At 58.4% G+C, this 67617-nt stretch overlaps 3 protein-coding genes across 4 annotated transcripts; 2 read left to right on the forward strand and 1 right to left on the reverse strand.

Annotated features, from left to right (window-relative positions):
• Nucleotides 1–6017: 6017 nt before the first annotated feature.
• On the reverse strand, nt 6018–39320 carry DEAF1 (DEAF1 transcription factor). The gene is made up of 13 exons (XM_031942532.1): nt 38631–39320; nt 37354–37451; nt 34595–34724; nt 33762–33908; nt 31497–31636; nt 30000–30065; nt 29248–29374; nt 28851–28979; nt 25703–25831; nt 23515–23762; nt 13225–13287; nt 8379–8468; nt 6018–6701 (listed from the first exon to the last, which is right to left on the reverse strand). Exons 1-13 carry the CDS (start codon nt 38905–38907, stop codon nt 6597–6599), a joined length of 1749 nt encoding a protein of 582 aa, XP_031798392.1. The 5' UTR covers nt 38908–39320; the 3' UTR covers nt 6018–6596.
• A 72-nt stretch (nt 39321–39392) lies between these two features.
• On the forward strand, nt 39393–46128 carry TMEM80 (transmembrane protein 80). Of its 2 annotated transcripts, XM_031942583.1 has the most exons (6): nt 39749–39788; nt 40801–40977; nt 43072–43088; nt 43834–43927; nt 44512–44604; nt 45343–46128. In XM_031942583.1, the coding sequence occupies exons 4-6, from the start codon at nt 43855–43857 to the stop codon at nt 45546–45548; spliced, it is 372 nt and encodes a 123-aa protein (XP_031798443.1). In that variant the 5' UTR covers nt 39749–39788; nt 40801–40977; nt 43072–43088; nt 43834–43854; the 3' UTR covers nt 45549–46128. The 2 variants fall into 2 exon arrangements, with proteins under 2 accessions (XP_031798444.1, XP_031798443.1); XM_031942584.1 differs by lacking the exon at nt 40801–40977 and having other exon boundaries at nt 39393–39788.
• Nucleotides 46129–52358: 6230 nt separating this feature from the next.
• On the forward strand, nt 52359–64363 carry EPS8L2 (EPS8 like 2). Its single transcript, XM_031943583.1, has 22 exons — nt 52359–52396; nt 53015–53148; nt 53263–53415; nt 53689–53753; nt 54893–55054; nt 55309–55458; nt 56451–56530; nt 56637–56770; nt 56973–57049; nt 57252–57378; nt 57486–57574; nt 57801–57875; nt 58103–58251; nt 58461–58590; nt 58740–58852; nt 59903–60014; nt 60142–60243; nt 61695–61808; nt 62644–62749; nt 63174–63354; nt 63583–63715; nt 63968–64363. Exons 1-22 carry the CDS (start codon nt 52359–52361, stop codon nt 64043–64045), a joined length of 2502 nt encoding a protein of 833 aa, XP_031799443.1. The 3' UTR covers nt 64046–64363.
• Nucleotides 64364–67617: the final 3254 nt, after the last annotated feature.

Below are 67617 nucleotides of genomic sequence, written 5' to 3' on the forward strand. Positions count from 1 at the left end.
ATCCCGGGCCTTCTTTGAGATTCCAGCATTCCCAGGTTCCCTCCACCCACAATCCGCTCACTGTCCATACAGGGTCAGTCCATCTCCTCCTCTAAGCTCTGACTCCATCTTTCAGACCCTTTCTTCTGTACGACTGCTCACGGACAATGTACTCCTGGTACCCAGGGAGCATCTTGCTGTTACCTCAAAGGTCAATTCAATCACTTGACAAAGATTGCTTTGTGATGCGGCAATCTCATGTCTTGTGGCTCTCATCCAAGTGCTCCCAGGAGACGGTCCTTGCGCATCCATCTGCCCAGTGAGCTGGAGGCCTTCCTTCCTTTGTCTGAACATCCCAAGAATGGGGAACGATGGGGCCTTACTTACCATGTGACCGACTCATCTTCTTACAAGTCCATGACATCTTCACTGCTTGCATGTTGATACCTACTCCCATCCACTATGGGCCCTTTCCTGGTCCCCTACGGGACTATAATTTTCTGACTTTTTCTTCTTCCATGTCTTGCCAAAGTATAACATTGGCTTAAAAATATGGCTCTTTGTTTTGGGGAGTTCGGGGACATCACAGGATCTTGGAAATGTCCCGAAGGTCATCCCAACTCTCTCCTCTTCTTGTTTTATCCTGGGTCCGGTTCATTGTCCATTTGTTCTGTCTGTCCCAGATAGGCACATTAATGGAAGGTTCTAGAGGCCATCCGTCCAATTGCATTTTGGGTACTATCTTTTTCCTCTGGTCTTTGTTGAGTGACTGAACAGGCACAGCTTTTTTTGAATGGTTACAGATGCTGAGGCTCTGGAGTATTCTGACCTTTGATGTCACCAGCTCAGTCACCTGGACCCAATTTGAGCATTTCTATTGCACTTCAAGATCTGCCAAGTATTTTATATGTTAACCCTTTTGACCCTTAAAACAATCCTGAGAAGTTGGTGCTCTGTGAACCCAGGGACACATAGCTAGCACCTATGGTTGGATTCAAACAGGTCTTCCTGATGTTCCATTCACAAAGAATCCTTTAACATGGATTTCCCCAAACACATCAGCAAACACCTCTCAAATGATGTTTGTGATGAGAGGGCATTTGAATAAGTTATTTCTGCTGTTTTGTCTTTCAAAAAAATCTTGAATGCTTCTGAAACGACTGGTGGGATATGATTTTGGGGGAATAGAGTCTTAAAGGTAGTGCTTTGCTCTACCCAGTTGAAAACTTCCCCACCCAAAAAATCAACAAACAAGGAACACGGTAGAGTGGGGCGTTTCTCTATATCTTGCAGCTAGTTATGAGGTCAGCCATTGTAAAATATTACTTGTGGATACCTGCCAGCTAGGGGAGGAGGTGGGGGTAAGGAGGGGGAAATTTGGAACAAAAGGTCATGCAAGGGTCATTGTTGGAAAAATTACCCGTGCATATGCTTTGTAAATAAAAAGCTTTAATAAAAAAAATAAAAAATATTACTTGTGGAAAACCTACCTGCACCCTACTGATGTCTCCAATGCATCTGAAAATAGTTGTTTGTTGGCTGTTGCTGTCTGGTTGTTAGCTATTGCTGGCTCTTGATTGTCTTTTTCAGTGCAAGCAAAGTCTGAAAAGCTTTTTCCACCTTTAATATCATCCCATCTTTCAGACATTCTGTGAATCAGTCTCTCTATAGTTTCATGATTGTGTTACCAGAATATGGCGAAGTGTATACTTGGCCCAATATGTCTGCTTTTCCCATCTTTATTTACTCTTTGTCTATCACCTTTTCTCTGAGCACATATGAATATTCGAATCAAGTATGGTGATTCTACTATCATGAATGGAAAAAAGTTTTGTTACAAAAATATCTATAGGTCTTTTTGATTTTTCTTAGTTGTTATACAATTTGTTCCAGGGGCAGCCAGGTTATAATAAATGGATAAAGCACCAGACCCGGAATCAGAAAGATTCATTTTTCTGAATTTAAATTTGGCCTTAGACACTTAACTGGGCAAGTCATTTTACCCTGTTTGCTTTTGTTTCCTCACCTATAAAATGAGCTGAAGAAGGAAATGGCAAACCTTTCCAAATTTATCAAGAAAACCCCAAATGGAGTTATGAAGATTTGGACATGACTAAAAAATATCCCCTCTCCAACCTCATCTTTAAATGAAACCCTTGGGATGACTACTTAGGTAGTAACCTAAGTATCCTTGACAAACTTTTCAAAAAATGATCCTTCGTTTTCTCTCTACTTTATGATGTGATGCTGCTCAAAAGCATCATAAACAATCTTGTTTTCCCCAGTTGATAATCCAAGGATACGAACAATTCTCAAATGACAAAATTAAAGCCATCTATAGTCTTATAAAAAATGCAATGTCACTATTGATTAGAGAAATTCAAATTAAAACAACTCTGAAGTACCACCTCACACTTTTCAGATTGGCTAAGATGACAGGAAAAGATAATGATAAATGTTGGAGGGGATGTGGGAAAGCTGGGACTCTAATGCATTGTGGGTGGAGTTGTTATGAAATGATCCAACCATTCTGTGTCCAAAGGGCTATAAAACTGTGCATACCCTTTGATCCAGCAGTACCATTACTGGGTCTGTATCCCAAGAAAATCACAAAGGAGGAAAAAGGACCCATAGGTGCAAGAATGTTTGTAGCAGCTTTTTTTGTGGTAGCAAAGAATTGGAAAAGGTTTGGATGTCCGTCAACTGGGGAATGGCTGAACAAGTTGTGGTACGTGAAGGTAATGGAATATTATTGTTCTATAAAAAATGATGAACAAGCTGATTATAGAAAGGCCTGGAGAGATTTACAAGAACTGATGCTGAGTGAAACAAGCAGAACCAGGAACACATTGTACACAGTAACAAGTAACAGTAACAAGATTGTGCAATGATTAACTATGAAAGGCTTGGTTCTTTTCAGTGGGTCAGTGGATAGAAAAATGCATCCAGAAAAAGAACTATGGAGATCAAATGTAAATCAACACATGCTAAATTCTTTTTTTTTTTTCTGTTTTTTTTTTTCCTCTTCCATGGCTTTTCCCTTTTGATTTTTCTTTCCTGATGTGATTCATAAAGCAATGTGTATTTAAAATAAGTAAATAAACAAATAAACAATCTTGTTTCTTGCTAAGATTCTACAAATGAGATTCTATTCCAAATTGACATTGCGTTTTGTTATTATCTTTCTCCACTTGGGATTAAGTCTAGTGTTTGCTGCTTAAGGTGTTTTCTGGACTTTTTTGGAATCCTTGTCATGGCGACTGATTTCTATCTGCCACACTCGTATACAAAATTGTTAGGATGAGTAGTGCACCTTTTCTCCTGCCGAGGTGAGCACTTTGGGCCTTAGAATAAGACGCCGGCCCCCAGGGACTGCTGAATCAGCGGCTGCTGGACTCTGGGGTCCCAGTGCATCTACCCCGGCTGCTTTGTCACCCGGCCGTCGCCCCAGGACTTGGAGGTGAGTGGTAAGGCTGAGGATTCATCCATAAGTTGGATTTAAGTGAGGCGGAGCAGCTCGGAGTCACTGGCTTCACTATCCAGAGTCCAGACAAAAGTTGAGATGACTGCAGATGGTCGGGGAGGCGGCGGGTGACCCAGGCGGCTTCCCGGCCTGAGCAAACTCTCAGCACCCGTTCCTGGCCAACCGGAACAACTTGTTCTCCGCCTCCAGTTCCAGCAGGGAAGTCCTCACGCGCTTGGGAGAGACCTCCCCTCACTCACTGCCCCTCCAGCTGGTGGCCACCCTGTTAGTGACTCCAAGGGGCCCAGGGAGGAGCTAGGCGGAGGCGGGCGGAGCTAGCCCAAGGGGCTAGCCTTGCCTACACAACCCACACCCCATGAAGACCCCTCTGTTCCCGGCGAATTTCTGACTGAGTCATTTCAGAAGACGGAGCAATCAAGCTGTGGCCTACGTCCAGCTGGGACCCGGGAGAGGAGGAGCAGGTGGACTCTGGGAAGACTTGTGTGAAACAGTATACAGACACAGCAGCCTTGTTCCGAGAACAGCTACGTTATTCTCACAAACACCCAAGCCCGCGGCCAAGGACTCACACAAGAAGGTGCGAAAAAGACTCTAACCCTAACCCTAAATTCGCCACAAAGAAATAGGGAGTTTTGCGGTAAATCTGTGTCCAACGGCAGCTTCCCCTAGGGTGGAGTGGGAGGGAGACAGTTTGGGACTTAAAATGTGACCAAAAAATAGCCTGTTAAAGAAGCAGAAGTAATCGGCTCCTGCCACATGCAACAAGAAGCATCCGAGGACCCGGGGCCTGTTGCACCCCCATTAGAACAGAAGGTCCTTGGGAGCAAGAATGTTTGTACCACAGCGGTGGATACGCAGCAGGTTGTGGGGAGCCGGCACTAATCTACAGCCACATAAGGCCAACCTTGAATAGGTTGAATCTCCTAATCACATTATACCAAAGACTTCCTGAATAGGAATCTCCTAATCACATCCTAACTTTGAATAGGCAGATATCTAGGCATCCCCTAATCACATCATAGGGCTTCCTGCCACCTGAAACATCTGAGCAGATCATCCTTGGGCAGGATACCAACCCTTGTCATGGACCCCCACCCTGTACTGTGTTTGAACAACCCTGCCTTCTTTCCTACTGCTATATATATCTGTACTATTGCACCCATTAAAATGAGGCTTGATCAGAATGATTTGACTTGCCTCCATTTTGCGAGTCCCCTCTCTCTTGCCCTTATCTCTTTTCTTCCAGGGTCCACACAGTCTGCCTCGCGGGCTGAGGCAGCAGGTGTCTAATAAAGGCTCGCTGCTTGCCTGGAACCCCTTTTGGGATCGGCTTCTGGCTGGGAATCCGGAGGGAGCACCTCTGGGTTCGGGCCTCACTTGCCTGAACAGAGTTTGTTGTCAAAGCGCCAGGAAGCCTGAGTGACTTCAGCATATGCACGGGGGTATCAGTAGTGCCGTCGTGCCTCCGCCCCGCCCCCCACTTCTCCCAGCGCGAGCCTTGGACGTGGCCTTTTGTCCCGGGTCCCAGCGAGGCTGGCTGCCACCCCCTCTGGCCGACTGCCCCCTGCCCCCCGCTCCTCTGGCCGGCTGCCCCCACCCCCCCTCCCCGCCCCTCTGGCCGGGTGTGAAACGGGCCCCGGGGCGCCACGCGTTGCGCGAGCTCAATGCCAAGCGCCCTTTCGGCGGCCGCGTTCCTAGAGGCTGATCAATCATGGGACGTTCCCCAGCCCTCCTGGAGGCTCCTTTCGCACATCCACGGAGCGTCCGGAACGTCCAGGCCCCAGTCCCGTCGCGGAGCAGCCCAAGGGTCCCGGCCCCGGGCGGCGGGAGGTTGGCAGAGGCCCCGGCTTCTGTCCAGTAGCACAAGGGTCCGCACCCACCCGGGGTGGGGCCTGCGAGGGAAAGGGGCAGGGCCCGGGCGCCGGGCACCGCCTCCCCCCAGCCCCGCCCCGGGGACCCTTGGCTGGGCCGCCGGTCCCGCCCCCGGTGCTCCGGGAGTCGTAAGTGGTTCCGACAGATACTGACCTGGCCGTCCTCCCCAGCCCCGCGCGCGGACACGGACACGGACACATGGACACGGACTGAAGCGCAGACACAGACAGACAGACAGACAGACCCGCAAGGGCGGATGAGCTTTCCAGCTCTGCCCCCCACCCCTCCCCCTCCCCAGGAGCCGGGGCAGGGGGGACTGCTCAGGCCAGGAAGGCCCCGGGGCTGGGGGAGGGGGAGCTCCAGCTCTCTCAGGCCTCTCCTCCCGGCCCCTCCTGGCTCCCACCGCCCCTGGAGATGGGAGATGTCACTGCCACAGAGCAAGGTGGCCGGGAGCCCGCCCGGGAGACTCCCCTCCAACACCCCCACTCTGTGCCAAAGCCTTTCCATAACCTTCCCCGTCCCCCACAACACCGGGTTTTGTTATGGGGCCTTCCAGGATGTCTAGGGCCATCCCCCCATTTTATAGCAAAGCAAACTGAGACCTGAGACTGGGCCAGGAGAACTGACACCCCCAGAGAGCGCTGGGGCCTCTCCCGTAATACAGTGTCTCACACACAGCAGGTACTTAATAAGTGTTTGTGGTGGTGGAGTCTTTTATTTAGAGATTACCTAAAAACCACAGTGATGTTTGTCCCTGCTGAGGCTGGGGTACAGGCAGCCATCGTGGGCACCCACAGCCAAAGGCTCCTGAGAGGGGGCAGGGTCTGGCGACGCTGCGGGCGCTCGAAGCCTTTCCAGCCTGGCAGAACCTGCTCTGTGCCCTCGAGGGGCCCGGGGGGCCCGGAGCCCCGCGCCACTCACCCTTGGGCGGCTGACGCTCAGTCTGGGCCGAGGGGCTTCGCTGCTGCCCAGAGATGTCACCGGGGCTACCCCAGAGAGGTCCGAGGGCCTACCGGGGCCCCGTGATGGAAGCCTCGCGGACGCCGACGCCGCTCGCTCCCCGGACCACGAGCTCCCCCGGCTGCTTTCAGCAGGGTCAACCGAGCCGTCCGGGACCGGGACGGACGGAGCACAAGAGGTACGTCAAGGGAAGAAGTGTGGGGGAGCCCTCTGCACGGCCGGATCTGGAATCCTCCCGTCCACGGCGTCCCCCTGCTGGGGGACCTCACGGGGCCTCCTGGGCCTGGGGTGCTGCCGTCATTCACACGGTGACCTTCTGGATCACGCTCTCAGTGACGTGGACTTCGTCGGCCTGGACGGTGACCGTGGCCGACTGACCACACATGTGCTGGTGGTCCTTCCAGTCCTGCAAGCAGAGAACCCGTGGGGCCGGCCATTGAGGGGAGCCCCCAGACCCTGCCAGCGCGGCACTCCGCGGGGCCCCACAAGGGCCTCCTGGACAGGGGAAAGGAAAGGCCATCACCCCAAGAGCGGACACAGGGAGTGACCCCGGCACAGAGTCCGAGGCCACAGAGTTTGGCCAGGGCGGGTCAGAGGCCCCAAGAAGGCCCCCAGGAGGCCAGAGCTCAGAGCCAACCTCCCACACTCCCCAGGGCTGCTGAGAGGGTCCAGGGAGATCACATCTGTAAAGGCGCCGTAACTGGGCAGAGTCTGGAAAGGGGGGTTAGGCAGCTGAGGAGGGAGTCTGGTGCGAGTGACGCTATGGAAATGCAGAGGGGAAGGGGAGGGAGGAAGAGAAAAGGAGGAGAGGGAGAGAGGAGGGGAAGGGGGAGAGTGGGAGAGAAGGGGAGGAGGGAGAGAAGGGGAGGAGGGAGAGAAGAAAAGAAGAGGGAGAGGAGAGGAGAGGGAGAGCGAGGAGGAGAGGGGCAAGGGGCAAGGTTAGGGGAACACAGAGCAAGTTTGTGACCAAGGGTAAAGGCCAGAGCGTTTCTAGGAGTGAAGCCGGCGTCTGGGGACTCCCCCGGGACCAGGGCATGAGAAAGACCAGGCCAGGCCCCCAGGTCACAGACCCTACAGGAGGGGGGGGTGGATGTGGGAGGGAGGAAGAGGAGTTTGGGAGGGAACAGGGCGACCCAACCCTTCGGTTCTGCTTCCTCAACTAGGTGAGAACAAAGAACAAAGGAGGAAATGGTCAAGCTAAAGTGAGAACAAGGGGACCCAAGATCTGGAGAGGCTGAGCCCGGGAGAGCTTCCCCGCTGATTCGGGAAGGCCGGAGTTCCTGGCAGGAGAACTTTGCTTTCTAGCCGAACCCCCTAAAAGGAGCTCGTCAGCAGGAGAAGCCAGTGCCGGGTCCCCAGTCTCCCTCCCTTTCCCTGTGGCCGGAGGACCACAAATACGGGTGCACAACGTGCCCCAAATACAACCCGACAGACTCCTGGCTCCCAGGGGAGGGGGAAGGGCAAGACTGCCTCCAGACCCCTAGGGCCAGGGAAGCCCCGAGCCCAGCATCCCCCCTGCCCCAGGTGGAGAGAGAAGACAGGGAGAGAACTCCTTTGACCCTAATGGGTCTTACAAGGACTACTGAGAAAAGGGCCAGCCCTAGGCCACCACCCTGGCTGGTCCCTCCCCTTCTCCCCCCCCTATCGTTTCCCAGGGGTGCCCACGATGAGGAGAAGGCGACCCTTTGACCCCCAAGGGAACACTTGGCAGCAGGGGCTCCATACAAGGCCCTGGCTGCAGGGCGGGGTGGCCTGGAGTTTTAATCTGCTTTAAAAAGTGACCCTTCCCCCCACCCCCACAAAAGGGTAGAGCTGTCCCTCCCCCACCCCCACAAAAAGCCAAGATGTAATTTAGGGACCCTCTGGAGATCTCAGCGCCGCCCGGGCAATAACAGGTGACCGATGGCACAGAAATGCCCGGGTAAACACTGTTATCGCTCTTCACCGGCTGCAGATAAGGCAATTAGGCCCGAACCCACCCTGGCTGCCCGGGCCCCTCCGGCCAAACCGGGCGTCTGCTGCCCCCGTGGGCCGGTCACTCCAGAGCCGACGCCCAAGTGGGGGAGGGGAGGCGGCCAGTTACCTTCCGTTGGCAGAAAGTGGAGCAATAGTTGACCTTGTGGCATCCCGTGCACTCGTTCATGGCTTCTCGGCCACAGTTGACACAAGATTGCTGAGAAACAGAGAGAGGGACTGAGTGAGCGCCGCGCCCGGGGGAGCTCAGGAGCCTCGGGGGGCCGCCTTCCAGCTCGGGGCTCCCCAAAGCCAAGGGAGCAGGCTACTGAGTCTGGCCCTTTCCCCTGTAAAGTAGGCGGGGCCGACACCGGCCCAATCAAAGCCCCAGGCCCAGGACTCACCCGGCCTTCCCGCGGCTGCGCAGCTCCCTATCCCTAAGGAAAAAAGCTCTCCCTGCCCTGCCGGGAGACCTTTCCCAGGAACCCAGTGACACTTGGAGGATTTCCAGGGGAGCCTCCTGGGCTGATTCTACCAATCAATACACGAAATAAAACAAGCTCATGGTCCCTGGTTAAGACCCTCCAGGTGGAGGACGGCTCACCCACCGGGCTGGTTGTTGGCCTGCCAGTTCCAATGGCCCCGGGTGCCATTATTCCCAGTGACAAAGGAGGAAATGGAACTGGGCAGGAGCATGGTGGGAGGGGAGCTCAGAGAAAGCTGGTGTAAATGGTCTTTATTTTTAATTAAATGAAATTTCATTATTTATTATTAAATATTTATTAAATTAAATAATTAAATTTTCTTTTATTTTTCTGAAGATCCACTTCCCTCCCTTCCACTCCAACAATCCTTCTCCTCAGCCAACAAAGCAAGAAAAAGAAAAACTTCAGAGTCATTTGGAGTCTTTTCCACGCTTGGGTTTCATCTCTGAAAACTGCCGGTAGATGACTCTTATTCTTATAAAGTTGAATCAGTTCCCTATATATCTCAGAAACGAGACCCGAACCTGAGAAACTTGCTGCAAAGATTTCCCCCTCATTTATCTGCTTCTCTTTGGGTTTCAGAGCACTCGTCCCTTATGCAACAACCTTTAAATTCCCATGAAATCAAAGCTGCTCATTTTACTCTGTGATCCTCCCTATCCCCCGTTTGGTCATAAGCTCTTGGGGTGCTTTCTTCTATGCTGATTTGTTACTGTGCCAGCCTTCAGGATCAAAGACAAAGCGGTCTTGGCAGATGGTGTGAGACGACCGTCTCTGCCTAGTTTCTGCCGGATACTTTCCAGTTTCCCCAATTTTTGTCAGTGAGTTCCTGCCCGGAGGGCTGGGAGCTTTGGCTTTATGCACCCCTAGGCATTAGCCTCTGTGCATGGCACACCATTTCTACTCCGCTGATTTGTCTACTTTTCAACGGACCTTGTTCTTCCGACTTCAGGCTTGGGCACATGTTCCCGGTGCCCTGCATTCTGCCTCCTCTCAACCTATCTCCGATAATGGAAGACAGCATTTCATAGGGTTAGAGAGAGAGTGGGCCCTCAGAGGCTCTTAATCCCAAATCCCCCATTGTAGAGAAGAGAGTGAAACTGGCCCCAAAAGGGGAAGGTCTGCTAGGGTCCGAGGTCACCCAGGAAGTAGTAGAAAGACTCCATCTATCCTTTCCTTTCTCCCACGTGGGCCATTTAGTCGGTGAATTTTCGCCCTTCATATTCCCAGTGGGGATTTCCTCTGAGAACTGTATTGATCGAACACTCACTTCTGAACACCTCAGTTCTAAGGACACGTCCAAATATTTAGCAAATCACTTTTAAGTTTCCTTGGTTTTCTCTATTAATTTCACAAACTGCCTCTTCCAGTCTCCCTGTCTTCCTGCCCTTGCACAGAATCTTCCCAAGAAGAGGAAGAGTGTTTCGAGAGCAGACTGTCCACACGACTTCCAAGAACTAATAACACGCTGGCTCTTATCTCAGGAAGGAACCCAAGGTCCCGAGGAACTGGGGCTCAGCTCAGACCACAGATGGCAAGGAGTGGGACAGTCCCTCCAGGGCCCAGGCAGGCCCTGGGCCAGACTGTGAAAGGGGGCGGGCTGGACAGAGGGCCTCTTCATGGTCCCAGAGAAGAGTCAACAAGGAAAAGTGCTCCAGCCATTTACTCAGAGGTGAGGAGTGACATGGGGAAAAGCCCTCCACTCTACAAAGCCTCCACTCCTGGGTTCAGGAACCTCCCATCCCTTGCTGCCTCTTCTCTCTGATTATTTTCAAAGCATCACTGATCAACCAGCACTAATTAAAGCCCTACTGTGTACCAGGCAATATGCTAAGTGTTGGAGGTGCGGCCCTTGATCTGGCCATCCCTGACCCCAGGCTCAGCCCTCGGCCCAAGCCCTGGCACTGAGGAGGCGTGTAAACTTTTGTCTTCCCACCACTCTTTGGTCTCCTGAGATTGTGGTTCTGGGTGGACTGAGCAAACTGGGGACCCAAAGACTACACCAGATGCTGTCTCTGCCCCCCCAACACGTTCAGCACAAGGAACACCGGGAGAGAGCGCACAAGGGAGAAGCCCCCTAAGCCCTGAAGGCCACCAGGACTCTGGGCAGTGGAGACGTGCTGAGGGAAGAGTCAAGGAGCCAAGAAGGGCTGAGGGAAGACAGGCTTGGCAGTGGTGGAGGATGCAGAGGACGTGGGACCAGAGAGGAGGGCTGAGCACATGGCGGCCCCACAACAAGGCCCAAGGGAGGAGACCCAGAGAGCAAGCACCATCTTGGAATGCTGAGCCTGGAGCTTCCCAGCGCCCCGAGAAGGTGCCTCTGCTCGGCCCGTTCCCCACTGTGACCCTTCCCTCTCGGGCAGAACGGCAAAAGAATTCTGGGGCCTCTGGGGAAGGGGCTTGCTTACACCTTGTGTGAACAAGCTTCCCCAAGGAGAGGGACAGGGCATCTGGGGAAGAGAGAAGGGGGCCCGCTGAGGGCTCTGAACCTTCCAGGTCATCCATTCTCGGGAAGTTGCATGGACTTGGTTCTCCCCTTGATTAGTGGAGGCCGAAGAGTCTGTCTGGAGGCCAGACCTCTTCTCTCTTCTTAGGAGACAGAAGAACATACATGTAGACGCGTGTCTGCAGAAGTGTAAATACACAAGACCAGCTTAAAGGTTCCTCTTCCTCCTCCCCAGCTACCAGGTCACACTTCCCTAGCTCTTAACACGCCGACAAACCTGGGAATGTGCTGCAAAAGCGATCGCTGGAAGAGCACAGGGGAGCAAAGAGACCCAAGCTTCCTCATCTTTAACCCAGAAAAGAGGGTCTTGCGGATCTGAAAACAGTGCATTTGTTGAAGGTCTCCCTCCTCCTCCTCCGCCTCCGGCTCTGCCCCACGTCAGGCGGAGTCAGTGGGAGCCATCCTTTCACACGGTCCTGACCTGACCCTTGAGGAGTCTTATGGCCCAGGGACAAGGTTCTGAGAGGGGCTGTAACCGGCCTCGTTTGGAGTTCTGAATTCAGCTGTGATTGTCTGATGGATCCACCATTTAAGAGAAATGCCACAAGCTGCTCAGGGATGTGCATTTACCGGGGAAAGGTCTGTATCTGGGCAACAGCTGGGAGGACAATCTGGCTTACGGTGGGAACTTCTGGCTCAGTTTCCCAATTGCTTTCCTTTGATCAGGAACGTTTCCCATCCAATTATTTCTGGGTCTTGCCACAGGGCGGAATTGTGACTGCATGAGTGGCTGTCAACGGTGACTCCTGCCTGAAGTCCAACAGAGCCAAGGATGCCTTATCCTCTGGGCCCGAGCCCGAGGCCAGTTTGATGCTGTTATAGTCGTGTTTCTGCTTTTTTCTTTTAGGACAAATTTCCCGAATCAGAGTTAATGGCCAGTAGGAGATATGAACACAATGCACTGTGAGACCTCGCTGTTTTCTATCCAAAAATATGTAGTCGTTTTGTCCTTAATAATCAGGTAAATGAGGCCCCTGCCTGTCCCTAGATTGATATACATGGAATAAGGTCCTTAAATGTTTCAAAATGACGTCAGAATAAGCGGGCATGGATATAGCTGTCTGTGGGATCTAGCTGTGTTCTATTGAAGCTTTATCAGATCACTTCTGATGGCTGTGGCACTTTTCAGCAATGAGGTGATTCAGGCCAGTTCCGATGGCCTTGTGATGGAAGAGAGCCATCTGCACCCAGAGAGGGAACTGAGGGGATTGAATGTGGATGACGACAGAGTATTTCCGCCATTTTTTGTGGTTTGATTTTTTTTTTCCCTTTGTGATCTGTTTCTCTCGTGCAGCCTGATAAACGTGGAAACATGTACAGAAGAACTGCACAAGTTTAACACAGAGTGGATTACTTGCTGTCTAGGAGAGGGGGCGGGGGGAAGGGAGAAAGATTTGGAACACAAGATTTTGCAAGAGTGAATGGTGAAAGGCAGTTATTTTTGCATATATTTCGAAAAATAAGAAGCTATTATTTAAAAAGAAACTAGGGAGAAATATCTTCAATGTGGTTTAGAGAAAAGAATTGTAGTGCAATCAGTTTTCTTGGAGGATGCTACTTATGGAATATTTTGTGCTACATCAATGGAAAAGTCCATTTTATTCAAGTTTATTACAAATGTATCCTGTGGTACAAACAAGGTTTTTTTTTTTTGTTTGTTTGTTTTTTGTTTTTTTAAAATAAACAACTTATTTAACATTCACAGACTAAGCCATAGGAAGTTGGCCACAAAAGAGGCTGCCCTCCGGTCCATTATACTGGCCCCTTGCTAGCTGTGTGACCCTGGGCAAGTCACTTCACCCTGTTTGCCTCAGTTTTCTCCTCTGTAAAATGAGCTGGAGAAGGGAATGGCCACCCCTCCAGTGGCTCTGCCAAGAAGACCCCCAATGGACTACAGAGTGGGACAGACTGAATATCAACAGGAGGGACAAGTAAAGCCAAGGGTCGATCTGTCCTGAGCAGCTGGGGGAGGGCTCGGGTCTTACCTTAATGATGATTTCGGCTTTCCCTTCCACATCTTCAGCTGGCTGGAAGAGCTGGCTCTGATACTGTTGGAACAAGGAGACACAGGTTGTATTTATTAGCACGCGGACCCGGCCTTGTACCCCTGCTGGCCCTCCTCCTCAAGTCTCTGCACAGGTGACACATGGCAGACACCCAAAGACAACCAAAGGTCTGCGAGCATCCATCCCTGAGGAGACCTCCCACTAAAATGATCCAAACACTCCCGGACCAACGGGGAGGACTCTCCCACTCGACACAAGAGCCCCAGCATCCCATGGCTACCCAAGGTGGCCGAGGGAGCCGCACTGCAATCGCCACGGCAGAGTGGCCCGCTCCCACAGGTGAGTAGTTATAGCGGCCACCCCTCGACCTGGTGCTCCTGACAGCACACTCGCCCTAGAGAGCATCTGCTGAGGAGGCTCCCAGGAGGCAGGGCCCCCTCTCACCTCCTTAGTCTCCCTCCGTTGTCACACTCACGGAAGCTCCGCAGGTGGGCCCTGCCCCAGCCCCACCTTGCTGGCCAGCCCTGCTCCCAACCCATCAATCACAGCCACGAGCAGCACAGCCAAGGCGACAGTTCTCCACATGGGCAAGCGCCTCACAAACACTCCTGAGACTTCAAAGATCAGGAAACAGGGGCTCCCCTAGTATGCCTGACAGGCAGGTGTCAAGGATAGGACCGGAACCCATAACCTGCCCGCTGCAGCCAGAGCCACGTTCCCCTTAAGTATCTTCTGTGGAAAAGGATAAAACAGGCTCCTCTGAGGGTAGGGCCTCCTGCTGTAGCATCTGGGGCCAGCTTCCTGAGGTTGTGAGGCACCCAGAGGGTGCTGGGCACCAGGGGCAGCATTTACTAAGCCCCTCCTATGGGCTAGGCCATGAGTGGAGGGTGAGCCCAGCTCCCAAGGGGCTCACCCTTTGACAGGAGGAGCCATCACACGAAGAGCGGCCAGGCGCAGGGCAGACAGGCAAAGGCTGCCTGGCCCTTGTCCTTTGTGCTCCACCGTCTTGGGCTCGAGGTGCAGCGTGCCCGGCCGTGGCCCATTGGACCAATATGAGGCTCCACCACGAGCCGGGCACAAACAATCCTTGTGGGCACTCGGGGGCGAGATGTCCCTAAACTTGAGCAGCTCACATTTTATTTGAGCTCCTACGTGCGGGCACGGGCACAGCGCCCTGCTGGGCGAATCCCAAGTCAAGCACCGGACGCCGACGTTCTTCAGCGATATGGAGATGCTTTTTCTGAGCCCTTGCGAGTGCTTGCCCCGAGCCCACCGGAGCACCGCGCTCTGCAGGGGGGTTTGAACGCTCAGCGTTGGTCCTTCTCCTGCCGGGGCCCTTCACAACCTTCCTGAGACGGCTCAGATGGAAGCGACTCCTTTTCCCGGCACAGCGCTGGCAGACGCCGATGAGGTCCGACAGCGGCTCCGCAGACCCTCAGGCTGGTAATACCTCCTGCCACTCTGCCTCGTGCAGAGTGACCCTGTACAAAGGGGCACCCTGCAATGGGGGGGAGGGAGAAGTGGCGCCAGGAGAACAGCTCGGATGGACGACGTCACGTTTAGACTGGGGAAGCACTCTGACCTCATGGCTCTTTAATCCCATTTTGTATAAAGGTCAGTAGGCTGGTCAAGTAGGAATGCAGCTGTACCTGGGGCCGGACCTCAGAGCTTCAGGAAGTTCTAATCCTTTCGGTCTGTCTGCAGCCCCAGGGGAGCAGGTTGCCATTCCTTTACAGACAAGGAGACGAGGCAGGCAGGGCCATTGGCTCTTCCAAAGTCACCCAGCAGGCCCTGAGTTCTGGGGGAGCAATCACTCTGGCTGGGACAGAGGCTCTGGGCACTGTGGTCCTAGTGGCCCACCAGCATGAACACAAAGCAGCTGGTGGCAGGTTCCCAAGCCACACCCCAAGAAGAGATGGACCCAAAGGCGCTGATGAGGCACTTATGGTGCCATAAGCCCCAGGCAAACAGTGCTTCAGGCCTGGGGCTGGGACTCCTGCCTTCTTCCTCCTTGGGGGGCTTCAGCACCTTCCTCTGGACAGCTCCGGGTGGCAGAAGGGCTGAGCTCTCTCCTGACAAGCCCCAGCAACCACTCCAGTCCTCCCACCCTGACAACTTCCAGAACGTGCCCCGTTCCTCTCCAGACTCCACCATGTCCTTTTCCGATAGTATTAAAGAACTTGCCCCCCAAAGAATTAGTTGGAAGGGAGGCCTCCTTCCCAGATGAGGCAATCCCCAGAAGGGAGGACCCAACGTTGGTGCACGTCCTTCCACCAAAAACCCCTGGTTGGGCCGCAGACGCAGGACACCAGTTTCCCTTGGGGCAATACCCATCGGCCCGACCAGCCCTATGGCCGCAGGGACCTAGAACGACAACATCAGCTACTAGACAATGATGTTTGTCAAAGACCAAGAGATGAAGATGCAAGATTCCTAATAATGGAAAAACTGACCCTGGGGGACATATTGTCACACAAGAAATGTTAAATTGCTGAACATTTCGAGCAGATTGCTCCACCGTTATTTTCCCTAAAGTTTCGGGTCTGAATTATCATAAGAATCTAAAAAGCTGAATTTTTTAATATAAAAAATGGGAAAACAACTTCAGCCTGGGTTATCAGCAGCATGGCCTAGCTTTCTAAGAGGGGAGGGAGAAAAGAAGGAACAAGTATATCCCATTCTCAAAAATAACTTTTCCCAAGTTACCAACACCAGCCATTGACTACCAATGGGAAATGAAACATTCTGCCCTAAATCCGGCAGGATTGATTTTCAAAAGAAAAATGCTGAAATCATTCCAAGCATTGTTTAAAATGTTGAGTGAGAAGGAAGGATTTTTAGTCATTTGCTGCCTTAAGGCCAAGGAATGAGGAAGAAGACAAATTCACAGTCATCTAGGCTTGGAGGGACTTGCAAGGAGATGGGGGGCTTTTAATTCTTTCAGAGGGGGAGTCACATAAAGGAGCAAAAGGGAAGAGCAGAAGGAAACAGTAGCTTTTAGAAACAAACAGGCCAGGCCGGGGCCTCACTAAGGGAATGACACCCTGGTTCCCAGGCTGGGCCCCAAGGCCGGCGTAAGAAGGGATTTATGATTTTCATACTAAACAAGAACTTTTTCGATTTGCTGGAGCTCCCCCTATTTCCCAGGGAGCTGAGCGCCAGAAGTAGGGACATGCCGCAGCCTACAGTCACCCCTCACATCTCCTGACATGCTCAATCCCCGTTTCTTGTAACTGCCAGGTGAACATAGATATTCTCCACCACGTCCATCCCATTAACACTGAACAATCACAAAGGCTCAGTGACCCTTAGGACTCGAGATGATCGACTTGGCTGATGTGCGGGGGACAACCGTGTGCCGCTCCAGCCCCTCCGTGCTTTTCACATATAAGCCCCACCCTAGCCCTCAGCAGGACTTCTGCTCGCATTTCCCTCATTTCTGTCTGATTGTCGACTCTCCGACTCTCCGTCTCTGGCCTGCTTTGTTCCGCTCCAGCCACATGCAGGTTCGAGGCCGGTCCCCACGACATCGACGGGACAGAGCCGAGAATGGTTCACGCCAGCGCGCAGGGAGAAAGGGATTGCCGCCGAGGCATGTCGCTTGCCTGGGAGCCGGGGGAAGAGATTTCCCCACGTCCCAAACGTGGGAAGACAGTCAACATGTCACCAGACCCTCTGAAAACTCTGGAGGAGAATGGGTGCCGGGACTTCTTCCAGATGCCTCCGAGAAAAGCCCCCCCAATCCTTCCTGCTCTCTGGCCAGTCAGGAGTACAAAGGGCTTCCATTCTATCCACATGAAGGTCAACAAACCAGAACACTGGAAGAATATTTGACCAGACGTCTCCTTCCTCCCCCCGGGCAGTCTTTGGTTCAACCACGGGGGGTCCTCCTGCTCTTTCTCTGTTAAGGGAGTTTCTGTTCCTAAGGGCAGGACTTGGGACAGAAGCACAGAAGGAACAAATCTGAAGGCAGCATGGCAGGCCGGCCATCATGTGCAGAGCCAGCCTGGGTGACTGCAGGAGGACGGCATAAGACGGCACGGCCTGAGATGGCGGCCGGGATCTACCTCCCCATGACACTGTCCCGAGGATCCCGTCTCATCCCAAAGTGCAGGGGCCCATCAAGAGATGAGGCGGCACTAACCCCCTCCCTCCCTCCTTTGAAAGAGGGACAAATCCGGTGCATTATATGGCCACTACCTGGGCACAAACTGAAGCCTGGCTGGCCCACCCAATGCCCATTGCCTTGGCGACCTGAGCAAACTCTTTTAATTTTCTTTCCCAAGTTCACTTCAGTAATGAGGGCAAACCCCCAAAGAAGATTTCCTAAATCAATTTTGATGGGCCAGGCAGACAGCCCCTCACAGCTAAGTGTCCTGCGGCAAGTACTGGCCAACTGAGGATCAGGCTGGACTCCCCCAACAGTTAGTCAGCCACAAGGTGGTCAGAGAATCAAACTCTCGATGCAGGAAGGATGAGGAAAACAGGCTCCAAATCCAATCCGATTCTTTCTCACTTGTGCAAATGCAAGAAGGAGGACTGGTGAGCACCGGTCCTTGCCCACTATCAGATCACCCAAGAAGAAAATGATGAGGGGATACAAGTAGAAGCTGGGCTTAAGAGCCTGCTCAGCTCAAGCGGGAGGACTAACCTTGTACTAGACTCGGTAACCAAGACTTTTAATTGTAAAGGACAAATCTGACCAGAGAGACACAGGACATTACATGGGCTAAACACCGGATTATGGTGCTGCTGGGGGGCACTTTTGGGCTGGAACTGCCCCAAATTTCCATGACCATACAATCTGGATGTTAAAAAATGAAGCTAGTTTTGTAATCAGAGAAAGAGGAAATAAAAGTCTTGGCGAGCCCCAGGAAGACAGGCAGAGAGGGGGGCTTGAGGCAACTTCTACTTCAGAAGCCCTCTAGCTCACGTAAGGTTTCTTTACCATAGAGAACTTTGGAAGGGGCTGCGATGAGTTGGCACCGAAAGGGAACTCAGAAAGGTTGTGGAAGATTAATGGGACGCCCAAAGAGCTCCCCCAGCTATCATTAACATGAAGCAGGGACTTCCACTCAGTTCTGATCAGGAGATAGGGAGGGAAACCGTCCAGGTTCGTTCTTTCTCTCTGCTCCCCTCCCAACCCTGGCCAGCTTGGAGACCACAGAGATAAAGCCAGATGAGAAAAGGAAGGATATCTTTATCCTGGTTTGCAGAAATTTACGGGACTGTGACGGAATCATGATCTCCAAGTTGCAGCCGCTACTAAAACATCTCAGTGGATTTGGGGAGATTTTGCAGCTAAGACTCAGATGAATCCCAGACAAGCCCTGGCCCCTTCCTGGAGCATGGCAGATGCATTGTTCTTAGCTAAAGTTGGTGTCAAGCGGAGACAAAACTAGTTTGAAATAACCCACAGAACTTCATTGTTTAGTCACTAAGACTGAAATAAGACCACAATTTCTCTGAATTCAAAAGTCAAAATGTAGCAGTCCATGGGCGGCATATCAGGAAATCTGTCCAGGAGACTTGGTAGAATGTTAGATGATTGGAAAAGAGAATGGAGAGAACAGTGACGGTAAGAGAAGGGGAGACTCCGAGTGTTCAAAATCAAAGCCCTATAGAGGGGAGCAGTTGAAAAAGAAGGGAGAAAGTTTAAGCAAGTAGGGAGGAGAGGAGAATGGGTTGAGAGCTCAAGACAGTTGGAGTCTGTTTGCACTGACAGCGAAACTTTTGAGACAAATAAATGCCTGTTGGCAATTTCTGACAGTCTGTATTCTATCAAGTAATAACTTTTACCAAATGGAAACTAAATTTTCAATATGAAATTCTCAGTCTTTAGAGTCTTAAGGGCACCAAAGGAAAGGGATGAGAATGTGGGACTCTCTCATGAAGCCTCTTCCCCAACCCATGGGGTTTCTCGGGATTAAAACGGAAAAGAACAGCATCTGTTTGGGAAAGGTAAGAATCACCCTTTATCTGTCCTCCCAAATTTCCTGGAGGGGTTAAGAATACAGAGCAAACTGATTGGGTCATTTGAAAGGAACCAAAAAGTTTATGGACCAGTGAAAGTGCTGATATGATCTTTGAAAGGGAGCTAACCGAAAGCAGTGGGCTCTAAAATTGGAGGTGCTGGCGGCTAATGGCTGCTGGGGAAATTTCGATTCTGAATGTTACCAGTAGTGATGACAAATCCACATCTGATTTGGTGGCTCAAAATCTTGTCCTGAATCTAAATCATAACGTGGTCTCATTTACAGTGAGATGCAGTCTCCTATTAGGAAAACTGTGGCAAATCAAAACTTAATGCAAGACACACGGCTCAGTAAAACCTCAATTCAAATGCAAAATCTATTGGCTGTGTGACCTTAAGCAAGTCAATTCACCAAAGTTCACTTCCCAGGATGGTTGTGAGGATCACATGACATAAGAATGCTTAGCAAAGTTCCTGACAAATGGCAAGACTGTCTAAAGAACTATAAACCTAAGTACTCTCTATGGGTCTTGAATGCCAAAAGTGATCAATTACTTGAATGATTCTGTATGGAAGATCATTTGAAATGCAATTCCCTGAGATCCAGTCATCTGATGGTAACTTTTATTTCATGTTTTCGATACGACATTGTGTATGTTATTACTGCGTTTCTAAAGTGTTTCTTATATTGTGAAATCTGAGAAACCATTCTGTCAGAAATGCTATCAGAAAAGCCGCTTCTCTTGTCTGGATGCTATTAGATTATGAACTAAGAATGCGATCAAGATGTTCGAAAACGAAAATGTTTAATGCAACATATTTTGCCCTAAATTATATAATGATAAGAACTTATTGCTGGGGGGAAAAAGTCGTGAAGTTCAAAGTTCTCTCTTACATCGCCCTTACCTGGAAGGCTTCCTAAGATTTTCTACTAGGGCAAAGTCCTAAGATCTTATCAGCTCTGCTGACAGCACCTTATAAAATTCTACAGGAAGGAAGTTTGTGAAACTAGGACCATTCCCCGCCCAAGTGGACACACTTAACAATTTGCTTGTAGAAAAATGAGTTTCATCTGAGATTATCTGACTATCACTGAGGAAAATTATGAAATTGTTGTTAATCAATAACATGTATCGAAATTACAACTCTGAACTTAACAGCAAAGATTTTATTTTATCTTAGGAATTAATAGGAATTAATAGCCACCAATAGGATTTTGAATCAACTACCATGAATTCAGTGTATATGTGAAACTCCAAATGTGATTACTCTTACTAGAGGAATATGATTATCCTAATGAAGGATAAATGAAATCTGCTGTAGCAACCTGAGAGAACTAATAATCACCTAGCCTAAACTGGGATTAGTGAATTTCGCTATCTGAGAGAAAACCTCACGAGACTCTTGATACTGTTCTTTCTTTGATTCCAGATATGACTGTCTGAACAATCATTACGTCAATAACCCATGATTCAAGGGAAATGCCTCTGCCACACAAAGGAACTGCCACGAGTGGCTAAGTAAGAATGTGGAGGGATGACCTTGTGTAACCAAAGGGAGGAGCCCCTTGACTCACTGTGCTCCACATGCTACTGATTCCACTTCCTCAGGACACTGAAATGAGAGACACTGAGGTCATGCTATCCCATCTCCTCATCAACGCCGTGGGCGAAATCGCCTGGTAAGCAAAAATCACTGACTCCTGGGTGGAAACCAAGGGCCTGAATCCTGGCCGGCCCACAAGGCTTCCGGCCCACAAGGCTTCTGGCCCACAAGGCTTCCCGCCTGGGCAAGTTCACCAAGTTCCTCCCAACTTCCTCTTCCTAAACGGCTTCATTCAGGGAAGATGTCTTTGAATGACTTTTTGTAATGGATGTAAAATAAATGGCGGGGGAGAAGAAGGGAGGGGGAGAGAGAGGGGACGGGGAGAGAGAAGAGGAGGAGAGACAGAAAAAGAGATAGAAACACCCAGAAAGACAAAGGAAAACAGAGAGATGGAGCGGAAGATAGAGAGAGAAGGAGGGAGGGAGACAGGGAGAGAGAGAGAGAGAGAGAGAGAGAGAGAGAAGGGTCAGAAAGAAAGAGAGACAGAAAGTGAGACAGAGACTGAGAGCTGAGTGAAAGAGAGAGAGGAGACACAGAGAAGAAAAGGAAGGAGAAACAGAGTGGGGCGGGAGAAACAAGAGCTAAAAAACATTCTGGGGCTGCTCTACTGCACTTGCCCACTGAGATGCTTCAGTCAGCTCTGATGATTTAATTTTCACAATCCACACTTCTATCCAGATTAAGTCGTAACTAGGGAGTTGAACAGACTGTTCCCACTCCCCACGGCCAAACCTCCTCACCCCCTCCCACTACACCCCCTCCCCCCCACTCTGGGTCGGCAGGTGTGAAAATTTCTGAGCCTCAGCAGATGTCTGAGGACTCAAAGAAGCTTTATCCAACCAAGGGTTTACGCTGCTCTGCGATGTGCGGAGAGGTGAAAGCAAAGGGGGGAATGCTAGGCTTTGGGCCGCTGGCCCGAGCTCAAATCCTGCCTCAGTCTTACTAGGCAAGAGACTGGGCCTTTATGAATTTCGATTTCCTCACCTGTACCGTGGGGAGCATGGGAGCACCAACCTCCCGAGGTCCTCCCCACCAAGCCCCAGAGAAACGGGAGCACTCACTGCTGCTAGGCCGAGCATCCCTGAAGAAATTCTGAAGAAATGCCCACTTGTAGCCCGTCGATGAGCTAGTCCGTAGGACGACGGCCCAGGTCGCGGGGCCCAGTGCCCCATCGCTCGCCAGTCGGGAACTGCCACAACCTCTGGCCTGAGTCTGACCCTGCAACGGCCCCAGCCCCCGGCTCTTGGGCTTCCCAGCACGTGGTCTCGGGCAGGCCGGACGGCCGTTCCCTGGGGGGCGCCCGCAGGTCGGAGGCGAGCTCCCGGCAGACGCGCGCTGGGCCAGAGGGGTCCTTTCTGTGCCCCGGACCGCGGCTGGCCAAATGCCCACCAGCTGAACGCCCCTGACAACCCTAAATGAAGGCCAGACTCCAGAAGCCGGGGCCAGAGCCTGACGGAGCCGTGGGGGCCAGCGGCGGGCGCAGGAGGCAGCGGCGGGAGCGCTCAGCCCAGAGGCAGGGACAGCGGGCAGACAACTGGCACAAGGGCTTCCGCCAGGGCCGGCTGGGGAGGGCGGTAACGACCGAAAGCTCCGAGCCTCAATTCTGGGGCTAGGAGGAGCACCAGCACTCCGGGAGCACTGCAGCATCTGGCACAGAGTAGGTGCAACCAATCAACTTGTTTGTTGAGTACCCACTGTGTGCTAGGCCCAGTACTAGGAGCTGGGGGGACTAAAAGAGGTAAGAGGGGACCAACCTGCCAACCCCCCAGACAAAGCGAGCAATGAGAGGACAGATGGGAGACAACGCACGGGGAAAGACCCCCAGGGCCCCCAGAGAGGTCAGGGAAAGCCAGGGAGGTCAGCAGGTGGGGGGGAGGCGCGAGGCCCCTCAGGGGGCGTATCCCAAGGGCTCCCAGAACTGGGAGGTGGAAGAGGGGAATATGCTAATAAAAGGAGGAAGGAAGAAGGGGCAGGCACTGGGGGCATGGGGTGCTAAGGGTCTGCCCCAGGGTGGGGGTGGGGAGAGGAGGCCTTGTGACCCAGGAGATCAGGGGGTGGGAGAGGGGGAAGAGCCAGTCCTGGGAGCCTGGGAACGGGGGGATCCCCCATAGTGACAAGGAGGGTGGAAAGGAGGGGAGATGAGGTGATGGGGGAGCAGGGGTCGCCAGGGAGATTGGGGCAGAAACCAGACGGACGGTCACCACCTCCAGGGGAGCTAAGGGGGCCCCAAGGGAAGGGGGTGAGAGAGGAGGGTCCAGGGCTCAGAGGCCCCGGTCTAGGGAAGGAGCCGGCCAAGGAGCGGTCGGGGAGAGGGGAGGGACAGCCCACAAGGGACAAGGTGGTGAGTGAGCCACAGGGTCAAAGGTTACAGAGGGTCGGGGCAACGAGGACCCGGAAAAGGCTTCCTGGCCACCTAAAAACCTTGCTGGGCTAGAGTGTGTCCTTCCAATGTGGCCCCCGCCGACAAGGAATAAAAGACAGCAGTTTAACACTCAGCCCAGCCGTAATTCCAGCACTCGGCACCAGAGGCCCCACCTACAAAGCAGGGGGCTGCCCCCTCTCGGGGACCCCTCAGGCCCTCGGCCCCCCCCAGCACTCGGCAGGAGCTGCCCCTCTCGGGGACCCCTCAGACTTCCCCCCCCCAGCACTCGGCAGGGGCTGCCCCTCTCAGGGACCCCTCAGGCCCTTACCTCCTTCCTCTCGGCCTCGGCCTGCCCTCGGGCCTGGGCAGCGGCGGCCTCCCGGTAGGAGCTGGCCTGCTTGGCCTGTTCGAACAGGGTCTTGAGCTGCTGGGCCGTGCTCAGCAGGGAGTTGACCATCTCCTCCAGGCAGAGCCAGCTGCGATGCTCCGTCATCTCCAGCCCGTGGATCACGGCGGGCGAGATGGCCTTGGTGGGGGTCGCGGGCGGCACGGCCAGGGCAGGAAGCGAGGTCAGCACTGAAAATGGGGGAATGGGGGAGATTCGGTCGGAGCCGCCTGAGCTGGAGGCGGGCGTGGGGGAGCCTCAGACACGGGATCGGGGACAGAGCGGGGAGGCTCCCTCTGGCAGACCCTTGGCCGCGTCGCCCTGGGCCTAGCCCGGGCCGCCTAAGAGCCCAAGAGTCCTCATACTTGGGGGAAACCCCAGAACATCCCCCACGGCCACATGGGCGTCTCCCTCTGAGAGACAAGAAGGACGTCACTGGGGGAGCAGAGGAGGGAGCCGGGGCCACCATGGCCGAGGGAACAAAGCTTGTGGGGGCCGTGGAAGTCCCATCCACAAGCCCGGATAATTAACTCCGTGGGGGATAAAGGCAGAGGGGAACCCAAAGTCCCACCGTCAACACCCACGAGGGATCGTCATGGAGGTGGCCGGGAGCTGGGCCGGGCAAGGCCTCAGAGGGCAGGGCTGTGGGCCGGACGAAGCAGGAGACGGACGAGGCTGCCCCGGCCCCGGCCCCGGCCCAAATGGGGACAAGACGACAGTGAGAAGCACAGTGAGTGATGCCTACCCCAGGGCCCGAGTCAGAGGCCTTGGGCAACGGGAGGCAACGCCCACAGCTCCGCCAGACAGCAGGGGGTGCAGGGGGCTGGGGACCCCGGAGCCCTGAGGGCTGGAGTTCAGAACCATCCCGGGTCCGACCAGGAGGGAGGGAGAACTCAGCAGACCCAGGGCACTGCCCACTCCAAAGCGCAGCAGGTCTTCCCCCCACCCCCACCCCCACCCCACCCCCCACACAGGAACTGAAACTGAGAAAGGAACAAGGCTCCAGGAGGGCAGAGAAGAAATGAAACCAGAAACTAGAGGAAGAGGGAGAGGGAAAGAGAGAGAGACAGAGACAGAGACAGAGATGGATAGACAGAGACAGGCAGAGGGAGAGACGGAGAGAGAGAGACAGAAACTGAGAATCGGAAGAACTGGAGTCGAGAAGAGACCGTGTTCAGCCTTTCTTATGTCATGGCCTCCCTGAAACCTCGGACAGACCAGACAGGGAGTTAGTGACTCCATGAGGCGGCAAGAAAGAGTAAAAACCGAAAGGTGGAGAAAACCAGGAGACTCAGACCAAGAAATAACTGGACTGGCCCCAGGTCACAGAGGTCCCTGACGCCCCCAAGGCCAGAAAACTGATTCCTCAAACGCCCAGACGCCGGGTTGCAGGACATGGGGACGACCCAGACATTCGGGCCCACTGGGCAAAGAGGGAGAGAAAGAAGGCGCCTCGGAGGAAGGAGCTCCGGGAAGGGCCCGACACTGCCCTCCCCCACCCAGGAAGAGGCGCCACGGCCCCAAAGAGCAAGACCCGCCGGGAGGGCCCACAGCCCAATATTCTACAAGGCAAAAGACCCAGGTTTCCCGACAGCCAAGGAGACCCGCCTTGGGAGCCCCCCCCCACCCCCCTCCCCAACCTACCAAACCCCCTTGGGGACAACAAACAGTGAGCAGATGGGCAGCGGCCACCTCTGGACCATCCAGGGAGACTGAGGCTCATGTGTGGGTCTGGGTGTGCCCCCGGGCCCCAGCTGGGCCCTCTGCGGATCGGAACCAGCACCTGGGAGGTCTGGGGTGGGGGAGCGGGGCTAGTCCTCCTGGGGCGGCGGCAACTCCGGGAAGGAGGAGGGAAGCCCCCCTTCTCACAGATACTCTACTACACGCCCTGGTGGCCGTCCCTGAGAACCGGTCTGGCCCCGGGGCTGGGAGGTCGCCCAAGCAGCCCCAGCACTGACTGGGACCCCCCCCAGAACCTTCTCGGTGACTAAAAAGTTCCACATCGCTACCCAAAAGTCCCACAATCCACAGGAAAGGGGGACGCCTCCTCAGCTCTCTCTTCCACAGAGAAAATACCCAAACCATTTCCTTCCTGGAAAAGACCCACCCCCAACCAACCCAGGGGACTCACCGATCTTGGGATGAGACGTCGGCAAAGCGGCTTCTGGGAAGGGTGAGATGGGGCAGTTGTCCTGGTAGCTGGGGTAGTGGGGCTCTGGGTGGCCGGCCCTGCACGATGGCTGCACGCTGCTCTCCTGGACTGTCGGGCAAAAGGAGCGGTCAGTCTCCACACCCCAGGCCCCCACCTACAGACCCGGGCTCCTGACCGCAGCTCTCTGAGCTGTGGGGAAGGGCGTGGGGACCAAACCTCACTCGCCAGAACAGCTGCTCTCCCACGGGGCTGTCCTTCCGTCCTGGACAGGCCCAAGAGCGCCCTGACCACCATGGCTGCTCAGTGAGTCCCTGCACATCGGTGGGGGCCAAAATCTGGTCCTCTCCTTCCTGGGGCTTCCTCCTCCCCCTCCTCCCCGGAGGAGCAAGGTTCCCGGTGCCATCTTCCTCCATCCTCTCTCCTTGGGCCATTTGAGCGCACGCTCCCCCTTCTCTTCTGACCCACTGCTTCGGGTCGGGCTGACCCGCTTTTCCAGGGCTGTCCTCACCAGCGGACACAAGGTGCCCGAGAGGCCAGCAGGGCGACCCTCGGGCCCTTCCACCCAAGACCTGCCCAGGGTTTCTCTTGGGCTGACTCTGCCCACGTGTCCTCGGCCTTAAACCTACCGGTGGGTTCGGGCAGTGAGGCCATCCTTAGGTTCAAGCTGCTGAGACCCTTTTCTTCTCTTAATTTCTGAAATTCTGTGACCCTGGCTCAGCCCACCCATGAACAGAGGCTGTCCCTCCGATTACGTGATCTTCCTTTTATCTCTGTGTAAGTGTCATCATTTCAGTTGTTTTAAGTTGGATGAGCCGGGAGGTTGATGCCCCATGATGCGTTTTATAATTGTTTTGAATACAATTTCGCTATTGCTTCCTGGTTTTTGTTAATGTTGCACAGAAATGCTAATTATTGTAGATTTTTCAGTGCTAGCTTATGGAAGCCCCCTTTTGCCATCTGAATCAATTTCTTCATCGATTCTCTGGAGTTGCCTAACAACCATCTCACATCTCCTCCTTTTCCTCTTTCCTGTCATTGCTATAAATAATCATTTCTAGAAGTACAGTGAATAAGGTACGGTGAAGGAGAGGCAGATTAAGGGACAGCTGGGGGCGCAGTGGATAGAGCACCAAGCCTCGAATCGGGAAGGACTGGGTTCAAATCCAGCCTAAGACAACCGCTAGTTGTGTGACACCGAGCAGACATTTAACCTCTGTATTCCTCAGTTTCCTCATTTGCAAAATAAGGATAATAACTGCCCAGCATCATCGTAAATTGTAAAGCACTTGACGTAGTACCTGGCAGAACATAAATGTAACTATAACTTGTAAAGTCCAGACTAGCTCTGAAGGACCTCGGGATCAGCCCAAGTCTTTGGTCAAGAGGCAGGAGGCTGGTCAAAGATGGAGTCCGGAGTCTGGAACCTGGAGTCTCGAGTCTTCTCTGCGTCTGCGGCTGAGACTCCCTTAAATAGCTCAGCACGATTACATCACTACCTCACACTGAGCACCATTACATCACCATACTAAGCATATGCTGACCTAGATTCAAGTACCTCTTTTCAGGGTTCAGGCCCTCTAAATAACTTGTTATTAATTTTATTTATAATAGAAAAATTGCTTAACTTGGAATTAAGGGACCTGAGTAAGAATTTGGGTTCTACCATTTACAACCCACATGACCTCAAGGAAGTCCCTTAACCTTTCAAGTTCTCTGCTTCTTTGTCTATAAAATAAGGAAGAGAAAGTAGATTTCTAAGATCCTTCCAAATCTACACCTGACTCAATTATTCTAATGTTGAGGAAAGACAATATTTGTTTTACTTCTTTACCTACGACAAAGTCTCCACTATTTCTCTATACAAATAACACTCATCTTGGTTTCGGTGAGCTACTTAAAATTAATATTAAATAACAGTCCTTCTTTGCCTAAGGCTTTTTGAATTTTTAATATAAATGGCTGCTACTAGTCATTTATCAAAATTTGTTTCTTCATTTATAAATGGATTCATGTAGTTTCTGTTGCTTACATGAAGAATTATGTTATCTTGTTCTTGAATGTTGGACCATTTTAAATTCTATAAAGTTGAATTTAACACAGTGAATAATCTTGGGGATATAGTCATTTGAATGAGATTTGAATTCAAAGTGTTCCATCAATGTTCGTTAATGAAATCGGAATATAGATCTCTTTCTCTGGTTTATCCCTTCCAGGTTGGGATATCAGTAGTCCTATTTATCTCATAAAAAGGAGTTTAGTAGAGTGCTTTTTTTTCTACTGAGAGTCATTATCAAGATAAGTTATTCTTGAAATGAATTATTAATGAAAGCCAATGATTTTCTCTCATTTTTCATTCCACTCCACTCCACCATCAATGTTCATTAATGATTTGATCTATAGATCTCTTTCTCTGGTTTATCCCTTCCAGGTTGGGATATCAGTAGTCCTATTTATCTCATAAAAAGGAGTTTAGTAGAGTGCTTTTTTTCTACTGAGAGTCATTATAAATATAAATTATTCTTGAAATGAATTATTAATGAAAGCCAATGATTTTCTCTTATTTTTCATTCCACTCCACCTCACTACAACCTGCGACTGCTTCCTGGACACTTCTCTCTTGGCTTCTGTGACACTGGACTTCTCCAGCTCTCCTCCTACCTGATCCGAGTCCCTTTCCTGCATCTGTAATTTTCCAGGCACACAGACCTGCTCCCTTACCTCCATATCTCATCACCTATTTCCAGCAGGCCGGAAAGAACTTCTTCCCCGCCTGGGCCTGTAGGAATTCCAGGGTCTCTTCAAAGTTCTAAAGTGACGTCCTCTTCCCAGTCCCCAACCGAACTGCCTTGGAGGGACTTATTGGGACACAGACTTCAGCCCCCACCTCAAGTATGGCTCAAGCCCCACCCCTCCCCAGTGCTGCTGACTACAGGAGGACAGAAGAGGACTAGAGTGAGTTTTTGTTTCTCCCGGCTATGTGGGGAGAGGCTGGCCCTTCAGCTTGTTATTCTTCTGCATCCCGCCTTCCCCCTCCCCCCCAATTCAGATTTGCACATAGAACCCTCCTAAACAAATGTCCCAACGGACACACACACACGACCTCAAGACAATGCCGTGCTCAGCTTACCGGTGGCTCCAGTGAAGACGTCCCCCTGGGCCGGACTTTCTGAGATGATGGCTGTGGCCTCCACAGTCGATGTCCGGTCAAAGGTCAGAGCGCCAGAGGTAGTGAGCTGTCCAGAAGGAGTCACGGTAACTGGGAAGATCAGAAGCGTCTTTGGTGCTCAGACCCAGGCTTGTCTTAGAGCATCCCACCCTGTTTCCCATCATTAATGGGGATCCCCAAACCATCACACTTTGGTATGATGATGAACAGGGGAAGAGGGGGAATCTCGGCCACAGCACCTGCTGTGGGAAGGAGCCTCCTAGGGATCTCCCACAGTCACAGGGTCAGCTCCCCCTTTGGTGGCTCCTTGGGACCTTGAAAAATGTCTGAGGCCCCACAGAGCCCCCTGAGAACTCACAGGTGGTTGTGGCTGTGGCTGGAAGCAAGGGGATGTTCTTGGAGGAATCCTTCTTCATGGGGGTTGTCGGCATCTCATTCTCCTTCTTCCGCCTTTTGTAAGGTACAAACAGTCTGACCGGGCCGCTCTGGGAAGGAAAAGGGGCCCTCAGACGACTGGTTGGGAGAGGGCAAAGGGGGCCAGGGTGGGCCGCAAGTTTTGTCACCCCCCTTCAGAGAGGTGAGGGCCCCTGTGAAGAGGGTCCAAGGCAGGGCTCTCAATCCAAAGGGGGAAGGGAGAAAGCCCAGAATCTCCAGGGAGGCCTGACCCGGGAGGGACCATGGGTGGTCCACAGGAGGCCTGTTAGGCGGGTGGTTTGAGGGGCCGTCCAGGGCTCGAGCCCTGTGAGCACAGCTGGCTGCCAGGGCACTGCCCCAACATTTCGGCGAGGGCGCAGCTCCACAGCACCCTGGGAAGACCGCCCTCCTCCCCATCATTGGCCTCCCCCGTCACAGCCCACGGTGGCTGCTCCAGGCCCCCAAGGCCATTGCTTGGACTGTGGCTGTCACCGGGTACCCTGCCCTGGGTTCTAGGGGTGCTGGGCCAGCTTCTCTATTGTCCCCCTTTGGGGGCAGAGGGACAAAAGACCACTCTCCCCTCTGGTAAAGGAGATCCTGGCGGGGGGGGTGGCCAGCTAGGCTGAGGAATGGCTTCTGTCCCTGGGGAGGGCACCCCGATAAGCAGGCCGGCCCCGGGCACAGCCGGGGACTCACCAAGGTCATGTCGTCGCAGCAGGCGGCGCACGTGCAGGAGGCGGCGTGGGGGTTGAGGATGCCGTCCTGCAGGGCAACAACGGTGTGAGGGCCCACTCTCCCCCTGCTGGCAGCCCCTCCCCCTGCTCTCTAAAAGTGGCGCCCAAAGGGAAAGCCGTCCAGCCTGCCCTCCAAGAGCTTCCCTTTGGGGAGCCCGGCAGCCGCCCCTGGGCTGGAGGCTGGCAGAGATGGGGCCAGGGGGTTGGGATGAGCCTCCTGTGCAGGGCAGGGGGCTCTGGGGAGACCCTCACTGGGGAAGAGCCTCAAGGAGACCAGGAGAGGAAATTCAGACATCCCCTCAAAGGGATGGTGGGGGGGGGGCAAAGAGAAGGGGGTCCTTCGTTTGGTCCCCATCATCTGAGCAGAGAGAGGCCGGGGGCAGTGGGGGGCTTGCGCAGCCCCTCCCTTGGAAGCCAAACCCATCTCTGCCGAGATTTTTTTTGGTGTTTTTGCTGCTTCTGCCATCACTGGGGTACCCTCTACCCCCTCCTTTCCTGGGCCCCTCATCTTCCTCTTCCCAGCTTCTTCCCTTCATCCATCCCTTTCTCCCTCCTTCCCTTTCTCCCTCTTCTTCTCCTCTCACCTTTCCTTTCTCTTTCCTTCCCCTCCTCTCACCTTCCCTTTCTTCCTTACTTCTTTCCTCTCTCCCTCCCTCCCTTCTTCCCAGCCTTCCTCCCCCTCCATGCTCTCCCAAAGCCCCACTGGCACCTTAAACTCAGTGTGTCCCCCCGAGGTGGGACCAAAGCCCACCCCCTCTTCTGACTTTTCCCCACCCCTCTGACCCCCCTTCTCCCTGCCCACTGCGGAGGGGCTGCAGGACCTTGGCTCGTTGTCTCTCCCTTCTGGGGTTCTAGCTGAGGAAGGCTTCTGCCTGAGGAGACGCCCCCTTTGCCCCCAGAACCGCCTCCTATCCTGACGCCGCCACGTTCTCCCACCTCCTCGCCTTTGCTCTACCTGTTCCCTGTGCCTGGAGTTTCCCCGAAGGAGAAAAGGGGTCACAGGGGTCAGAAACCCCCTCCCCCTCCTCCAACTGGGGAAAGTCTCATCTGGTCTGAGTGGGAGCTGGGTTCTTGGCCCACTGGCCCGGCGGAGGAACGAGGGCCCCAGCCCCCAGCGCCCCTGTGCCCAGTGAATGCTAAAAGCTCCTCTCACAACATCTCTGTTTTACGGATAAGGAAACTGAGGCAGGCAGCGGGGAAATAACCACCAAAGGTTCGAGCCCATGCTCCATCTCGGGGCCTCCTGAAGCTCCGACCCAATGGGAAGCCCCAGGAGCACCCATGGGCAAAAGGCAGTTTGGAATGGAAGAAGGAGGCCCGGACACTCCTTCCAGAGCCTAGGAACGTCGCCGTCCCCGTGACCCCTTCCAGCCCCCGGCCGTCCCCCCGCCCGCGGCCTCTCCCCCAGTCATGCACCCCGACCCCTGGCAGGAGGCAGGGAGGCCCGGTGGCGGGTCACCTGGATGAGGCACTGCAGCGGCCTCCCGGCGTAGCGGATGCTCCTCTTCCAGTCCTTGCTGCTGGCTCTACCCGCCATGGCCTCGAACTCCGTGGGGCTGTACCAGTTCTCGCCCTGCTTGATGCAGCGACCTCGCCCACCTACGGGGGCAAGCTGACCTTCAGCCCCTGCCCAGCTGTGGGAGGGAGGGGGGGACGCTCTGGCCCCGGGGAGGGGGCTGCACGAGGCAACAACAAGTCCACGAGAAAGGTCCCAGACCCCACACAGAATTTTTCCCTCCACCCCGGGGTGAACCTGAGAAAGGCTGGAGCTCCGGGGGAGGGGGAGGACGACAGACACATTCCTACACTGTCGGTGGAGCTATGGGGGGGCAGCCCCCCCACGGACCCCCCCATACAGATACACTCATATGTCGTCGGTGGAGCCGTAGGCGCGGGACAACCCGCCCAGGAGGCAAGTTGGAATGTGACTAAAACACTGCTCTCCCGGGACCCATTTCTGGCTCCAAGGAAGCAGCGGATAAAAGGCTCTGTGGGCACCGACACGTCGCGACGCTCTTTGTGTGATGACTGAGAATCGGAAACGAAACATGCTCATGGACCGGTCCGCGAACGGCGCTGGAACAAGTGACGCAGAAGATGGGTCTGTGCCAACGCCCATAGAGCGAAGCTGGGCGGAGTCGAGGAAACAGCAGCCCCGCCCCCGACACCAAACCCCATGCGGCGCCATCACCTAAAGCCTGGCCCGAGAAGAGTCCCGGACAACAGCCCCGCCCCCATCCCAGACCAGGGCTCGGGAGAGCGGCTCAGGCGCTTTTGAGGCGTCATCTGTTCTGCTGACTTGTCTCTCTCTTTATTTTCTTTTAAAACCCACCACTTGTCCTCAGGGGAGAAGGGAGGAGAAACACGGGGACGAGGACGGCCGCCGTTCACCCTTTTTCCTTAAAGAGCTGCCCAGACACCGGGCTCTGACCTAAGCAGTGACCTGTTAGGGTGAGGGCAGGGCGCAGCGGGATGGCAAAAGGGCCGCCTGGAGCCGGGGGGCTCTGGAGGGGCCTTCCCTCTGGGAGGCCTGGGGCTCTCGGAGGGCAGGGGGCTTCTCAGCTGGCTACAGAGGGCAGCCCCGAGCGGCAGCTCCAACCAAAGTGGGGGGGGGGTGGTTGGGGAGGCGCGCTATCTCATTATCTGCGTGTCTCAGAGCAGGCGCTAGGCCGGGAGGAGCCAAGAGCTGCCCAGCTATCTCCCAACATTTCCTCCTCAACCCCTGCTCACGGCCTGATGTCGTTAGCAAGCATTTATTAAGCCTCGTGCTGAGCTTTTCTAAGGGCAGGAGCCCGGCAAGTTTGGTGGCTGGGGAGGAGTGGGCACCAGACCACCCGCACCAGCCCCGATGGTCCAGGATGCCTCGGGAGCCTGGACGCCCCCAGTGGTCCGCCAACGCCCGGGTCCCTGGAGGAGTCATCCCCAGGAAGCAGCCGAGACCTGGCCCCCATCCCCAGGAAGCGGCCTCTGGAGGGACAGGCCCAGCAATGGCCTCTATGGGCGCTGGAGCCTCAGGGAAACGCCCGAACGCGTGGCCCCGGGACTGCCCCTACAAAGGCAGCGACAACAGGGAGGTGCCCAGCTGCCGGGCAGGGAGCTCGCCACAAAACCCTCTCCCTGTGATGTCTCCCCCACCAGTGCGGGAGCCTCCGGTGCTCAGCCCGAGGCTTGGCATGTGACTCGATCCACAGATCGCAGAAATGCCTACTGTGCGCATGGCACCAGGCTGGGTGCTGAGGGTGCACTGAGTGCCGAAACGCAGCCCCAGGGCGCCCAGCACAGAAGGGACCAGGAGGAAACTGTGGAGGAGCAGCCGAGGAGCACTCTGGGGAGAGGTTGCCAAGGAGGGACCAAAGGGCCCCACTGAGGCTGGAGGAGGTGGGGGGAGCAAGGGGAGAAGAGGGGGCCAGGAGAGGAGGGGGTACAGAGGGGTGAGGGGGCTATAGGGAGGCAGGAGAGGAGGCAGTTTGGAGTGAAAAGAAGCCCAGTATTCCGACTATAGGGAGCTGGGACTGTCCCAATGGGAAGGCCCAACCCTGAGCAGAGTCCAGGTAAAGAGGGCGGAATGGGGGACGCTGGGATGCCAACGCATTCGTGGTCTGGGACCCAAAGGGCCCCAGCGTGAGAACAGACTGGGGGCGCGAAGGTGGGTATACAGCAGGGGGCCTGAGGCAGGGGCCGGGGCAGAGGAGGAGAGGCTGCTGGGAAATGGGGAACCACCCACCTGAGCCGAGGCGGTTCTTGTGCAGAGTCCCGCTGAGGTTCCGGCAGCGCACGGGAAGCTCACTGTCATAGGCAGATGGGTCCCAATTATACTTCGTGGCCCCTTTCTCCTGGCCGGGAGCTAGAGGAGTCGGAGAAGCCTGAGGCCCTTGGGACAGAGAAGCAGCCCACAGTGAGCCGATCCAGGAGCCGTCCTCCCTTTCACTTTGGCCACAGCTGAGGAAGGGCCCGAGACAAGGGTGCCGGACCCAACTCTCTCCGTCTGCCGTGGGGCTCCCGGCGCCAGACCCGCCCGCTGTGCCTCCCACCTCTCCGGCCTGTGATCTTCTCCAGCCTGTGATCCTCTCCGTCCTCACCTCTGTGTGGAGGAAGGCTCAGCCCTTTTCCGGGGCTTTTCTGGCTTTTCAGCCTGACTGCTGACCCTGCCCTGCCCTCAAATCACTTCCAGTAACTTTCTTGCATTCAGCAAAATGTGTGTCAAGAAGCCACTGCTTTCGTTTCTGTTCAGCACAGTGCCCAGTATGCAGTAGGTACTTAATAAATGTTTCGGGGGCAGCCAGGTGGTGCAATGGATAGAGCAGCAGCCCTGAAGTCAGGAGGATCACTTAACAGAGCTCCACAACTCCACTGGCAAAGAACTAAGTGGATAAAATGCGCCTCCAATGGCCACCTGGGCTGCTGCCCCCTACCAGGGGGATGGGAGGCACAGGCACTAACGCATCCTACTGGGGGGTGAGAGGCACGGGCATTATTGTATCCTACTGGGGGATAAGAAGCATGGCCATTACCGTATCCTACCGGGGTATGAGAGGCACAGGCACTAACACATCCTACCTGGGGTGAGAGGCGCAGGCGGTGCCTTCAGGCCGGCAGTCTCCACGATGCTGCCATCCGTGTGGACGACGATCAGTGTGGCCTTCTCTGTACTCAGGCCATCCCCAAGTTGAAGAGCTGCTCTTCCCGACTGCAGGGAGAGACAAAGTCAGGAGTGAGCCCCGAAGTCTCCCTGTGAAACTAAGCTGCTGACCCCCGGGGAGGCCAAAAGTTTCCTCAAGCACAGAAGTGCGATTAGGAGCCACAACAGCATTCGGGGCCACAAACCTTGCTTTTCTGTCTCAGGAGCAGATCCATTTTCTCCCTCCTTTGGTGGACATCCGTTCTACTAAATGAGCTCCACCCTCTCCCATTCATTTTCTACAAAGCTGTCCAAATAGTCTGGACTCTCTAGATTAAGAAGCTTCAGGAGCTCCCCATTACCCCTAGGACAAAAACCACGCGCGTGCTTGGCCCGGAAAGCCGAGGACACACTTATGTGTTCCAGCCAAACTGTTGCTTGTGTCTTATTCTCTGGGTACAACATGCCAGCTCCCCCTTATGCATCTGCACTGGCTCCCCTCTTCCCCTCTGGTCTGTAATATGGAGCTCAAGGCTTAGTTCCTAGATCATCTCCTACTTGGAAGGTCCCACCTACACCCCAAGCCTCCCCCCACCCCAAACTCTATCATAGTCTCATCCTCCGGATCATTAACTCGTCTGGCAGTGAGGCAGTAAGTGGTGATTAAGAGCCTTCTGGATGCCAGGCACAGTTCCCACCCCAAAGAGCTCCCAGGCTAATGAGGCGAACAAGAACAAACGAGTCAAGATAAAGAGAAACACTAAAAGGGAAAAGGCGCCTTCTACAATTGCTGCTCTACCTTTAATACAGAGAAAGAAGCAGAAATGAAAGCTTCCACATTGATCTGAAAACAAGCAAACGCAAGATGCAGGGACAGTTAGGTGATGCAGTGGCTAGCGTGCCGGAGTCGCTACGGAGGACCGGAATTCAAATTCCGCCTCAGACGCTGAAAAAGTTCCTAACTGTGTGACTCAGGGCAAGCAAGTCATTTACCCTCATTGTCTCTCCAAAAAAAGGGGAAAAAAAGAAAGAAAATAAGTGAATAGAGATCAGGGACTAGGACCTGTTCCTTTTAAGGACTGCTAGGCCCCAGCCCTCCCAGAGTGCCTTGCCCCTGGCCAAGGCACCAGAGTCCAGCTCGTTGGGGCACCCAGTGTCTGACACGGAGAGAGAGACCCCCGGAGACCCCCGAGATGCTACAAGTCAGCTGCATGGACATGTGATGTGATTGGAAGACAATCTTGAACGATAAAAAATGTAATTGATCACGAGATTTTCTTTGCTTTTTTTTCTCAGAAAGGTTCTAAAAACTCTCTTTTTCAAAAGTCTTCTGAGAAATGGTTTTTCAGTCTGATCCTGTGATCTCATTGGTCCAAAGCATTCCCACCTCTTGTACTCCTCCATCTCTCAAAATCAGAGATGTCCAGAGCAGGTTCCCAGTCACACCCCAGTGAGGAGGGGGTGGGGCTGGTCCTTGGCCAGCACAGCTGCCGATTCCTCTAACGCAGAGAAGTAAGAGAAACAGTTCTCTCAGACCCCTACTCCTTTCCAATCAGCATCAATCAATCCAAATTCCGGATAGAAGGCCCCAGAGTTGGGAGCTGCAGATTCTAAGTCACCACAAGAAGTTAGTTCAAGACTCTCCCCTCCTGTTTTGCCTTGTGACGGTGACCAAGCCCAGCGCGGCAGAGGTTACAACCGCTTTCACAGCTCTCCAAAATATGTTCTGTACCTCTGGACTGACAGCTTGTCCAAGAGAAGCCACTTAGGTTGGTGACTGATCACTCGTACCCTTTCCCTGTGCCTCGTCGAAGGGGAGCCTGCCACTTGGGTGCAGACCTTCCTTACCTCACCCAACTTGTGACCCTGCTGACAGTTTTTGCTTATGGAATTATTCTGCACTGACTGGCCACGTCTGGTCCTAGAAAGCCAGGCCCCTGGGAGAAGGAAGCATCTCAGATTGTGAGGAAGATCTGCGCTGCACTTCGGGAGAAGGGATCACAGACCTTTGGACAAAGTGCCATTGGCTCGGAGCTCTGCCTCAAGCTCTGTTACTAGAGGGGAATGATGCTCATCCCCTCAGAAGATGGCCTTTTCCGCCATCTCACAGGCCCATCCATAGCTGTCTAATCAGTGCTATTCCATGTTGCCGAGTGCAGAAGCATGGGGTGGGAGCATAAAGCAGAGGCCTACTTGGAGCCTGATCAGCCCTGCCCCCCCCACACCCACAGACAGACCCAAGGCTCAGCGCTGGTTGGGCACCACCCTCCTCGTGGTGCCTGGCCCTGGTCAGGTTCATCAATCACCTCATATTTACCCCTCTCCGGTTACACACCAGGGGCCTTTGGCCTCCACGACCATCCCAGCAATGAACAGCACTGTGTGACCATAGCGTCTGAAACAACTGCTCTGGCCTAGGCTGAAACCCATGACTTGAGTCCTAAACCTCACTGACACATGACAATGACTGCTACTCCTTCCCATAGGCAACAGCCTTGGGATCAGGCTGCCCTTGGAGGGCTTCTTGTATTTCCCCTGAGAATGACAACACTCCCTGAAGGCAAAGGTAAGGTGGTTAGGCAGGCCTCCAACAGAAGGCTCTTCCTTCAAATTAAGCCGAGTGGAAGTTCCGCCCTCAGTATGGCCCCCCCCCCAGAGTTCAGTGCATGCTTTTGCCAATCTTAGCAAAGTCGCTTACCAGCACGTGCCCTGAGAGAGACGCGGCGCTGGCCACGGAGGTGGTGAAGACGTTGTCTGCGGAAGACTCCACGTTGGCCACAGTTACTGTGGTCACTTCTGAAACAGAGGATACACTCCACTGAATGCTCTGTGGAAGCCAGAAAACACTCCACTAAAGCGATGTAAAAAAGCCCTGTCAGTCTCGGAACATCAGCGGGTCTCCTCACTCCTCTGCTGAGGACATGGGACAAAGGACTGCTCTGGGCCAGGCTAACGAGCTGGCCCTGAGACTGAGGTCTCTGGACAGTGAATGGGACCACACTGTCCCCTCCCCACTCAATACGGCATTACTCGCCAAGCAGCTGTGGCTTCAGAGATCCCTGGCCCTAGCTGGGTCCCCGTCTTCTCCCGGCTACAAATGCCTCAGTGACTCTTGCTCATGGGCCCCCGAGAAAAGACCCTAGAACAGGCTGGCTAAGTCTACAAAGGCAGGCAACACATCCTGGGCCTTCTCGGCAGGTCAGCATGGCTGACGAGACCGGCAACCAGTCATCCCTGTGGCTCAGAGTCAAAGTCCAACAAAACACCCACACAAAACCCAACCTGAATACACCTGGCCGAAAAAACCACGGCCCCACTGGGAGCTCAAGGGGCTTGTCTGATGTCTCGGGGACACCCGTTTCTTTTCTTCATCCAGAAACCCACTTTAAGAAGGGCATGCGTGACAAATCTGCTCCTGCTTTCTACTCAGGAAAGCCTGCTGCGCCCCTCCTGCCCACGGGGTGGGTGACTCCTGGGAGGCGGCCGCCCAAGGCTTCTCCTGGAGAAGACGACAACATCCATCTCCTAAAAGCAGGATTCGGCGTTCGTGGCTGGCGCTCTATGTGGCTTGGGGAAAGCAGTGCCAGGCGCCTTGGCATCCTGGAAAGGCGCCAAGCAAGCCCCGGAGGGACGAGCACCAGGACCCGCCTGAAGCCAGTACGACGCACAAACACGTTCCGCCTCCACTGGGACCATGCACCACCGAGCCCGGGCTGACCCCGCTCAGGGCAAACGAGGGACCCACAGAAGTCTGACAATCTGAGGCAGACCGGGGCCCAGCGGACGTGCCGGGGGAGCCTGCGGGGGTCCCTGTCCGCAGTCCGGCTCCAGCACGAGGCCTGAACCTTCCTCGGGGGAGACGCGTGAGGACGCCAGGCGACCGGCACCGCGTGGGCCCCGAGCTCCTGGTGGGAGCCTCAGCTGAGGGCCGGGGGTGCCAGGATGTGCCGGGGACGGCCCGGGCCCAGCACTTGCCTGCAAAGGTGGCCTCCTCCTCGGGGTCCGGGGGCTCGGGCAGCGCCTGCTCCCTGGCCCCCATGTCCATGTGCCGCACGGGCTCGGACGCCTCCATCACGGCCACGGCCCTCATCCGCCGGGCCTCCCGATCGGGGTCCGTGTCCGTGTCCGTCTCCGTCTCCGAGTCCGAGTCCGAGTCCAAGTCCGGCGCCTCGTCCTCCGAGCTGGCGGCGCCCCTCGCAGCCGCCACGGCCGCGGCCATGGCCGCGGCCTCGGCCGGGTCCGCGTCCTCCATGAGAGCCTCGGGGGGCGGGCCGGGCGGCCCTGGGCCCGGGACGCAGAGACCCAGGCTGGGGCGCCCGAGCGGGGCGGGCCGGGCCCCAGGCCCAGCTCAAGCGCAGGGGACGCCGGGGCTGGCCCTGCCTGGCCCCAAGGAGCCTGGTCCCCAGCCTGGCCCCAGGGGTCAGCTGGGGCAGGGCGAAGGCCGGGGGAGGGCGGGGAGGGAGAGGGGAGCCCCGCCGGGGAGCTGTCAGCCCCGGAGGGGTCACCCAGGCCAAGAAGGGGCCCACCGGGGCCCAATTGGGCCTGGGGGCGTGGCCAGGAGAGGCGGGGGCGGGGCGGGGCGGGGCGCAGGCTTGACAGACAGCCGGCCGAGCGGGCCGAGCCCCTCCCCCTGCCCTCTTCCCTCCCCCTCCCGTCTCCCCGCCCCCCTTCCTTGGGCCGAGCTCGCCCGAAGCGGCCCGAAAGGGCGGCCGGAGGCGGCGGACGGAGCCGAGGCCGCCCGAGCGGACCCGAGCGGGCCCGAGCGCTCCCGAAGCCGCCCCCGCCGCCGCCGAGGCTCCTCCTCACGGACAGGCAGGGCGCCACGAAGATGGCCGCCCCCGCCGCGCTGCCGCGGTCCCGGGACGCACCGAGAGGCCGCCCGCGCGCCCGCGCCCGGGACCAACCGAGAGTTGCCGACGCCAGCCGAGCCCGTCCGAGGGCGACGGCCGCGCGCCCGAAGATGGCCGAGCGGCCGCCGAAGCGCCCCATTGGCTGCGGGGCCGCGGGGCCGCGCCCGCCGCCACTGGGGGCGGAGCCAGCGCGCCTCCGAGGGCGCCGGGGGAGGGCGCACGGGCTGCCGGGATCGGGGCGGACCGAGGGGGGCGGGGGCCAAGATGGCGGCCGGGCGCAGAGGTGAGGCCGCGACGGAGGGCGCCAGAGGGCGGGGAGCCCCGGCCGGAGAGGGGGGCAGGGAGCAGGGCCCTAGATCCAGATCCCGCGTCCGGGGGGGCCGCGGGCGGCCGAGGAAGCCGGTCTGCGGGGGGGGGGGGGGGGGGGGGGGGGGGGGGGGGGGGGGGGGGGGGGGGGGGGGGGGCGCCGCCCCTCCCCAGCTTGGCGCCTGCGCAGTAAGTGCGGCTTCTGGGGCTTCCCGGAGTGAGAGCGAAGCCATGGTTCTGGCGCCTGCGCAGTAAGTGACGCCGCGAGCTTCCCTCGGAATCTTCCGGCTTCCCGCGACTGAGGCACAGCCGCGCCTCTGGCGCCTGCGCAGTCAGTCCCCGAGGGTGCCGCCGCTGACGTGACGCTTGCCCGGCGCCCCGTCCCAGGCAGTTGCGGCTCCAAGGCCTGAACCTCTGGGTTCGAATCCCAGTCCGGCCCCTCCCTGTGACCTTGAGCAAGTCGCACGCTCCTTTGACTCTCAGCTTCCTAATCTGTAAAATGGGTTAGAACTGGGTACCTAGAGAGCCGGAACCTGGGTCTTTGTCCTTTGTTCTCGTGGCGCAGGCGCGGGCCCTGATTCCCCCACCCCGCTCCCCAACCCCTTGGTAGAGTCTTATTTTGTGCATTTCAAAGCTTTCCTCTGAGAAAGGGATCCACCTTTATTAAGCACCTACTGTGTGACAAACATTGCCAACCGCCGCTGCCCCGTGAGAACTTACTGTCTAACTGGGAAGGAGTCCCTATGTGCACTAGCCAACGGAAAAAGCCGGGAGAGAACGGGTGAAGAAGCCCGAGAGCCTCCGGGAGCGGCCCCAGAGACAGTTCCCTGAAGGGCTGGGCCAGACAACCGCCTTCACATAGACCAACACCCTGGGATCGTCCTCTTACCAAGTCCAGTGTTCTCAGTCTTCGGGCTTTCAGGACATCTCTTCCCTTCCTTCCCTCCCCTTCCTCTCTGACTGCTCCTTCTCTGTTTCCTTTACTGGAGACTCCTTTACTCCTCCACATCATAACTCTAAGCATAGGTGTCCCCCAGGGTTCTGTCCTGGGCTCTGGGCTCTTCTTTTTCCACCCTGTTGGCTACTAGGTGGCACGATGGATAGAGCATTGGTCCTGGTGTCAGGAATCTGAACTCGAAAAATCCTGGTTTCAAATCCAGCCTCAGGTATTTACTAGCTATCTGAAATTGGGCAAATCACTTAAGCTTTGCTTGCCTCAGTTTTCTGTTTTATAAAATGGGAATAATATCTACAATCCACAATTGTTCTGAGGATCAAATGAGTAAACATTTGTCAAGAGTTAAGCACATAATAGGTACTGTAGCTCTTAAGATCATCATTTATCTAGTGATCTCATTAGCTCCCAAATTAGAAATATCCACCCTAACCTCTGCTGACCTCTAACTTCCTTTCAAACATTGCAAACTATATCCAGTAGTTGTCTCAGCATGTCCAAAACAAAATTCATCTTTCCCCCAATCCTTACCCTCTTCCTCCTTCCCAGTTGCTGTAGCAAACACCACTCTTCCTGTCTGTGGGCTTCTTGCTCTCTCATCCTTTCCATCTCTAATATGGTACCAAAGGCCGTTGATTTCACCTCTGCATCATCTCTGATCCATTTCACCTCCGTACCATTTCTGGTCCATTGCACCTCTGGTCCATTTCACTTCTGTACCATCTAGTCCATTACACTGTGGTCCCTTTTACCTCTGCAGCGTCTCTGGTGCATTTCACCTCTGCAGTACCTCTAGTCCATTTCACCTCTGCACCATCTCTGATCCATTTCACCTCCATACCATCACTGGTCCATATCACCTCTGCAGCAGCTCTGGTCCATTTCAGTTCTGGTCCATTGCACCTCTGGTCCCTTTTACCTCTGCACCGTCCCTGGTCCATTTCAGTTCTGTACCATTTCTGGTCCGTTGCACGTATGGTCTATTTCATCTCTGCCACCTCTCTCCAATGTGCCCTCTTCTTGCCTCTGATCCTGCTACCCCTCGCCACCTAATGCCTAGCCTGTTGCAGTTGCTGTTGAGACGTCCATCTGCTCAAGTCTTTCTCCTTCTTTCAGACCATTCTCCAGTGAGTCACCAAAGTGTTTCCTCTAAAGGGGAACTCTGTAAAGTTACTCCCTACTTAATTAGACCTGGTAGGTCCCCTGTCGTACTGACCTGGCTGTCCCACCAAGAAGATCCTCCATCTCCCGGCTCTGAGCATTCTCTCTGGTTCTTCTCCTTTTTTCTCTTTGTCTTCTGACCTCCCTGGCTAAGGCCCCTCCTCCTGCAGGAAGCTTTCTTTAGCCCTGCTTATTTCAGGAGCTTCCCTATTTTTTGTTTCCTGTTGAGAGCTTCTAGGTACTTTTGCTTGTTTTCTGCCCCATTAGATTGTGAACTATTGGAGGGCAGTCTTTTGACTTCTTTTGTATCCCAAGTTCTTTGCACAGGGCCTGGCACATAGTAGGTGCTTATTGATTCTCACTGACTGCTCAAAATGTGACAACCATCACAACTGATGAACTGATGCATGAATAAAAAAGTATTTATGAGGTACCTAATGCATGTGGAGCACTGAGGACATAAAGTGTCTATGGATTAATAATCTTTTCATAGAAATATAAACATCAAATTTTGGGCTGGATTGGAAGGGGATCGAAATGGCTATTTCATCATTTGGACCAAGTCCTTGTCCAGAGATTCCTTGAATCTGGTTGAGATCTAATGATCTGTGGTAGAGTCAAAGTGAGGCCTTGTGTTGTATCGGCTAAGACCCCGTCTGGGCTCTCATCCCATGTCTGCTGCAAGATGTTGACCCGCTACTCAGTCTTCATTTTCTCATGTGTGAAAAGGGGCTTTTACCTTGGAGTTCAGAGCTCAAAGGAATGAGCCCCTCTCTTTCACACCCCAGGCTTTCCCCTTGTATTTTCTCAAAGGAAACCAAACTAAAAAGGGGCAGGCCCATAGCCCCGATGTGCACACTCAGATCTACGAGTTGTACCCATACTCGAGGGCCCCATCCGCAGGCAGTCCTTGCTCCCACTCAGGGGAACGTTCCCATGCATCCCCCTTGCATAGTTTTGATTTCAGCATTCCTTTCTCTTTGCTTAAGGATTCAGTAGAAGACGAGGGAACCGCATAGTGGGGCTCCTGGTGTTTAAGTGAGCTAATCCCCAGACTCTGGCCTGGGAAAGCATTCGGGACCCTCGGGGGAGTGGCCGGCAGAGTGCGCTCTCCTGAATTAACTGGCCTGTGTTTTTCTTACAGGAAGATCGTCCATCCTCGTATCCTTCCTGCTCGCTCCCTGTTCTAGCTCTGACTGGCCAGGAGTGGTCCCTATGTGGCCCAGGATCTCTGAGAACTCGGGGTGCGGCTTAGCTGAGGGCTTGGATGGTCCTTCTGGCTTCCTTATCTGCCCAGGAAGCTCAGAGGCCTTAGACCCGGGGAGGGTTAGCTCAGTAGAGTCCCATCAGATGGGCTTCTCGGCCATCTCTAAGTGGAGAGGAAAGGCTCTTATCTCTGTGGTTAGCCTTAGCCCTACCAGCCTGAGGGTGGGCCCTGGCCCTCACATCTGCAAACGGGGGAAATGCTCCCCTCTGGTCTGAAGTGAGGAGTTCTAGCAAGCTCAGCTGCGTTCTTGGGGGGGTTGTGCTACTGGGAAAGGATGAATAAAAAGATATTTATGTCATCTCATCTGCTTTCTGAAAAATTAATGGCAATGAAGGGGTTTTTCCAGTCACGGACAACGGCGAGAGGGGCAGCCGGGCTAGCGTAGGCGGGGGAGAGAGCACGCCCAGGGGGAGGCAGGGGCCACGTGCACAGCAGTGGCATCTGTGGCCAGAGCGCTCGCCTGACCCTTGTGTCCCAACCTGGCAGCCCCGGGGGGGAGGGGGGGGAGAGCAGGGCCGGCCAGCTCGGGCCCCGCACTCCTCTCAGGAGCTGAGCACAGCGGGTGGAGGCCCCCCTGGGGGGGATTGGCCCCCGGGTCGGGGTGATGGCCCCTGATCAGGCTCCTTAACGACTGCCCAGCTCTCCTCCGTGCCGCTGCAGATGCAGTTTCGCTTAAGTGGAATCTATTATCCTGTCTATTTCTTGGTCTCATTGCTGGTGACCTTTTACAAAAGTAAGTTGTTTCCCCGACTGATAAACGGTCAAAGCTTACGACCAGTATTCGGAGGGCAAAAGCATCTGTGTTCTAGGACAAAATGCTTAACTCACTGTGGATTAGAGAAATGCAAATTAAAACAACGCTCAGGTGGGCTAAGATGTCAGAAAAGGATAGTGACAGACATTGGAGGGGAAACAGGAAAACTGGGGCACCGATACATCGCTGGTGGCGCTGTGAATACATCCGGCCGTCTGGGAGCATTTGGGACTCTGCCCGAAGGGCCGTCACACTGTGCACACCCTTTGACCTTCGGGGCCATCCCTGGGCCTGTGTCCCCAGGAAATCACAAAGGAGGGAAAGGGACCCTCGGGCGGGGAAGGGCCGCCCCAGCTGGAGTGGATGTGATTGTCCTGATTATGGACCACAGATCTGTATAGGCAGCTTACAGAGAGATCGCGAGAGATTCACACAGACCGATGCTGAGAGAGCAAAACCCAGGAACACGCCGTTCCCAGAAACAAAGTCCCCGGGGACCCCGGTGACGTGGTGAGCCTCCCGCTGCCCGCCGCCGCCGACCCGTCTGCCCTCTGTCGTTGCAGCGCGCCTCTTCACTTACCCGCCCGCGTACTGGGCCGCCGATGTGCTCCTGCTGTGCAGCATGGGCGGCCTGGAGGCCCTGCGGCTCTACCTGGGTGAGTGGGCTCCGGGCCGGGCTCCGGACTTCCCTGGGCTCTGTTATTAAACCTCAATTAGCTCGTTCAAAGGCCTAACCAGAAAGGCGAGTCCTCCTGGGCTCCTCCCCAGCTTTGGGGCGCTCCTCAGTCCTTCCTCTTCCTGCTCCCCATCTTCCCCACGCAGGTGCCCAGGCCTGGCAGGGAGAGCAGCGGGAGAGGCTTCTAGGGGGCTGGAGGCCGAACAGACCCTGCTGGGGGGAGGCCCTGCTGGGGGGGGTGCTGTTGGGAGGGGCCCTGCTGGGATGGAGGCCCTGCTGGGGGTTGGGGGCCCTGCTAGGATGGAGACCCTGCTGGGATGGAGGCCCTGCTGGAGGGGGAAACCCTGCTGGGATAGAGACCCTGCTGAGTTGGAGGCTCTCCTCTGGGGGGAGTGGGAGAGGGAGGCTGGGGCATGTAATGCCATAAGCTACCAGGACCCCCTGCCCTGCCGGGGGAGGGGTCCCTCATCCACCAGGGCCAGTTGGGGTGCTGGGGGAGCCAGGACTTTCCGTGACCAATGCTGATCCGCCGCCCCCACCGGGAGCCATCTTTGGGTTTCTGTGGGACCTTTGGTAAACCCAGGCCCTTTGCGTCCTTGAGTCGGGGAGAGGTGGTCCGGAAGCCCCCGGCCACATGTGGGCCACGGTGGGGCAGGGCGGCAGGGCCGGGGACGTGCCGAGGACAGGCAATGCTCACGGAGCCCGGCTGCCCTGACAGGCACGAAGGGCAACCTGACGGAGGAGGAGACCCTGCTTGGCGCTAGCCTCCTGCTGACCGTGGCCAACGCCTTCCTGTCTCTGTACTTCCTGCTGTGGGCCACCTTTGTGCTGCGGATCGACATCCTCCTCAATGGGGCCCTGCTGGCCCTCTACGGCCTGGAGGGCCTCCTGCAGGCCGTGACGATTGCCGCCTTTGTCAGCTAGCCTCCACCCCCCCCAGCTCCCATTCTACCCATGAGGAAGGTCTGCTGGGGGCCAGGATCTCCCCCTCGGGGCCATGATCTCACCCTCGGGGCCCGGGATCTCACCCTCAGGGCCTGGGATCTCACTCTTGGGGGGCCGGCTCTTTGGAACACTGCGGAGGAACGGACCACTTGGCGGCCCCCAGACATCGACCGTGAGGCAACTCTTGGGGTCCGGCCTGGAATCGGGGAGCCCCAAGCCCAGATCCAGCCTCTGACACTCCTGGATGAGTCACGGCTGCTGCCTGCCTCAGTTTTATCCTCTGTAAAATGGGATCAGAACAGCCCCCCTGCCAGCTGGGGTGAGGAGCCAAGGAGATTTGTAGCACGCCTGGCACCCAGTAGGCATCTGCTGGGCCCTGGTGGGGAGAGGCCGCACGGCCAGGCTCCTGGGCCCGGGGCAGGTGCCGGGTGAGGGCCCTTGTGGCCAGCGGCAGAGTCTGGAGGAGGAGCCCGGGCAGGCTCCCTCCCCTTCTCCACCTCCGGCCCCTCACATCCAAGGGGGCTTCATACTTTGTTTCCAAATAAAATCTCTGCCCCGGCCCACTTGTCCAGAACCAGCTGGGGGCAACGCTGGGGCTGGGGCTGGGAGCAACACTGGGAGTGTCTGGTTTGGGGGGGGAGTCTGAGGCAGGTTAGGGAAGGGGAGGGAGCCCTAGGGCTGTCGTGGGGGAGGGTAAGACCTTTGACCCCTCACGGACAGCCCTGCTGGATGACCCCCTTCACTCCCTGTTCTTGTCTAGGGCTGGGTCGTGAGGGGTCCGGAGGGGCTCAGCGCGCACCTTCTCACCGTTTGGAGGCTCCTGGTGCAGTCAGAGCCCCAGCCCCTCGGTCAGTCTGGCTCTAAAGGGTCCCCCTGAGGCCATGGGCCACTGGGCCCCCCTCCCTGCCACAGAAACAAAACTCCTTTGAGACCCGATTACCGGGACTTCCCCATGTCCTCGGGAAGAGTGAGCGGAGGCAGAAAAAGCCCCTCGCCTTTGCCCCCACAGAGGAGTGCGCCCTGGAGGGTAAAGGTCAGGGGTCCAGCTTCCAGGAGACCCAGCCGGACCTTGCGCCCCCCTCTGGCCGGCGGACAAAGCCTCCACCTTCTATATCGGCCAAGGCCACTAAAGTGGCCGGATACTCGGCTCCAGGGCTCTCAACGCCCTTGGTACCAGCCCTGCCCTTCCTCCCTCTGCCTCCGGCCCAGGGCGAGACTACTCTCCGGTCAGGGCGCCAGGCCCGGCCCCCCCACTAACGGACTGGCAGGAGGAGCCGGGAGGAGGAGCACCGCAGGCTGGAGGAGCCAGGAGGGGGAGCACTGCAGGCCCCGAGGAGTACCCCGGAGGGGGAAACAACTCTGATCCTGGGGGGGGGGGCCTCGGCCACCAAAGGGATGGGGCAGGACCCAGCAGCCATAGCCCAGGGGGGAGGGGCAGGATCTCCTCCAAGGAATGAGGGGTTGCTTGGATGGGGGGAAGGAGGAAGGGGTGCCCTCTACAGTAATGGGGCCTCAGGAAGGGGGGGCTGGTTCCGGACGGTCTGAGACAGCTGGAAGGTCAGTGGGGAGACGGGAGCAAGAAGGGAAGCTGGGAGAGGGCTGGTGAGATCCCCAAGGGAGTGGTCGGGGGAGAAGGGCGGAGGGGAGAGACTGAGGGCAGTGGGAACCTGGGAGAAGGGGACTAGGGTCAAAAGCCCCACCACGGGAGTTAGGGGGAGCAGGAAAGGAGAGGAGACAGTGTAGACGGGCCTCCGGGAGGTCAGCTCGGGGGGAAGACGAGGAGAGATGAAAGGGGGGGGCGGGAGGGCTCGCCCCTGGTCACCGCAGAGGTCAGCTCGAAGGAGGGGAGGAGGGCCAAAGGCGCCAGAGCCAGGGAGAGCTTGGCAAGCAATCCCGTTGGGTCTAGTGAAAGAGGGCCCGGGGTCCTGGCTGAGAGTGGGAGAGGAGGAGCCCCAGGGAACCTGAGGAGGCTGGGGAGGATGCCCTGGAAGCCGTCTCTGTACCACCGTGACCCCCTTGAGGGAGTCCCCCCTCCCCTGCAGAGGGAGAAGTGGAACGACCGCAGAGACGGTCAGGGATAGGAACGGGGGGAGGGGGGGAGGAGGCATAAAGAGTGAGCTGGGGGGCTTTGGGGATAACTCGCCACCTGGCGGACCGGACCCTGCTGGGAAAATTGGACACCAGTATGGCGGAAAGCAGGCCCTGGCCCACACCTCACACCCTGTGCCAAGATAAGGCCCAAGTAGGTTCATGATCTAGATAAAAAGAGTGAGATTATGAGCAAATGAGAATAAAGCATAGTTTGCCCCTCAGACCTGTGGAGGAGGAAGGGATCTGGCACCAAGAAGAACCAGATCATTACTGATCCCAAAATAGAAAGTTTTTATTAAGTTAAAAAGCTTTCGTACAAACAAAACTAATGCAGACGAGAGCAGAAGGGAAGCAACAAACGGGGAAAACATTTTTACATTCAAGACTTCTGAGAAAGGCCTCATTTCCAAAATACAGAGAGAACTGACTCTCGAAGAATTCAAGCCTTTTTCCAACTGATAAATGGTCAAAGGATATGGACAATTTTCAGATGAAGAAGTTGAAACCGTTTCTAGTCATATGAAAGGTGCTTTAAGTCACTACTGATCAGAGAAATGCAAATTAAGACAACTCTAAGACACCACTTCACACCTGTCAGATTGGCTAAGGTGACAGTGAAAGATAATGACAAATGTTGGAGGGGATGCAGGAAAACTGGGACACTGAGGCATTGTGGGTGGAGTTGTGAAGGAGTCCAGGCATTCTGGAGAGCAATCTGGAATTATGCCCCAAAAGTGATCAGACTGTGCATGCCCTGTGGTCCAGCAGTGCTGCTACTGGGCTTATACCCCAAGGAGATACTAAAGAAGGGAAAGGGGCCCGAATGTGCCAGAATGCTTGTAGTGGCCAGAAACTGGCCAGGGAGCGGGGCCCATCGGCTGGGGAGCGGCTGACCAGGCTCTGGGATACGAATGTGGTGGGATAGTGTTGTTCTCTGTTCCCACGTTCCCTCCAGCGTTCGTCAGGAGCCACTGCTAAGTGAAGTGAGCCCGGAGATCGCTGCCCCCGCCAACAGCAAGATTGTGATGATCAGTCCTGAGCGAGGGGGCTTTTCCCCCCAAGGAGATGATTCGGACCAATTTTGGTGACCTCGTGACGAAGAGGGCCACCTAGACCCAGAGAAAGAGCCGTGGGAACCGAGCAGGGACAAGAAAACATTCTCACTCTTTGTTGTTTGCTTGCATTTTCTCTTTTTTTTTTCATTTTTGATCTGATTTTTCTTGTGAAGCAAGATCATTGTATAAAATATGTGTACACATGGGATAGCCTCAGGGCCAAGAGGAGATGGCGGGGCAGTGTTTACAGAGGTTCTGGAGCCCCTGGGGGGGGAGCCACGGAGCTTCTAGAGCCCCTGGGGGGGGGGAGCCACGGAGCTTCTAGAGCCCCTCTGAGGGGGCAGGTTAAGGGCCTCCCTCCCCCGGGGGCGCTGGGGAGAGCCCCTCTGAGGCGGGGAGGCCGGCGGCCCTCTCCCGCTGGAGGCGGCAGGCAGTCGGCCCTTGCGCTGGGGCCGCTGCGCGGCTCGGCGCCGGCTCCCCCACGAAGGTGTCCCGGGGCGGATGGGCTCCCCGCTAGGAAGGCGGCGCTCCGCCCAAGGTGGCCCGGGGCTACCTCTGCGCGCCGCGCGCTCCCCCCGCTTCCCATTGTTTTTCCTCTTTCCTCCCCGACCTTCCTTCTCGGGCGGTGGCAGCTGGCCGCCCCTCCCGGGCCCTCCCCAGCTGGCTGGGCTAGGCTTTCCGGTTACACAGTAACCTGTTGCTCCGGTTCTCGTCCCACCTCCACTTGCCCCTCCCCTCCCGCCCCCCTCCCTCCCGCTCCTTGGACCAGACAGCCAGCGCTGCCCTCCGCCTGCTGCCTGCCTGCTGTGCCCCCCGCCAGTCCGGTGGCCGCGGGGCGAGCGCGAGCGGGGGCGAGCGGGGCCCGAGCGCAGCCAGGGATGAGCAGACAGTGACCGGCGAGCCAGCGGGCGCCAGGTGAGGCCGGGGCCCCCTCCGAGCTCCCCGCGGCGCCGGACTTGGGGAGGGGGCGAGGGAGCGGGGGAGCGCATCGAGAGCCGGCGTCCTCCTCCTGCCCGGGGGCCCCCGCCCCCGCCCCTGGCAGTGGCTCTTGAGGGTCATGGGGAGCGGTCCCGGCTGTGGGCCCCGGGCTGAGCCCCGTGCCCTGGCTCAGCGGGAGGTGGGCCCCGCGGGACCTGGCTGAGGGCTGCCGGTGGCCAAGGTCAGAAGCAGCTCTGAGGAGCAGGGCCGCGGGAAGGGCCCTGTGGGAGCCACCCCAGTGGGAGGCCGCCCTCGGCGCTGACTCAGTTTCCCCAGGGTCCCGGCAGGGGGGTGAGGGGAGCCGCCCTACGCTGGTTCTGCCTGAGGCTGTCACATCCCCCTCAGACCCAGCTGGGTGCCACCACGGGGCACACGCCCCCCCAGTCCCCGGGGCTCTGGGCCTAGAGCGGAGCCCAAACATTTCTCAGCGTCACCAAGACAGGAGGGGGAGGAGCAAGGAAGGTGGGGGGGTTTCCAGGGGTCCCCATCCACCAGAGCCCCCCGTGGGGATCCCCGCAGGGACGGGGGAGCAGGGGCCGCCCCAGCACTCCCTTCTCCCAGCATAAGGTCCAGCTGATGAGCTGCCCTTTGACTCCCTAGCCGTGGGAGCCCCAGGGGGCCTCCTCCTGGGCTGGGACTCAGGGTTCAAGTTCAGGTCCCGGCAGGGCCCTCGGCTGGGAGAGGGTGGGGCTCCGGCCCCTAAGGTGGCCCGGTCAGGTGCCCTGCCTCCTCCCTTCTGCTGGGGCTCAGGCTCCCCCTCGATGGGGGAATGGGGGTGAACGCCTTCCCACACAGGGAAACCAAGGCCAGGGCGGGCTGGGGTCATTCGGATGTTTCAGTCCGGTGGGCTTGCCATCCCCTCCCAAGCCCATTTTACAGATGAGGAGACTGAGGCAAGCAGAGAAATGGCTCGCCCAGAGTCACACAACTGGGAAGTGTCTGAGGCCAGATGGTAACCGGGGAGACGAGGCTGGCCCCGGCCCCCCATCGGTGGGTCAGCTCCGGGGCCTCCTGCCCCAAGCAGCCGGTCCTTGGGGAGGGGAGCCCGGGCCGAGAGCACGGAGGGGTGAAGGGCCACGCGGGGGCGGGGAGCCCCTCTCTCTGCTCCCAGCTCCCGCTGCGGACCTCCGCCTCCCGGTGGCTGCCCCTGGGGAGAGCGCTGGGCCCAGGCAGGCTCCAGGGGTGGGCCCTGGGGTCCTCCGGAGGGGGGCTGGCCCAGAGTGGGGGCGGCCCCCGCCCCTCCCCCCCTCGGTGGAGCCCAGCCCGCTGCCCCCTCCCAGAGGCCCCGAGAGAGACTGCCCGGGCCCAGCCCTCGCCCAAGGTCACCGGCGTCTGCGGCTCGGCTGGAGTTTGAACTGGGAGCTGGCGGGTGGCATTCCGCTGGCCTGTTTGGCTGCCTCTCCCTGCCCAGCTGGGGCAGGTTCTGGGCGCTGCCCTCCCCCCCCCCAGCCCTGCCCGGGCTGCCCTCCCGGGAGCCCCCAGACTCGTGACAATGGGGCACACAGGGAAGGGAGAAACCGGCTGGCCCCGAACCTCCCTCACCTTGTCCCCCTTCAGCGGTTGGGGACCCCACCGGGCCCTGCCTCTCCCTTTAGACTGTGAGGCCTTGGACAGAGTCCTCTGGGAGGGTGATGTGGGCTGAGGGGCGCTCCCCAGCACGCAGGAGCCCCTCCCCATCAGGCCCAGGGAGGAGGGAGGGCCCCGGCCGGGCAGGGTCCGAGGCAGAGTTGGGGGGGCCGGCGGCGGCGGCGGCAGCCTGGGCGGGCCCTCTGTCCTGGGGAATGTCTGGAATGTGTGGGCCTGTGCTGGGTGAGCCCCGAGTGTTTGTTCTATGGGATTCCTGGCCAGAGCGCGCATGGGGGGGCACAAGTCTGGGGGAGGGGAATGGGGGCCCTCATAGACACTCCCAGGGGATCAGGGCGGGGGAACACAAGTCTGGGGGGGAGAAAAAGGGGGGCCCTCATAGACACTCCCTGAGATGGGAGCAGGAACCGCCAGGCAGGGGAACACAAGTCTGTGGGGGAGAGGAAACGGGGAGGAAGGGGGCACCTAAGACACCCCAGGGGATGGGCGGGGAACACAAGTCTGGGGGGAGAAAAGGGGGCCCCTCTAGACACTTGAGATGGGAGAAATAGGGATCGGGGCGCCCCACACAGCCAGTGTCTGGATGTTTGACCCTTTGAGCTGGCGAGTCTGGCTGCCCCTTGCCGGGGCCCCACCCTTGGGAGGATTTGGCCAGGAGCCCTTTCCTGGAGTCTCTGGCCCTCTTAAATCCTCGGGGAAACCAGAGGCACTTAATAAATGCGTATTGACTGGAAGGGACACATTCTTCCTGACCTCCCTGGTGAGCAGCCGTCACTCAGCTTGGGAGAGCTCAGGGGGAAGGGTGGAGTAAGAGCATTCATTCAATGACTGGCTCTCCAGGAATCCCCATTTAACAACCGGCTCTCCAGGAATCCAGTACACCTGACACATTTGCAGAAGCATCCCCGAGCTCTTCTTGGGTCCAAGGGAGCCCAAGTGGTGGATGTGAATCCCCTGCTGAGCGCGACAGCGGCTGGGTCCCAGAGGCGGGGAGGTGCAGGGGTGGACAGGGAGGCACCACGGCCAGCTCCTGGAGCCTCTTCCTTCCTCTCCCTCCCAGCTGGACAGCTCCCGGGCCGCCATGAACCACTTAGGATCCCTGAGCGCCAGATCGGCCAAGTGAGCAGGGGCTGGCCAGAAGGGGAGGCCGGGGGGGGGGAGGGCAGGAGGCCCGGGTCCCCTCCCCGCAGGGCAAGTGGGGCATCGGAGGGCTGGCGCTGAGCGCCAAGGACCAGGGAGTCCCCCTTCCAGGCCCTGTCTGTGATTGGAAATGGGACGAGATGCGGGGTCCAGGCAGCCGCCTCCTGTGGCAGAAAACTGGGGGAGGGAGGGAAGGAGGAGAGAGGGAGGGAGGGAAAGAGGGAGGAAGGGAAGGAGAGGGAAGGAGGGAGGAAGAGAGAGAGGGAAGGAGGAAGGGAGGGAGGGAGGGAAGAAGGGAGGAAGGGAGGGAAAGAGGGAGAGAAGGAAAGAGAGAGGAAGGGAGGGAGGGAGGGAGGGAAGGAGAGAAGGAAAGAGAGAGGAAGGAGGGAGGGAGGGAGAGAGGGAAAGAGGGAGGAAGGGAGGGGAGAGAGGGAAGGAATAACCATTTGTGGAGCCTGGTCACTGGAGATACAGAGAAAGGCCTTCAAGGCCTGCCAGGCGGGAGGGAGCTGCCTATGGGGGAGACAAGCTATGGAGAGGGATGGGGGGGGGCGCCTTGAAAAGTGGGACTTAGCTGGGACCCACCTTCTGGCCCAGGAGATCAGTCCAGTCCCCTAGTGCCCCTGCAGGGGCACAGTCTACTCTGGAGGGGGCTCCCCTGGCCCTTTGCGGGGCGGGGTCTGCTCTCTGTGGGGGCTCCCAGACCGCTGGACCCAGGTATCCTCAGCCATGTAAGGGGAGCCGCCTTTACTTATTCATTAACTTTGCTTCCCCTGGGGCTCTGCCTCCAGAATCAGTTGCAACCAGATCCCTGAGCTTCTGTTCGTTCTTGTCTGTCTGTGAAGGCCCCTGGGGCGGGGAGGTCCGGCCTTCGGTCCCCCTGCTGGACTCAGGGCTGCAAAAGATGGGCGCTTCCCTGGGGGGGGGGCCACGGGGCAGGAGCCCTGACCCCGGGGGCTGCGCTTGTCGTGGGGGGAGGGCGCTGAAGGGCCCCTCAGGTGGGGGGAGGGTGTCGGTGCAGGCTTGTGGTTCCTGGCCAAGAAACGGGGGAGGGGAGAGGTGTGACGCCTTTGGGTTCTGGACATAATTGTGGTCCCGATGCAAATGTATGAAAAGGGCGCACCTGGCTCCCCGTGGAGGGGAGCTGGGAGGGAGCCAGAGCCTGGCCCGGGTCCGCAGAGGAAGGGAAGGGAAGCTGCCCCCCTGCTTCTCCGGGGGGCGGGGCCAGTTCCCCCCAGGCCCAGGCCCACGCCCCGGTCCTTGCGTTTCAGAGCAAAGGAAGAAATACTCCAACTCCAACGTCATCATGCAGGAGACGTCCCAGTACCACGTTCAGGTGAGGGGGGCTTCCATCCCAGGGCCCCCCAAGAACTTCCTCAGAAGAGAGAATGAGGCGCGGAGAAAAGGGGGAAACGAAGCCCTGATGCAGAGGGGTCGGCTCAGGCTCGAGGCCTGGGGATGCCGGGGCTCTCCCCTGGCCTTGGCCCCCCTCCCGCGTCCTGGAAGGAGGCAGGGACAGACCTTTGGGGAGCCCCGGGCCCCTGGAGGGCAGCTGGGAGGCGCCTAGCCCCGGGTCCAAGGCTCAGGCCCAGTTAGGAGAGTGAATCACCAAGGAGACGGCACACGGAAGTCAGCCGACTTGAGGGGAAAACCCGGGCCTTGCCAGTCCTCCGCCTCGTGCCGGCTCAGGAACCAGGAACAGAAAGCCCAGTGACCCCAGCAAGGCTTCCGAGCAGGCCGTTAACCAGTAACTCGGGCTGGGCTTTCCAGCCCAAGGCCGGCAGTTTGGGAGCTCAGGCCACCGGAGCCAACTTCCTGCTTGGCAGCTCAGCTTCCCCCTGCCCTCCGGGGCCCACAGGTCCTCAGCCTGTCTCCCCCCACCTGTGTCCCTGTGCTCTGGGGCAGTGGGGGGGTTTGGGTCCCCCTCCCCCACTGCATCCCTGTACTTTAGAGGAGGGAGGGCCTGGGGTCCCCCTCCCCACTGCATCCCTGTAGTTTGGGGGGGGGCTGGAGGCACCTCTGCGGGAAGACTTGGGCCCTCTGGGTGCCAGGGAGAAAGGCCAGTGCCCTTGGAGAGGGGTTAGGGGCCGAAGCCGTTGGTCCCGGGGACTTCCCCCCTCTTCTCCATCTGGCAAATGAAGGGCCTGGTCGGGGACGGGGCCCCAGGCGAGGGGCTCTGTAATACAGAGGCTGCCCCACCTGCAGCCTGAGGTGGAAGAGGAGAGGGACCCGGGGCTGCCCGGGGCGCACCGAGGTCCCCCGGATTCTGGCCCCCCTCACTCCCGCAGCCCCGGCCGGCGGAGAAGCGGGATGGGCTGGAGGGGGGAGGCAGCCACCAGCTGCGCGTAGCCCCGCCCCTTTCTCCCACCTGGCCCACAGACAGGCTGAGGAAGGGGCGCGTGCCAGCCAGACCCGCTCCCTCCGCGCCCCTTCCAGACGCCCCTCCCCCGCTCACGGCCCCCTCCCCGCCCTCAGCATCTGGCCACGTTCATCATGGACAAGAGCGAGTCCATCGTCACGGTGGAGGACGCCGTCCGCAAGCTGGTCCAGCTGAGCTCCAAGGAGAAGATCTGGACCCAGGAGATGCTGCTGCAGGTCAACGACTCCTCCCTGAAGCTGCTGGACTGCGAGTCCCAGGTAAGGCCGGGCAGGTGGGAGGGGCGCGGCTGGGGAGGCCAAGGGGAGGCCCAGGGGGAGGACAAGGGGGGAGGCGAAGGGGAGGCCGGGGAGGGTTTAGGGGCGAGCCTGCCGGGCCTGGGATTCACGGCGGGGCCGTAGACACTGGCCGTGGGCGGAGGCGCTGTCATTTACACATGGGCTCGCACCTCGCCGCTGTTCCCACGGGGAATCGGAGGGGGCCCGGCCGGCGCTGAAGGTGGGCGCCCCGGCAGGAGGAGCTGGAGCACTTCCCGCTGGGCACGGTGCAGCACTGCCAGACCGTGCTGAACCAGCTGCGCTACCCCTCCGTGCTGCTGCTGGTGTGCCAGGACTCGGAGCAGCACAAGCCCGACGTGCACTTTTTCTACTGCGACGAGGTGGAGGTGAGCCCTCGCCCCTCCCCGCCCGCCTGCGCCCCCCCCTTCCCCCCCACCGCTTCCCGGGCAATCCGCCCGCCGGGACCGCTCTTTCGGAGCCTCGGAGCCGAGAGAACCCTGCGCTCCGGAGTTCCCTGCCGAGTTCCACTCAGGGCTCCCGGGCGCTTCCTTACTGGGGGCACCATTTCCTCGTCTGTAAAGGGAGGGGGGCGGCCCCTCCCTCCCTGAGCTGCTGGGCTTAAAGCTCTGCGGGTGTCTGAAGGGGGCGGGGGCCGCAACGGGGTCGAGCTGGAGCCGAGGAGGGGATGGGGGGCGCAGGGAAAGACTTCCAGTCCGAGGTGGCCCTGGGTCCGAGGGGGGCGGGGATGAGGGGGGGAGCGGCGAGAACCCAGTGCTCAGATCCGGATTGAGCCGACCATGAGTTTCACAAACGAGGAAACCAAGTCAGGATCACATGGCTGGTCATTCATTTGCACTCCAGGCCTCAAGTCCCCTGTCCAAGTGCCACCCACCCCACTGTGCGGGGCCTGCCGGGAGAATAGGGAAGGGGGGGTAACCCCAAGGAAGGTCTCAGACTGAGCAGAAGCTGAGAGGGAGGAGGAGGACCTGCTGGGGAGAGCGGCCCGCGGGGCGGCCCCGGGGGGACGGCCACATGGGGGGCACAGGGCCACGTGGGGGGGCGCACAGAGCCACGGAAGGGCAGCCCCGGGAGGGCCACCAGGGGCATCTGGCCCCGGAGTCATGTGGATGAGGAGCGTGACCCCAAGAAACTCATTCTACAGCTTCAAACCAGCTCAATGCGGGAATGTCCTTCAGTGCGCCCTCCCCCAGGCCCTCACGCCCCCCATCGCACCAGAGCCGGCACGCCCCTCCTCCACGTGCCCCACATTCCCACTCATTCAGACCCACCCCTACGCCCCGCTCAGACGCTCCCGCTCGCAGCAGCCCCTGCCCCCTCGCCCCCTCCCCGCCCTGAATCGACTCCCTGCCGCCCCCAGGCAGAGCTGGTGCACGAAGACATCGAGAGCGCGCTGGCGGACCGCCGGATGGGCAAGAAGATGCGGCCGCAGACGCTCAAGTGAGGAGGAGTCCGGGGAGGAGGGCGGGGTGGGCGGGAGGAGGGGTCAGGCCCCTCCCCCGCGGAGGAGCCCCGGCCCCGCCCTGACCTCCGCGCTGTCCCCCAGGGGCCACCAGGAAAAGATCCGGCAGCGCCTCTCCATCCTTCCGCCGGCCCGAGGGCCTGCGCCCATCTCCTTCCACAGAGACGCCGGCTGCTCCAAGAACCGCGTAGCTGCTCCCGTGCCCCTCAGTGCGCCAGGTAGAGACGGACTGGGCCGGGCCCCTCCCTCCTTCCCTGGCAAGGCAGAGACCGAGGGGCCTCCACGCCCGCCCCAGGACCTAGAGGGGCTGCCCGGCCCTTGGCCCCCCACTGGTCTGGGGTCCGGGGCCCATCTCATCGCCCCCACAACGCTTCCTCAGGGTGGGGGGGCTGGTATCCAAGAGGCTCTTCTCCCCCCCAGATTATGGGCGAAGAGACTCGGGCTCTCAGGAAGAGGAGCCCAGGGCTCTCCTGGCCCAGAAGATCGAGAAGGAGACGGTGAGTGTCAGGGCCCCAGACTCCAGCCCCGAGCAGTCCCTGTGGAGGGGACCGGTGAGGGGGAGGGGCTCCCCCCCCCCCCGGTGAGCTGGGAGAGGGGCCGGTGGGGTGAAGACATTCAGACCCCTTCCCTGGAGGGGGGAGGGGGCAGGGGGCCCACCCTGAGGGGCTGTGCCAGACTGAGCCTCCCACCCCCTTCCAGCAAATCCTCAACTGCGCCCTGGATGACATCGAGCTGTTTGTGGCCCGCCTGCAGAAGGCGGCAGAAGCCTTTCGGCAGCTCAACCAGAGGAAGAAGGGAAAGAAGAGCAGGAAGAAAGGGCCGGCAGGTGGGGGGCTCACCTGGAGTGGGGGTGCACAGGGTGGGGGGCTCACCTGGAGTGGGGGAGCGGGGTCCTACCCAGTGCCTCCTCACACGCTCTCCTCCCTCTCCCAGAGGGGGTCTTGACCCTCAGGGCCAGGCCCCCCTCCGAGGCCGACTTTGTCGACTGCTTCCAGAAAATGAAGCTGGCCCTCAACCTGCTGGTGAGCACTGCTCCGCCCCCCTCAGTGGGACCCCGGGGTTCTCCCCTCCCTCGCCTATATCTGCTGGGGGGAGACTCCAGCCCCCTGGCCACAGAGAAGAGCCGCCGCCGCCCCCAGCCCCGCTTCTGCCCGGTCTCCCAATGGGAGTGCGGTGTCCCAGCACCATTGAGCTCCCGACCCCAGGGTCTGTGGCCGGGCGCCCCCCCAAGCACTCCCCTTTCTCCAGGCCAAGCTGAGAAAGCACATCCAGAATCCGAGCGCTGCTGAGCTGGTCCACTTTCTCCTGGGCCCCCTGGAGCTGGTAACTAAGCCCTGGGGGCTGGCGGGGTTTGCAGAGGAAGGGCCCCCCAAGACCGCGGGGCAGACCCCTCCCCACACGCAGGCCTCCCCTGCAGCCGTAGCCTCGCGGCCGAGGGGAGGACGGTCAGCCGGGGCTGGGCTGGGGGGTCCGAGCCTGGTCTGAGCACTAGAAAGCAGGAAGTGGGGCTCCCGTTCCCGTGCCCTGAGCCCGCGTCCTGCCGATCCTAGATCATCAACAGCTGTGGGGGCCCTGACATAGCCCGCTCCGTGTGCAGCCCCCTGCTGTCCCGAGACACCGTGGACTTCCTGAAGGGCCACCTGATTCCCAAGGAGATGGCCCTGTGGGAGTCGCTGGGAGAGACATGGACCCGCTCTCGGTGGGACATGGGGGAGGCGGGGGTGGGGGCTGCGCTGGGAGGGGGGGAGAGTGGGGCAAGGGGGGGGGGAGCGGGGCAGGGCAGAGGGGGCGGGGGGGGGGACTGGGTCAGAGGGGGGTAGGGCAGGGAGGCAACGCAGGAAGCCAGGGGCAGACAGAGCCGGGGCACCTGCCCGCTCACCATATGCTGCTCCCACTGTGTCCCCCCAGGGCCGAGTGGCCTCGAGACGCCCCCGTGCCCCCCTACATCCCAAAGTTCCACAACGGCTGGGAGCCCCCGTTGGACGTGCTGCAGGGGGCCCCCTGGGAGGTGGAAGGTGGGCCACTGCCAGACACTGAGGTCAGTCTGACCACGACGCCCGGGGCGGCTCTGCTGGACTGGATCCATCTGCAGGGATGGGGCTGGGGGAGGCGCCTGAGCCGGGCAAAGCAGCCCCCAAGGTGCGCCCCCGTGTGTTAACCCGGCCTCTCCCTCCTGTTTCCCCATAGCTGAGCCCGGCCAACGGGGCCCCTTACCGCCATTCCCTGAGGCACAGCCCGGGCCCCGAGCCTGCGCCCCTCGGAGACGGCTTCCCGCCAGGGGGCTCCCCCAACACCAACAGGTACCCCACATACCCCCCCCCCCCGGGGCCAGGGCCGTCCTTCAATAAGGGGCCGCTGCCACGAGGGGGCAGTGGCCACCTTTGTCTGCCCAAGCCTGCCGGCTCGGTCCCAAGAGCTCTGGAGCTGGGCTGGGAGCCCCCGTCGTCCTTGGAACCGAAGTCTCAGCTGGTCCCCGGTTAGGCAGGACCGCAGCCAGACCGGGGTCTGGGGCCCCCTCCCGCTCCACTTCTGTTGTAGCAGAAAAGGAATCGGGGTCTGGGGCAACAACTGCCCCCCTGAGGCCCCTGTAAACTGGGGGAGTGAGGGGGTCTTCAGAAAGAGGGTCCCCAAGTCAGGCAAGCCCGCGGGGCCCCTCCCAAAGCTGTTGCCATCAGAAAGGGCGACTTCACAATTTCTGATGAGAGCGCCCTATCCCTGCCCCCAAAAAGGAGCAGTCAGGAGACCTCCCACTACGCTTTTCTGAAGGGCATTGCTCCTGGCAACCTCTAGAGGCCTCCCCCCCCCATGCTGGCCAACTGAGGGGTTGGCTCAGCAGCATCCAGCAAGCATTCCCCCCGAGCTGGGGGAGCTGCAGGGGGCCCAGTGGTACCCAAGCCCCCCGCACGTGTGCCACCTTCTCAGAGGGGGGGCCTGGCCGCCCTCCTCTGCCCGGGCACCCTGTGCCTCTGGCCAGGCTCTCTTCCCTCTGCATCAGCACGCCCCCCTGGGCCTTGCCCTAAGAGCCTCCGTGTGCCTGCTGGGGTCCGGCACCCCCCACCGTGGACACAGGGCCCCTTTTCTGCCCTTATAAACGGCCCGCCGGGAGCATCTGTGTCCAGGAGGGGCCCTTCTCTTGATAGACTTCTTGGGCCGAGGCTGATTTCTTCCAGAATAAAACTACCCTAAGACAACTTAGGAAACTCCTCCTGGCCCAGCAGACCCTTCCCTCCTGGCTTTGCCTCTTCTGGCAGCACTTGGAGACTTCAGAAAATGGGGAGCCCCCAGCACAGGAGAAGGGGACACCTTGGGGTCTGAGATCCCTGTTCCAGAGAGTGACCCCCTGGGCTCAGCCTCCAGGGGCTTGTAGGAAGGGGAGCCCCCAGGAGCCGGATGGTGACCCGCAGGCTCTTGGCCTCTGGGGGCTTGTTAGAAGGGGAGCCCCCCAGCATCGGGAGCCGGACGGTGACCCCCCGGGCTCTTGGCCTCCGGGACGAGGAGTTTCTGGGGTCCTTTAGTAATGTTCCCATGAGGGAAGTTTTCCTTCAGAGGGCAGAGGGGTTGTTGGGGTTTTGGTTTTCTGTTTCCGCAGGGTGGGACTGGGTACCGTTTGCCCGAGGTGAAGAGGAGAGGAGGCCCCCGGTTTGCTTTTGGTTGGCAGCTTTGCCTGGGCCTGCCTGAGGGAGGAAAGCGGGTGAATTTTGTTTCCCATTTTTCTGGAGATTGTGTTTTTTGTGGGGGCCGGGGGGGAGAGTCCCTGAGGCCCCTGTTTCTTTGTAGGGAGATTTTGAGGGGGATATGGCAAGTTTGCCAAAAAGGTTACTTAAAGGGAAAGAACGAATTGTCCGGTTTAAGGATAGATTTTGGAGGGGTTTAGGTTTTCCTTCTGGGTGGGGGTAGGGTGCCCAGGGTAAGAGGGGTTTGAAGATGATGGCCTTTTTCCATTGGGGACGGGAGGGGGGAGGGGGGAGGCAGGGAGGAGGAAGTGGGAAGAGGGGAGGGGCAATGTTGGTGGGGAGAAGGGGAAGGGGAGGGGGGGGAGGGGGGGCAGGAGGGGAGGGGGGAGGAGTGAATAGGAGGAGGGGGAACAGTTAGTGTCGGCAGGAGGGGAAGGCCGGGAGAGGAAGGGAAGCGGTCAGTGTGGCAGGAGGGGGAGGCCAGGGGAGGGGGGGAATGGTCAGTGGTGGCAGGAGGGGGAGGCTGGAGGAGGAGGGTGAGCGGTCAGTGTTGGGGAGCCTGTAGCTCTGCCCTTGCCTTCCCTCCTGCATTTGCTCATCTCTGGGCTGAGACCTTAAGGGAGCCTCCCTGATTGACCAGGAGCCCCAGGGACAGAGCCCTCAAGCCCCTTCTATACCCCAGCAGCCAAGAGGGTGGGGGGAATGAGAGAAATCCCGGTCCCCAGAAGACAAAGGAACGCGGCGGGCCAGAGCTCGGCCAAGCCAGACACGGCCAGGCCAGCACATCTGCAGGGGGTGGGGACGGGCAGAAGGGAGAAGGGCACAAGACCTGGGCCTGGGCTGAAGCCTCTGGGGGCTCCTTCCGGGGCTGCTCGCTCCCCCAAGCTTCCCCAGGCTCTCCTGTGGCCCGAATCCAGGCCATCTGCTCTGGGCTTGGTATATGAATAGCGTGGAACAGGTGGGGGGGGGGGGTGACACACAGGGAGCCCAGCCTGGCTTAGCAGGAGGAAGGGAGCCTGGGAGGGGGCGGCCCTGGGGGGCCAGTGGGCCGGAATCACCTTGGACCCCCCCCCCCGTGCCACTTCTCCCCCACAGACCCTGTGGGTGTGAGCCCGGGGTGGGGGGGCGGGCGACATAGATCCCTGCCAGACCCTCTGCAAGGGCGGCTTCCCTTCCGGGGCAGCAGGCGGATCGTCCGGGTTCTAGTCCTGGATCCCCTGGGGCCGTCCTCAGGCCTACAGCAAGTTCTCTCTCCTATCTGGTCTCTGCTGTTTCCTCTGTAAAAAGCAGGTGATCTGTCAGGGCCCCCCGCGGCCGGCCCGGCCCTAGGAAGTGGGACCCCTCAGCCCAGTGGGCCCAGCGAGGTGGCCGGGGGCCGTCTGGGCAGGAGGGGGCTTGCCTTAGCAGAAGGGGGGGGCCGGTCTGGGCTGGCAGGGGCGCCTGGAGCTGACCCCCACCCCCTGCCCAGGTGCTGGAAGACAACAAGCAGTGGTGGAAGCTGAGGAACCGCAGCGGACAGGCCGGCTACGTGCCCTTCAACATCCTGGACGCCATCAGCCCAGAAGACGCCCTCAGTGAGCAGGTGGGGAGCCAGCCCGTCTAGACCCGCCCTTTCTTCCTACGGGGGGGGGGGGGGGGGAGCACGGGAACAGAGCGGGCTTGAGGAGGGGGAGGCCGGAGACTGCCGAGGGCGCCCAAGCGAGCCCTGAAGGATGGTGGGGACTCGGGGGCAGAGGCTGAAAGCTGAATGGGGGAGGGGCACTGGAGAATGGCCTCAAAGGGACCAGGGAGGCAGCAGTGACCCCAGACGGCCGGTGGGGGGGGGGGGGGGGGGGGGGGGGGCAGAGGAAGGGGCTGGAGACCCCACGGGAGCTGGGGGGCTCAGCCAGCCAGCAAAGGGCCACAGACAGTCCTGGGGGTCATCCAAGAGCACCCCAAAAACCAGCACAGGGAGAGCGTCCAGCCCAGAAGCACTCGGCCCTGCTGGGCAAGTGGCTGAGAAATCCCAGGCAGCCGGAGGGGGCCCTTCAGGGCGGGGGAGGCAGCAGAGGCACAGAATGGACCTGGATGGCCTTTTCCCGTGTTTACCTGCAAAAGGGAAAACTTGAGACGGTTCTGCCCAGTCAGAGGCTTGTGGAGGAGAGAGAGGGGCCGGACACACCTGCAGACAGGGGAGAAGGAGGCAGAGGGGGGGGGGGGGGGGGGGGGGAAGAGGGCCCCTGGTCAGGGGGAGGGTCCCTGGGGGGGAGAGAGCCCCTAGGGGCCCAGGAAGCACGCCGAGGGGAGTGCTCCACCTGGAGTCCCGGGGCCAGGGTCAGGCTGTCCTGGTCTCCACTGCTCACTCAACTCTCTGGACGCCCAGAATTTTCCCAAAGGCCCGGAACCCCCAATCCCAAACCAACCTCTCCCTCTGCCAGGAGAACCAGAAGTACCGCGGGGACCTGAGTCCCCGGGGCCCAGGCCCCACCAGCCCCTTCCACAAGCTGCCCCTCAGCTACCCCGGGAACAAGGATGCCAAAGAGCGTGAGTCACTGAGGAGCAGGGACTGCTGCTCTCTGGGCCCGGGCTCCCCCTGGGAGAGACAGCCCGCCTGGGGCTCGGGAGAGGCCAGAGAGGCAGCGGTCAGTGGGGGAAGGGCTCCGGAGGCTCCGGGAAACTGAGGCTGAGCTGGGGGAGGGGAGGCCCGCAGGAGACAGGCCCCCAGGGAGCCACAGCCCCCCCCCCCCCCAGTGTCCTCAGGCTGCTGGAGAGGTCCTTGCCCTTTCTCTCCCAGGGTGGGAAGGAGGCTGGAGGAGGCCCCCAGGTAGGACAGGGCCCGGGGAGGGGACAGGACACCAACTCCTCCCGGAGGGGGGATGGGGGCAGTGGGGATGCGCAGACCAGTGTGAGGGTCTCCCCACCCCCGTCTGAGGCCCAGCCGCAAGCCCCCACCTCTGGGTCCTCACAGAGCTCATCCACCACATGGACGAGCTTAACCACGAGCTCATCATGAAGATCACCAACTCCCGGGGGCAGCCTCCGCACAGGAACTTCCGGGTCGAGAAGAGCAGGCCGGCGGCCCCGCTGACCTATGACTCCAGTGCCCAGGAGGTCAGGATGTGGCTGGAAGCCAAGTCCTTCAGCCCAGGGTGAGTCCCCGGGGACTGTTGTGGGGGGCCCTCAAATGCCAGACTGAGCCCCTGGAAGTCATTGTGCCTCATTAGGAAGGCCACAGAAGCAGATGGGAACGGTGCCCGTGCCCATCCATGCCCATCAGTGCCCATCCATGCCTGCCCAAGTCCATGCCCAACTGTGCCCACCCATCTGGAGGCTGAGGGCCCCACTGCCACCCTCACCCTGTGCCCCCTTCCTCCCAGGATTGTGGAGCACCTGGGCATCCTGACGGGCGCCCAGCTCTTTTCCCTTAACAAAGAGGAGCTGAAGAAAGTGTGTGGGGACGAGGGTGCCCGTGTCTACAGCCAGCTGACTGTGCAGAAGGGCTTCCTGGAGGTCAGACCCCCCCTCCCCCACCCCCCACTCCCCCCACCCCAGTGCCTGGCTGTCTCTGCTTCAGTCTATCTGTCCTTCTCTGCAGGGCTTCCTCAAGGCTCCCCTGCCAGGCAGTCCTCCCCATCCCTTCCCCCTCCTCTCTCCCATCTCTCCTCCCCTTCCTCCTCCCTCCTCCTCCCTCTGCCCCCTTCCCTCCCCTCCCCCCAGCCCCCTGGCCAGACTGACAGCCGCCGGCCTCTGTTTCCCCTGCAGAAGAACCAGGCTGGGTCGGAGCTCGAGGAGCTGCTGCAGAAGTTCCAGAAGAAGACCATGGAGGAGGGCCAGAGCTAGGCCTTGGGGGGCGGGGAGGGGCGGGGCCCCGCTGCTCTGCTGACCCCGCCCGCCTCAGGATAGGGCGAAGTATTATCGCGCTGTTCCTGCTGTTTTCTGGGGAGGACGCTCGGCGTGGGGGCAGCCGGCCCGGCCCCCCGGCCCCCGTCCCCGCCCCCGGCCCCCGGGCCAGGCCCCCCCCCCCTCCTTTCCCCCCCCCCCCACTTCCTGAGAACGCTGCTGCACCTGCTCTGGGCCCGGACCCGGAAGGAGACCCCCATCTGGCCCTCCGGACATCTCCGGCCGCTTCTGTGAGCGCCGCCCAGGAGGGCTCCCAGACCCCCCCCAAGCTCCAGACCGACCCCCTCCAACAGATTCCGAGCCCCCCCCTCGCCCGGGCCTCCGAGCCCCGCCTCCTTCCCCCCCCCTCCGTCCCACACCCCCTACTTGGGGGCCAATTAAGAAGCTTGGGCCGGTTCCCAGCCCCGCCCACTTCTGCCCTGGGGCGCGACGCAGCTCTCTCTGGGGGACCCGCTGCCCTGCTCCCCTTCTGCTGCAATTCAGAATGAGAGGCTCTTCCTGCACAGTGCGGGGCTGCCCCCCGGATCCCCCACAGCCTCTTCCTGGCCTCAAAGCTCCTGGCGCAGCGGCGTCCTCGGGGAGGGCCGGGAGCCCCTCTGTGCCGGCCTTGGGCCTTGAGAGGAATTGGGGGGGGGACCCAAGGTGGCTGTGGTGAGGACGTTCTGCCGCATCTCCCGCTCCCCCTACCTGGAGCCCCTGCCCCTGCCCGGAGCCCCGACCCCCCACCCCTGCCTGGAGGCCGGGCAGCAACCAGGAAAATGTCCCTGTGGCCGCTGCCCCGAGGCTGGACTGGACTGATGAGGCCCCGGCCCAACCCTGGCCCCGGGGTGACCTGATGGAGCCCAGTGTGGGCCAAGGAAGAGTCATTAAAAATACTGATTTCCCTCCCTACTCTCTGTATGCTGGTGGGGGGGGAACCGCTCTCTGTATGGGGAGAGGACCCGGCCCCTTTCCTCTGACCTCGGAGCCATCAGGCCCAAGTCCTGCCCCAAGCCTAGCAAGGGGGCGACCTTGGGGAGGCCCGGCTTCCTCTCTCTACTCGGGTACCCCTTAGGTGACCTGGCAGGGGCCTCCCAGTTCTGAGCTCGGGCCAGGCTGGAAGGATGGACTGTGAGGAAGCTGGCCTGACAAGGGGCAGGAGGCAGCTCCTCCACCCACCTGGAGAGCATCCCGGCCCAGTCTCTGGCTGACCCGCCCCCCTCCCTCCCATCCCTGGCTGACCTGGCCCCGGCCCCGGTCCCGGGTGACCCTTCTTGGCCAGCCCCTTTCCTGCGAAGGGCCCCAGCGCACCCAGGGGAGTGGCCCAGGAGCCTCTGGGCGGTTACGGGGGAGGTTCCTCCCGAGCTGAGGCTCTTTGAGAGGGGCGCCCACTGGTGCAGGTGGGGCAGAGAGCCAGACGCCCTGTCGTTCTCAGCGCCTGAGGTGGGGGGCTCAGCGGTGGTCCCCCCTTCTCCCCAGAATGCCCACAAAGCAGGCCCAGAGGCCATGTTTCTACAGCATCCCTGGTAGGGGCTTCTGGGGCGGGACCCTGGGCAGAGTTCAGACCCTGCCCCCAAGGAGGTCACATGGGGAGACCCTCCCCATGGGGGGGCACTTAGGGGTGCTTGGTCCGGGGAGCCGGGCAGTGGGGGAAGCTTTGTGGCTCCAGAAGCCACGGTGGTGCCGAGAACGGTCTCAGAGGTGCAAAAGGAGGGGAGGGTGGGCGGCAGGAATGGTAGCGGGGCCAGAGGCCCACCCTGCCTTGGCCTAGCACAGAGTGGGGGCCCCTCTCGGGTCTGGGAGGGGATAGCTCAGGTCCCTTAAAGGGGCCAAAGAGCCCCCCCCAACTGGGTGTACCAGGGCTCATGCCCTGGGTCTTGGCATTGCCCAGCTTCACCCTGGGGGCAGAAGGCAGGGGCGGGGAAGAGGGGGGTCTGTTCTGGGGGGAGAAGGGCAGCCTGGTCCTCCCCAGAGAAGGGGCTCTCGCAGCCGAGTGGTCCCCCAGAAAGTGCAGCAGTGACTTCCTGGGGTGGTCACGGTGCTAGTCTCAGGGGGCACGGCACAGAGATGGTACCAGCCTCTTCTCACAGCCCACAAGAGAATCACACCTCAGGGGGCCGGGATTTCAGAAAGATGGCAGGGGAAGGGCGGCGGGAGGGACCCGGGTAGCCAGAGGTTACTCTGAGCTCCTCCTAAAGCCTCAGGGTCCTCCAAACTTGGGGGGCACCCCTAGGTCAGACCCCAGTGAGTCCAGACTCAGCCCTTCCAGAAAGGAGGGTGCAAAGGGCCTTTCCTCAGCCCCACCTGGACTCGCGAGATCCCAGAGGCCCCATCTCCTCGTGGCGGAGGCGGTCACCCACAAAGGGACACAGAGGAGCCGGGCAGGAGGAGCACTTGGTCCTCCTACCCACCCGAGCTGCTACAGCTTCTCAGTATTCCAGGGGCTGCCCGGGGGGGGGGCTTGGAGGACCCTGAGGCTTGGAGGCTGGGGCAGCTGCTCTTTATTTTATGTCCAGGACACCTTGTGAAAATCAGGCTGCAAATAAAAAGCACCTACTATGTGCTAAGCACTGGGGAGAGAAAAAGAGGCTTTGGAGTCCTCCTGTCCAGGGGTCATTGTCCATGGGGAGACAAGGCCTGAGAGTGGGGAGGGCTTCTTGGAGGAGGGGGCTTAGGGCAAAGGGGAAGGTCAGCAGGGAGAGCAGAGGAGGGAGAGCATTCGGCTCTGAGGAACCCAGGGCCCAAGGGAGGCTCTTGTTCATGGTCCTGGATTCAGGGACCTGGTGGGGAGAGCTGAGGCAGGCGAACCCCCGGCAGCTGTTGCTGTAGTCCAGGTGTGAGATGGGGGTGGGGGACGTCTGTCTGAGAGGCTGCAAAGGGGAAGGGCCAGGCCTTGGCGCCATCCTGGAGGCCACCCAGACTGAGGAGCTGGGAGGAGGCCATGCAAGAGGCAGGGAAGACCCGAGGCTATGGGAGGACCCATAAAGATAAGGATGATCTCTGCTGGAAGTCCAGTTCAAGATGTCTTAAAGATGGTGTTGGATGCAAGGCCGGAGGTCAGCAGAGAGGGAGGGGCAGAAGGCAGACAGTGAAACCCTTGGGCCCCTGCACAGGCAGTTTATATTTGTTTTTAAAACATTTTTTTTCGCCTAGGAATATGTTTTTTAGCTTTTTTTAAATAGCATGATTTTCCCAAATGCACATACAGTTTTCAACATTCATTTTTGTAAGTTTGATGTTCCGATTTTTGCTCGTTCCTTCCCTTATCCCCCCCCCCCCCCCCCCCAAGATAATAAGCAATCTGACAAAGGTTAAATACATGGAGCCTTTTAACCGTGTTCGGACAGGAAAAAACCAAACCCGTGAGAAAGAAAACCAAGCGGAAATGCAGCCCCCGCTGGGGGTCCCTTATCTCCCGGCCGCCATAGCCGGCTCTGGCATTATCCGTTCCAGTCAGTGGGAATGGTCTTGCATCACCTCATTGCTGGGAAGCGCCGAGCTGGGCCTCCTTAAATGCATAAAATAAAACTCAT

This window comes from Sarcophilus harrisii, chromosome 6, assembly GCF_902635505.1.
Source record: "Sarcophilus harrisii chromosome 6, mSarHar1.11, whole genome shotgun sequence".
NCBI lineage: Eukaryota > Metazoa > Chordata > Mammalia > Dasyuromorphia > Dasyuridae > Sarcophilus > Sarcophilus harrisii.

What these genes read in the sequence shown, in the direction of transcription:
- TMEM80 (XM_031942584.1), top strand. An exon ending in GCTGGTGACCTTTTACAAAA is followed by an intron (nt 43,928 to 44,511) that starts GTAAGTTGTTTC and finishes CTGTCGTTGCAG; the next exon opens with CGCGCCTCTTCACTTACCCG. An exon ending in GGCCCTGCGGCTCTACCTGG is followed by an intron (nt 44,605 to 45,342) that starts GTGAGTGGGCTC and finishes CTGCCCTGACAG; the next exon opens with GCACGAAGGGCAACCTGACG.
- DEAF1 (XM_031942532.1), bottom strand. Translation starts at nt 38,907, where the DNA reads ATGGAGGACGCGGACCCGGCCGAGGCCGCGGCCATGGCCGCGGCCGTG. An exon ending in GCTGCGACGACATGACCTTG is followed by an intron (nt 29,375 to 29,999) that starts GTGAGTCCCCGG and finishes TTTCCTTCCCAG; the next exon opens with AGCGGCCCGGTCAGACTGTT. An exon ending in CCACTTTCTGCCAACGGAAG is followed by an intron (nt 6,702 to 8,378) that starts GTAACTGGCCGC and finishes CTCTGCTTGCAG; the next exon opens with GACTGGAAGGACCACCAGCA.
- EPS8L2 (XM_031943583.1), top strand. Translation starts at nt 52,359, where the DNA reads ATGAACCACTTAGGATCCCTGAGCGCCAGATCGGCCAA. An exon ending in AGAAGATCGAGAAGGAGACG is followed by an intron (nt 57,050 to 57,251) that starts GTGAGTGTCAGG and finishes ACCCCCTTCCAG; the next exon opens with CAAATCCTCAACTGCGCCCT. An exon ending in GAACAAGGATGCCAAAGAGC is followed by an intron (nt 62,750 to 63,173) that starts GTGAGTCACTGA and finishes GGGTCCTCACAG; the next exon opens with AGCTCATCCACCACATGGAC.